We start from the raw sequence: 60,948 nt of genomic DNA on the forward strand, positions 1-60,948 counted from the left end.
TTTCCACTCGTTGCAAAAATTGTTAAACAAAGTAATAAAGCGTAAAACGGTATTGTTATATTTGCTCTGATGGTTAATTTTTAAGCAATAACTGCACTTCCGACGTTGACGTTGACGTATTGACGTTGAAGAATAAGTAACCCCCTATTCAATGTGGTGGAACTTTTTTTCAAGGCTGTCTTTAGCAATGTCATTTGGCAGTAATGTTTATCAACCTATGGGCAGAATTCTGTGCGAAAATGAAATCGATTTTTTTATTTATGGATGAGTGAGCACACATCATCAAAGTGAAAAAATTTGGTATTTTCAATGTCACAGACCCATTTTAAATAGTAATAAAGTGAATATTGGGGGCAAATTCGGTTTCAAATGTGACTTTAATTGCTGTTGTTTTTATCATCCATCATTTCTATCACCACACACTTTCCGAAGTTTTAAAATGTTCATGGTTGAGCGAGCACATTCGAAAACTTAAGAATGAATACTCTATATACTGCATAAATGTAATTTTTTCTTACAAATTCTCATGATCAGTTTAATTTATGGACAAATCAGTGGTGGATCCAGAATTTTAAAATGGGGGAGGGGCCTATAATCGGGGAGCCACCAACATTTTCAAATTTTAACATGATCTAACAAGTTGTAGAGGATACTACCATAAACCCCTTTGATGATACGTCACTATACAGGGGCTGCGGAACGGTTTTTAAAGTGTGGGGGGGGGCTGACCATGCAAAAAATCACAATCGTATGGTCATTTTTATATTTTTGTACATGCTTTTGGAAAGGCATGTACATGCCCCTGCATTATTGTGCTCACTCAACCATGAACATACGATATCAAAAGTGTGTGTGGAGTGGCTAAATGATGGACAGTAAAACAGCATTAACACCATAAAATTCACCTAAAAACAACTTTTGCCCAGCTTTGTATTTGCACAATCTGAAAAACGACTCTTGTGACTTTCAAAAATTGTCATTTTTAATTCAATCTTTAATAACTCATGCATGACTAAACCGATCAATCTCATATTTCCCAAGAGGTTGCTCAATGAGTGTAGAAAACCACCTACGAAATATCATATCTCAAAATAATTCCGTTCAAAAGTTACGGCAATTTGATTTAGGGGGGACTTACTTTTTTTGTTGTGTATATATCCCACAAAAAACGAAACCGAGACTTATCGATGATTTATCATAATTTAATCACAAATACAATAGACAAATGACCTTCCATTGCAAAGCTTACAATCTCTTCTTTCATCTTATATTACTAAAATTATTTTTCATTCACGCATGAGTGAGCAAAAACAATTTGAAGAGGGGATGCTAAAAAGTAATTTGGCGGGCTGTATCTGGTTTTCAAAAAGAAAACCGCATTTGTAAAAAGTTCAATATTTGCTCTTTAATTTGATACCTCAATTACAGAAAGTGGTCAACAAATAACAAAGTTCTGGTTATTTGAAATAAGCCTTGGATTTCAATAATTTCATAAAATGAAGAGTATTTGCAGGCTAGCGTTCAGACTCACTCGACATTCCGTTGTGTTGACGATCAGTCATGCATTAAAGGAGAATGAAACTCTTGGAGCAAGTTAGCTTTTGTGAAAGCAGAAAAATCAAAGAATAAGATCAACAAAAGTTTGAGTAAAATAGGTCTAGCAATAGAAGAGTTATGAGCATTTGAATGTCGAGATCACTAATGCTATGGAGATCCTCCCATTGGCAATGCGACCAAGATCTATGATGTCACTGATGAACAACTCTCCCCTTTTGGACGCTGAAAATATACCCCAAAACATCTCTTTTTGCTCATTCTAATAATATGACAAACGATTCATCAATGATATAATGTTGTGAAACCTCTGTACTTGTCCTCTCATAAAGAGAACACCTCACCTGGTGATATATTAGTGAAATATGTACTAAAGTAATGAGGGAGTTGTACGTGTGTGACATCACAGATCTTGGTCGCACTGCCAATAGGAGGATCTACATGGCATTAGTGATCTCAATATTCAAATGCTCATAACTTTCTTATTATTCATTCAATCTTCCTCAAACTTTCAACAATATGTTTCTTTGATTTTTCTCTTTGATATGGATTCAGCTGGTTTCAAGGGTTTCATTCTCCTTTAAGTATTTTGTTAACCGTGCGCTTGCTTATGTGGGAAACCGGTGAAAAATACAAGCATTGTTTCGAGGGAACAGAACTTTTTTACCTCTTGACCATTTTCTGTTATAAAGGCATCAAATGAAAGAGCAGATATTTAACTTTTTAGGCATGTGATTTTCTTTTTGAAATTCTGATGACCCCCTCCAAATAATTTGTTGGTATCCTTTCTACAAATTGTTTTTGCACACTCATGCGTGAATGAGGAATAATCTCCGTAATTACAGATGAAAGAGGAGATTCTAAGCTTTTTGGGGGACGCACTGTGTAAGCACATTGCCACAAATTTTGATATTTGACGAGTCTATACTCTATAATTATCGTTTAGGAAAGCATGGGTTTGTTTTGATATCATCTAGAACCATATCTGATATAGACTATCGTAACCTTTTATCCGCTTTTGGTAACATCCTTACTTGGTTCCATTACTATAAGACTGGAGAAGAACAAACAAAATACATCAGTGCAATAGGATTGTGGCCCGAATGCCATTGGGCTTCCAGCCAGGGTAGAAAAAAAAAGACAGAAAGAAGACGTCATAATAGAGTGGAATGTCAACACCTGTTAGCCTGACTAGCGCTACCCTCTAGTAACATTGTGATTTCATGCAGCACTAGATGGCGCACTCTAATATAAAGATGATATTATTAAGGTGCCGTGGCCGAGTGGTCTTAGGCGCCTGGCTGTACATGGAAAGTCCGAGGTTCGATCCCCGGCCACGGCACCTATGCCCGTGAGCAAGGCATTAAATAGCTATTCATTCTTTTATCCTGCATTCAAAGAAATGAAAAAGCGACACGCATTATTGGTAATTAGGTGTTCACTTAAAAACCACCAAATATCCATGCTAGCACATGACCCAAAGTTAAGAGCGCCACCACAAATATTAAGAGTTTTTTTTTATTAAAATATTTTTGTTTGATTTTTCCTTATTCAAAATGCGACCTATCCGTATAAATATGATAATGTTAGTAAGATTAAATTCACTTTTCAACGGGGTGGCTATCTTAAATCATTATCATTCCACGAGCATCCATTTAGTTTGAAAAAACACTCTTTGCTACAATATGATCATTTATACGATATGGCAACTTACAGAAGATTATAAACATCTACGATTTCACAAGAGTTGCCCCCCCCCCTTCAAAAATAATAAATCTGATAACAAAACCTTTTATTATTAAGAACAATGATAATCATGATATTAATAACAATAATAATAATGATAATAATGATTATAATAGATAATACTAATAATAATAAGAATAATAATAATACAGGTTACATTATAGCGCTTCATACTTTTTTTTTCTAAATAATTTTATTACTACCCCGATAAAAGGATCTAACAGGAACATAATAAAATGTAAACGATATCAAACTATTCAATTACCGTTTAAAGAAACGTCATGACCAAATCTGGTGACAATTTTGTTGGATCTCATCTTAAGATTAAAACGAGCGTATTTTCCAGGCTGTTTCATTGTAAAGGACACGTAAGTTGAAATCATTGACAGTAGCCATTTAGTTAAAAATTGAACACTAGGGCCCCGTTGCATAGAGGTTACCATAACGGTAGCTTTGCCATCAAATGGTAACTTCCATTGAATCCTTGATTTTGTTTGGGCTTTGGGCAGTGGCGTACCTAGGATTTTTCACAGGGGGGGCAAAATTGGCCGCCAAAAAATTTGACAAGCAAAAAAAAAAAAAAAAAAAAAAAAAAAAAAGGGGTCATCAATACAAAATAAAGATTTTCGTACCAGAAAAAATTTGACAAGCAAAAAAAAAAAAAAAAAAAAAAAAAAAAAAGGTCTTCAAAATCTCGTCAGGGGGGGCAGAGTGCCCCCCCTTATGGGGCGCCAAGTGTCCGCCAGTGATTTCCGTCCAAATCACGGCATTCCGTACACAAAATGTGTTTTTATTCAGACGAAAATCATTTCGTCATGACGCTTTTTTATTTCGTACACAAAATTTATTTTTTGTCACACAAAATCAATTTCGTCTCGACGAAATGCACGAAATCAATTTCGTATAGACGAAATGTAATTGCGTCCACAAAGTTTATTTGGCGTGCCATACGAAATGAATTTTTATCAAACGAAATGGCGCGCCAAATGTCCGATGGTAAATTCCGTCCAATTCACGCCATTCCGTACACAAAATGTGTTTTTGTTCATATGAAAATCATTTCGTCATGACGCAGTTTTATTTCGTATACGAAATTATTTTTTGTCACACAAAATCAATTTTCGTCGAGACTAAATGTAATTGCGTCCACAAAATTTATTTCGTTGCGATGCGAAAATCTATTCCGTCGACGAAATCATTTTGTGTCAAAACCACAAAAAAATTTCGTTGACGAAATGATTTTGTGTCAAAACACAAAAAAATTTCGTCGACGAAATGATTTTGTGTCAAAACACAAAAAAATTTCGTCGACGAAATGATTTTGTGGTTTTGACACAAAATTATTTCGTCGACGAAATGATTTTGTGTTTTGAGTCTTTTTGACATAAAATCATTTCGTCTCCTCTGTCTCGAAGGGGACATAAGAAGGTCGCTGATTGGCTGCACCTTGCTCAAGCTGTTTTCGCTCCGGGACGATCACACTTTTTCACAGCTCAGATTGGCATGTTGGTGAACTTATTAGCTTAGATTTCACGTTATTCATGCCTATACATGAGCTGCATACAACTGCTCTAATCGGTAGGATGTGGACGGACATTGCATTCGTAAGTTCAGCTATGTTTTCGACTTCAAAATTACGTTGAAAAAAAAATGGGAATTCGTTAGTCGTTACCAAACTTGCATTTGCATAAAGCTGTGTAACAATACTAGTCCCGTGTATTTAAGTTTATGTACTGTAGTCAGCAGACCATTGGGGGGGGGGGTGGTCTTTTCTGCACACCTAAAAAGTAAAATGGTTATGAATTATACAGGTTGAAGATATTTAGGCCTTGATCTTAATAAATAATGTAAAATTCATTCCGAGCAAAATGCTGAAAATTTCATTGAAATTGGATGACAACAAAAGTTATTGATGCCTGGCCGTACATGCCGTATGAAAGTGTTAAGTGAAACTCTAAGTCTAACGTTAGGCTACTCCACTCAGTGACTCACGCGTATTGCGAGGTTAGTATTAGTATACTATTACTAACCTCGCACCATTAACCACGTTTGGCAATGGATTTCTAACTAGTGGGTCACGCGTGCTGTGATCCCACTTCTGGTGTCCACAACACACAACTTCTATTGCTTGATTTTTCTGTGCGCGGCGGCATGTAATGAACCCTTGAGTGACTAGGCCTAAAAAACTCAGGCAATGGTTCGTATAGCCAGCCATTAAACACTCCACTATAGCCTATAGGTGAAGCAGAGGTTAGCAGTAGTGAAGTGTAGTGGAGCTTACACGAACCATCGCCCGCTGTACTAGTATAGTTGTGGTAGCCTTAGCCCTGGCCCCAATACTAGTTCGAGGTTAGTGGCTACATATAGTTGCTACAGTACATGTATAGATCTATAGTACTAACCTCGTACACCGAACTGCATTTGGCCCTGGATTTCTGTGAAGTTGGCAAACATCGCTTCATTACAATACAGAATTAATATTTGCCGAAACTCCTCGCTACTCACCGGGGCGCTTTGCGGTGAGTAGCCATAATACAAAAAGTCAATAGTATATTTTTAATTAGGCCTAAATCAAAATCATATTTAAAAAAAAGCAAATTTGATTACTTTGGAGTTTGGACTAGAAAGTGACTTTGCGTGTCTCTTCTTTTTACGCAAATAAAAGGAAGCCTGATGATGGCGCTAATAAATTTCACAGCCTTGATTCAGGCTCGCTTCAAATGCAGCTCCTCGGTAATTATGCCCCCGCAGACAAAGTCCGGAGGGGGCATTAAGCGTTGCCCCTGTCCATTGATTCGCCCGCCCCCCCCCCAATTGGTTTCCGCACAATAAATCGAAATATATTTCGATTTATATATATTGATTTTTAAAAAAATTGGTGTGTAGGTACATGACACCATAGTACAGGCCAACTTTGAATTCGGAGTCTGCAGGTCCAAGGTCACAGCTCATGAAATATCCGAGTTGGTTTCCGCATGATGACTTACGAAATATTCAACAGATTTATAAAAATTAGGGTGTGTAGGTAGATGACACCATATACAGGCTAAGTTCGGAGTCGGCAGGTCAAAGGTCACGGCTCATTAAATATGCATTTTAGTTTCCGCATGATTACTTATGAAATATTCTACATATTTAAACGAATTTGAGTGTGTAGGTAGACGACACCAAAATACAGGTCAAGTTCGAATTCGTAGTCGGCAGGTCAAAGGTCACGGCTCATTAAATATGCAATTTAGTTTCCGCATGATTACTTTAAAAATATTCTACATATTTAAACAAATTTGAGTGTGTAGGTAGATGATACCAATACAGGCTAAGTTCGAATTCGGAGTATGCAGGTCAAAGATCACAGCTCCTTAAAGATATCTTATGAAATATTCTACAGATTTTTAAAAAATTTGGGTGTGTAGGTAGATGATGATGCACAGCATTTTTACAGCGGCGTAACAGGGTTCGGTGGCCAGGGGGGGGGGGGGGGGGGCAAGAGCCAAAAATTTCCCGGTCATATCATGGTATGAATAGGCGTAATGGTGTAGTAAGGCGACTATTTTGAGAAGGCCAGAACTTACCTTTAAAAAAAGTTGCGAGCGAGCGTAGCGAGCGAGCAATTTTTTTTGTACCTTTTTAATACAAAAATCCAATTTTGTGATAGATTTTGACATGATATCCAGATAATAAATTTATTTAATTCTTCTAGGTTTAGATTCCTTTTTTGTCACGGTGGTCTGTACGCCACTGTGAAGAGGATTCTTTGCGGCAGTAGCGTGAAGAGTAAAAAACAAAACAAAAAAACAACGAGGAGCGCAGTATAGAACATGTGCCAAAAGGCTGCTTTATATATATAAATCCTGAGCGAGCGAAGCAAGCGAGAAAAAAAAATCAACTTGACTTATTCAGTAATTAAAATCATATCCTACAATACTTTTCCAACAAAAAAGGAGGTAATTCCTCCTTTTTTTGTTCTTGGCTGTAGAACTTTTTGGGGCCATGGCCCAACCCTTCCATACGCAGTGCTGTGCGTTTGGGGTCCAGGGCAGAGCCCCAGGAACTTCTTGATATCAAAGCCATTTAAACCTTGCAGATTTCCCCAATTTTAATCAAATCGCGGGCATAATATAGCTTTTACACAACACATTTATTCAACCCAGTTGCGTAATGAACCAAATATTTTGAGGGGGCAAAACATAGAAATGTGGGAAAAATTTGTAAAAAGTCGCCAGTGTGCAAAGCGAGCTGGAAAAAATTGCCTATTGAAATTAAAATCTAATTATGTGATAGATTTTTCCATTATTATCAGCAAATAACACATTTCCTTGTTTTTATTCATTTCATTATACGTCATGTACGTTGTCTCCTATAAAATTTCGTTTATATCCTCTTGGGTGAGGAACCACGACCCCCCCCCCCCCCCCCCGCCTGTATGGCAGTGATAAGTTGAACGTGATTGAACGGGGGCGTTAAAGAGCCATTTGAAGATTATAAATGAAGAGCCCCTACTTTGTGGGGTCTGGGGCAAAGCCCCGGTAGCTTATTTGCATAAAATTTAGAAAACTTATAGCACAATGTTGTATGCAGTCCATCTTTCTTCCCGCTCTTTAATTTCAATCATCAGCAGCCCGGTCGTGTTATTTTTTTTTCTTGTTCCTTTTCTTTGTTTTCTAATTTAGCTCTTGACTAATTACATTCTACCTTCGTTTCCCGCTATTGTTTGCCATTTTGTCATCTTTTAATTTATTTCCCACCATGCTATTGTATTACATAGGCCCTTTTCTCAATGATTTGTTCTTTTTCAAATGTTAATTCTATCGTACATTTTCCCGCTTTCCTCCCTTTTTTACTAAATACAGTTTTTTCTTCGTTGTCTTTTTCCTTTTCTCTTTCCATTTCCCTTTCCTCCTTTTCTTTCCCCTTTCCTTCCCCTTTCCCTTTCTTTCTCCCTCCTTTTTTTCTTTTTCCCGTTGTTTTTTAATTTTCCCGGTGAAATCCGCCAGGGGGGGGCAACTTGCCTGCCCCCCCGCCTGTTACGCCACTGCATTTTTATAGCACCATATATCTGTCAAAGACATTCAAAGGCATATTGGAGGAGCCAGCCAATCTGGGTCGCCTACAAGGGCGCGCACACAGAACTGTGACCCGCAGGTCTCTCCTCCCGATAACTGGTTGAGGGAATGCAGGTGGACCACTACACAGGGTCATTAAATATGCGAGTTGGTATCCTCATAATAACTTATAAAATTTCAACAGATTTTTTAAAAATTGGGTGTTTAGATAGATGACATCATAATACATGCAAATGAGCCTCGAAATTCGAAAATTATAATATTACATAATAATTCATAGAAAATGAATTATATTGTACACAAGTGGGATAAATCATTCAATAGTAATTGTAATGCACAGAATTATAACAAGTGTTGGTAAAACATCACAAAACCATTCATTTTAAAGTAGTAAAATAATTGAATTGACAAAGATTCTACCACTTCAGGCCATCCATAATTGGACTCGTACTCGTCGCTTTCAGACCCTTATCAAGATTTTGATCAATTCTCTCTCTAATATATGCATAGAATTTATAAAATCGTGTGTTTCGGTATCTAAAGAGTTTATTCATGATGATAATATTTTGATGGTGTTTGGAATCCTAAAAACCTGTATAATTATCATCATTTTAGGAAGAAAGCCTGTATGGTTTACTTAAACTATTCAAATTTTATATCTGGGGATACCCATCTCAATGTCCACATACATGTGATTTTTTTTTGTCATGAAATGAATTACTGATAATTTCATTTCCTCAGCAATTTAATGCCCATGTCTGCATGTTTGAGTATGTTTTATGCATATTTCGCCTCTGCTATTATTTTGATAGGATGTATTTCCAAATTCATCACAATAATTGTAAGTTTTATCATAATTTTATTCTTTGAAAATTATGCTATTTTTGTTCCACCAATAGTATCAATATGATGATATCAATGGATTCTAGTTAATCCTTTTGGGTAAGATTGGAACTAACTCTGTGTTTAATAGATAAAGATATATGACTAACTTGTCCAGGTAATGAGAAATGGGCCCCTGCTGAGTAGGCCTAGAGTTTTTATGCCCCCGCAGACGAAGCACGGAAGGGGCAGTAAGCGTTGCCCCTGTCCGTCCCCCCCACTTGGTTTCTGCGCAATAACTCGAAAAATATTTAATGGATTTTAAAAAATTTTGGTGTGTAGGTAGATGACCACAAAATACAGGCTAAGTTTGAATTCGGTGTACGCAGGTCAAAGGTCACATCTCATTATATATGCAAGTCGGTTCAAAGGTCTAAATTTGTTAATTAATTATATATATGCATATTGGTTTCTGCATGATATTAAGTTCAATCATATTGAATGGATTTCTGATCGCGTTAAAGGGGAATCCAGCCTTGGCCATTAAATGTTGTGTTGGGAAGGAGAAAAATAAATTAAACAGAATGGTGAAAGTTTGAAAGAAATCAGACAAGCAATAAGAAAGTTATAGCTGCTTTAAAATTGAGATCACTAATACTATGTAGATTTCAAATTGGCAACTGGATAAGTAAATTATGACAAGGGGCAAGGACAACTTTCCCATAGGCCATGTACTTTATTATCAGGGATTAGTGGTTTTCTCCTAAGTACCCATTCCCCTGGGGCAGTAATCTAAATATAACCCAGGTAGTATATTGTTTTATGTCCTCATGAAAGAAAAATATTAATTTGAAATAAAACTTTTGGGAAAAAAAAAATCACATTTTCGCCGTAATATGAATTGGAGTACATGGAAGAGTAGTCCTTGCCTTACATCACTATGACATCCCATATGCAGCCAATTTGAAGTCTCCATGGGTACAGTGATTACCAATATTTACAACTTTTAAAAATTCATAACTTTCTTGTTGTTTGTCCAATATTATTCAAACTTTCACCTATCAACTTGTCTGATTTTTCTTTTCCTTATAAAAACAATTTTTTATTTGGGTTGGATTCCCCTTTAAGAGGGGGCATCTGTGTCCTTTGGACAAGTCAAATTTTCTTAATTATGTGTAATTGATTTTATGACATGTGTTTACATTTGCTGCAGATTCCCATTCAGCCGTTGGACTGAACCTGTACTGATGTCTGTAACACAGTATGGATGGTCAATATGAAGCGAGCTTCATTGAATTCCTCCAAGAGCTCTGTACTCCGTTCTGACCATTTTGAAGATGGTTGCTTTGACAGGACTGGGCAAGTGACTCGTCTTAGACAGGATGCTGTCCCAACCATGTTTGATTTCCTGCCTCGTCTTCAGAAGGTACAGTAGATCTTTATCATACATGTGTTCTAAAGAAATATTTTCTCTGTATTATCTACCTTTGGTTTGATAGAACATTGCTTTTAATATTCCATTTTCAGTAGCCAAATAGAGATGAAAATTATCCTATTTGGGAGGGTAACCATGGACCTGGGCCTATACTGTGTATTTACAGTAAACTCTTACTAAATGAACAAATATATTAAAAATTTGGTTTACCCTACATAATAATCCTGGGCTACTTTGAGATTGCATAGCCCGGGGGGGGGGGGGGGCCTTTTTGGTCCCCCTCTTCAGATCTCCATGCACTGTCGATCGCAACGAAAACCGATGCACACGTCACCATCAATGTAATCTGCAAGCATGGAGCTCGACATTTTTTTGACCGCATCACTCGTTGACTTTTTACTTTCAAGTCTTGCGCAACTTTTGAGACCAAAATTGTGACCCCCAGGTACAGGGTTCCGAAATTACACAACATTTCGTAACTGCATGCAGAACCAAAATTGCTCAAAAACGTGTATTTGTGTACAAATCCAATGCAAGTAGTGTTTTTAGCCAAAATTTATAAAATGTATCATATTTTTCCTTTTACTGCTCAAAATCAATTAATTTTATCTTGTTTATGGTAAAAAAAAACGTCTCCGACAATTTCCATTGAAAAAACAATAAAAAACAAAAAGTCGAAAAACACAGAAATACATAAGAAATTTAGAAAACAATAAAATACATAAAAAATGAATGTGATGTTGACAACTTTTTTAAAAATTAATTTAATCAGATGCCTATAAAGAGTAAGTGAAACAAAAATGAGCATTTTAGGGGCATTATTTTGTTAATTAGAGCAAACTTATGATTTTATGCATTAATTAACATAATGAGCAATGAGATTTTTCGCAGATTTTGATATTATGGTATTGTAGATAATGCCATGGGTAACGCGCGTGCCAATTTTCGTCGCAATTGCGAGATCAACGGCCGAGATCATAAGGGGGGCTGAATCAGCCCCCCCCCCCCGTCTTCTTAGGCGTCGAAATAGCCCAGTCTATTTAGGGTTAAGGATAAATCCCTAAATAATTCCCCAAATTCTATGATTTCTAAACAAATGTGCTCCTAAAGAAATGGTAAATCAAATTTCTACTTTTATGTATTTTATTGGTTCTATAATTCCATACGTATTTCTTTGTTTTGGGGCCTTATGTATTTTATAGTTTTTTTTTTACAATGGGATCACTTCGTGGCACTATTCCAATTATAAAAAGCAAGATTTGATTATTTCCAACCAATTAGTGCAAGAATAATGATGCATTTGTCAATTATGACTGAAAATAGAATTTCCATTGGATTAAATATGTATACAAAATAATATTTTTGAGCAATTTTCGGTCCAACATGAACTCATAAAATGTTGCGTAACTGCGTATCTGGGCGTCTCGAATTTTGTCTAAAAGCTCTGCGAGAATTGAACGAAAAAAAAAATTGTGGTACCTCGTTTCTCATTGTGGACTTATCGTGAAAAATGTGGATGGGGGGGCTTATTAAGCCCCCCCCCCAGGGGCTAGATAGGGTTAATATATCATCATGAATATTAAAAAAAAAAACATTTATTTTGTTGCAAGTCACTGGAAAAGGTTTGATTCCTAAATAAATATTATTCTTCATGTATTATCGAATATTTAATTGAAAAATTTAAAGCTATCTTTTCATTCTTCTATCTGTTTTTGTTCAATATTTCTTATATGTTTCTTTTTTTTTATTCATTCATCTCGTACAGAATTCACCCAAGCCAAGGAATTCCCCGAAAGAAAGACGTTTTGATTCAGCAAACAACCTCCCAGATACTGCAAAGTCTTCAGCACCTTCATTTCTCGAGGACCACTCCTACTCAATATCAGAAAGTCCAAGAGGGGTAAAGTGGAAGATAACAGCAATAATGGAATGTATTAAGAACTTGGAGAAGAGGCTGAAACCACACACGAGAAGTCCCGCCGTGTACATTACTTGCTCTTAAGTTTGGACAAACATAACTTGCAAAACTTTACAACAAATAATTACCCCAATGTGCATTCTGATTATTTAAAATAGCTCAATGAAATAGTTTATCAGTGGGCATGTAACAAAAGTGAATTCATTAAATTTGAACGTGTTGCAAAAATGATGTCTTACAGTATATTCATTCTGACTTAGAATGTCAGAAGAGAAAAAAGTTTGTGAAAAGTAGGAATGACGGCAAGATGACAGAAGAATAGAACAGGATAGAGCAAGGGGGACAGATAAAGGACAAGTCCACCCCAAAAATTGTTGATATGAATAAAAAGAGAAAAATCCAACAAGCATAACACTGAAAATTTGATAAAAAATCGGATGTAAAATAAGAAAGTTATGACATTTAAAAATTTTGCTAAATTTTACAAAAGAGTTATATGCACATTCTGTACACAGTCATTATGCAAATGAGGAGACTGATGACGTCATCCACTCACTATTTCATTTGATATATAGAATAAGGTATATTCTAATTTTCTCCTTGTCATGTTAAACAAAATTTTATTCCTCCCTGATCATGTGGAATTAGCATTATTCAATACTTTTTTGGTTCAGTAAAGTTTGTCCTTATGGTAAAATCTGTAAAAAAATGAAATATTGTATAATTCAAACAATAAAAAACAAAATAAACAGTGAGTGAGGGACATTATCGACTGTCTCATTTGCATGTCACTGAGTTGTGAATACTTTTGTTTTGTGAAAAATAAGTGAAAATTTTAAATGCCATAACTTTCTTAGTTTACATCCCATTTTGATGAAATTTTCAGCGTTATGCTAGTTTGATTTTTCTCAATTTAACTGAACCAACAATTTTCTTGGGTAGACTTGACCTTTACTAATGAGCTGTTGGATAGAGACAAAAAGATGAATTGAGATTGAGGGTGATAGAGAAAGAGAGACAGGTGTGGGGGAGCCTTTGATGAATGCCTGAGAAAGCGAACATTACCATAATTTTTTTTGAGGATTTGGACAGTAATGAATAGTACATGTTTTTTCTGTTGGTATTTCTCAAAATATGTGTATGTTGTATGTAATGAAATGGGTATAATCCTTTTGTAAGATACACTCATTCAGAAAATATTAACTAAACCAAAAAAAAAAGCCAAATTATATTTTACTTATTTTCAACTGTTCAGACACTCTCATATCAAAAGTACCCCCCCCCCCCCCCTCATTTCAAGGTATTGGAGAGAGAGGTTGGATGAGAAATGGATTGGCTGTCTGCAGAAAAAAATGCAGGGGGAGCAAAACATTTTTAGGATATGTTCAAGGGAGCGAAGCGACCGAGCAGAAAAATTATTCTGGGGATATATGTGAGAGAGGAAAGTGACGAGAAGAACAAATGCAGGGGCCAAAATATTTCGAGAATATGTGAGAGGGAGCAAAGTGACCAAGCAGAAGTAAAAGGAAAGAGGGACAAAAATTATGGTATGTGTGAGGGAGCAAAGCATCCGATAAAAAAAACCAGAAAGCAGGTCAATCAAAATATTTTTCGAATTTGTGCTGGTGCGCGACACGTTCACTCCCGAGCGATAGGGACTTGTTTAAAAATGGCATAGGAAATATGCGTTTTCTATAATCATGGTAAACTGATAATATAGTAGAATTTAGGTGTTGTAAGAGTTAAATTCTGAATGAACTGTATTGGCTGGTTAGACATGCGCAGAGGATTATTTGTCTTTATCCATTTTTATTTTCACATTTTTCTTTTGTTTGATTTTATTTTTCAGGGGGTAAGCCCCCCCCCCCCCTCCCCCCGTTCCTGTGGATACCAATGGGGCGGGGGCTTGGAATAGTGCAAGTTAGAGAGGGTGAATCTGAACTTTATAGATATCAAAAGAGAAAGAAAGAATTGTAAAATGAAAATGAATAAAAACAAAGATAGAGAGGGGGAGAGTGAGAAAGCAGGTGAACTTTCGAGGGGCATTAAAAAGTCTCAGATTAAAAACAACATTTTTGTTTTTGTAATTGTTTATTTTATTTACCCAGGGTCAGTCAAAATATTTTGGAATATGTGCGAGGGAGCGACACATTCACTCCCGAGCGGTAGGGACTTGTTTTAGGAAACATGCGTTTTCTAAGAATGGTAAACGCATATTTTAAGGTAAATTGCCAATTCGTCTACTGCCATACAGTCCACTCACCACATTGTCTACCTTCATTTTGTCTATAAATGCCATTTCGTCCAATAGCAATTTCGTTTACCACCCATTTAGTCTAATTCTATTAAGGCTAATGCCATCTCCATTAATCAGTTCGTCCAATGTTCATTTAGTCCAAGCCATGTTGGCTAATATCAGTTGGTCCAATATCCAAATTATCTACCGGATAATTGTCATTTCGTCTATCATTTCGTCCACCACCCATAGGTCCAATAATCAGTTTGTCTAACAACCAAATCGCCCAGTTCGTCCAATTCTCAAATCGCCCAATAGTCATTTAGTCTAATAGCCAATTGGTCCAATAGCCATGTTGTCTAATACAAATATAATGCATCATCCGGGGGGGGGGACGAAATGACTTCTTAAATATACCTTGAAATTCCTGAAGATAAAAAAATATATAACTAGGCCTGCTATCAGGAATGGAATGATGCGGTACAGCATGCAGCCTCCTACCCCCCCCCCCCGCTCTCTCTACCACATCACGCACACAAAAGGGGGAATTGGAGTGGTTAAAGATGATAAAATTGAAATAGGGTCCTTTGATTTGGAATTTACCCTCATTTCTTTTTTTTAACAAATGCACACCTAAAAATGATAATCATCACTCATCATATAACAATGATAATAATTGTAATAATAGTAATTAATGATAGTACTAATAAACAAGAAATGTACTATAATAATAACGATAACAGCCTTGGACGGTACAAAAAAAATTAAAAAGAGAGAAAAGTGGGAAAGGATGGGGAGAACATTACATAAAAACATAAAATGTATTACAATGGAGCTTAAAAAACACTAATAAAAGATTAATCAAACGACAGGTGTAAATTAATAACAAATCACAAGAGCAACAGGAGTCGAGGTAGCAATACACATGCACCAAACTAGAAGGACTGCTAGTAGTAGACTATTCCTATTTGATTGTAGACGAAACGAATATTGACCGGGATGGCAATTGGACCCATTGATGATTAGACCAAATGATTGTTAGATGAAATGGGTTTAGACTAAGTGACAGTGGATCAACTGCAGTTGGACAAAATGGAACATAGACAAAATGTAAGTAGACTAAGTGGTCAGTGGCCATTTGCCCTTAGACCAATTGGCTATTGGACTAAATGGTAATAGACATAATGAAAATGGACAAAGTGGCTATTGGACAAATTGGCCAAAAATGCAATTAGACCAAATGAAAGTAGACAAATTGGTTATTAGACGAACTAGCTATTGGACAAAATGGTAATTGGAAGATGTGGAAAAGGAACAACTGATGGTAGATGAAATGACATACCATTTGGTGAGTGGACAAAATGGCAGTAGACGAAATGGCAATAAACCTATTATAGGCCTACGGTAGAATTTAGGTGTTTTACGAGTCAAATTCTGAATGAACTGTATTGGCTGGTAAGACATGCGGCAAGGATCTGTGTCTCTTATCCATTTTTATTCTTCACATTTCTTTTGTTTGATTTCAGTTGTCAGGGGAAGCCCCCCCCCCCTCCTGTGGAAGCCAGTGGGGCTGGGGCTTAGAAAAGTGCACGATAGAAAGGGAAAAACCGGAACTTTAGATATCAAAAGAGAAACAAAGAATTGTAAAAATGGGTGAGCTTTCGAGGGGCATAAGAAAGTCTGAGATTAGAAACATCATTTTTATTTATTTCTTTATTCATTTATTCTGTTTTATTTACCCAGGGTAGCCTCTTCAGTACAAAACTGCTTTACAAGAGAGCACTGCACATCTAAATGTATTTATCAGCATTAATAGTTTATACATAATTTTTAAAATGAGCGCGAAGCTCAGGATAATGTTTGATATTCCAACCAGAAAAATTGGCATTTTAAGCATATAATCCCCTGCCCCATTGGCATCCACAGGAGGGTGGGCCTTTCTGCCTGGAAACTGAAATCAAAAGAAAAGTGTGGAAAATGGATGAAAGACAAAGATCCTCTGCGCATGTCTTACCAGCAAATGCAGCTCATTCAGAATCTAACTCTTAGAGCACCTAAATTCTACCGTAGGCCTACAATATGTGTTTACCATGCTTAGAAAACGCATATTTCTTAAGCTATTTTTAAACAAGTCCCTACTGCTCAAGAGTGAACGAGTCGCTTCCTCACACATATTCGAAAATATTTTGACCTGCTTTTTTTATCGGTTGCTTTGCTCCCTCACATACCCCAACAATTTTATGTCCTCTACATTTCTTCTGCTTGGTCACTTCGCTCCCTCTCACATATTCCCCAAATCTCTTGTCCCTTGCATTTTTCTTCTCTGTCATTTCGCTCATTTCGGGGGGGGGGGGGGGCTGATTCAGTCCCCCTTGTGATCTCGGCCGTTGATCTCGCAATCGTGACGAAAATTGGCACGCGCGTTACCCATGGCATTATCTAAAATACCATAATATCAAAATCTGCTCAAAAATATTATTTTGTATACATATTTAATCCAATGGAAATTCTATTTTCAGTCATAATTGACAAAGGCATCATTATTCTTGCACTGATTGGTTGAAAATAATCAAATCTTTGCTTTTTATAATTGGAATAGTACCACGAAGTGATCTCATTGAAAAACAAGTGGAACGCCTCTGGCAGTCTCGCCTGCATTACGCAATTTAATATAGCAGCAGTGCTAACTTTGAAAACTACTATAAAATAATTATTCACAAAAAATATTTTGACCTGCTTTTTTTATCGGTTGCTTGTTCCCTCACATACCCCAATAATTTTATGTCCTCTACATTTCTTCTGCTTGGTCACTTCGCTCCCTCTCACATATTCCCCAAATCTCTTGTCCCTTGCATTTTTCTTCTCTGTCATTTCGCTCTCTCGCATATATTGCAAAATAATTTTCTGCTGTCGCTTCGCTCCCTTGCACATATCCCAAAAATGTTTTGCCCCCCCCCCGTATTTTTTTTTCTGCAGACAGCCATGTCCCGTTCATACTCTCTCTCCAATACATTGAAATGATGGGGGGGGGGGGCACTTTGGATATGAGAGTTACTGAACAATTGAAAATCAGTGAATTATTTGGCTTTTTTTTCTTTTGTTTAGTTAATATTTTCTGTGTGAGTGAAACTTCCGAAGGATTATACCCGTTTCGTTACATAAAACATATAAGTATTTTGAGAAATACCAACAGAAAAAAAAACCCAGATTCTTCCTGACTGTTCAAATCCTTAAAAAAATTATGGTAATCTTCGCCCTCTCAGGCATTGATCACAGGCTCCCCCAACACCCGTCTCTCTTTCTCTATCACCCCCATTCTTAATTCATCTTTTTGTCTCTATCCAACAGCTCATTCATAACTATCGCCTTGTTCTATCCTGTTCTATTCTTCTGTCAGCTTGCTGTCATTCCTACTTTTCACAAACTTTTTTCTCTTCTGACATTCTAAGTCAGAATGAATATACTGTAAGACATCATTTTTGCAACACGTTCAAATTTAATGAATGCACTTTTGTTACATGCCCAGTGGTAAACTTTTTCATTGAGCTATTTTAAATAATCAGAATGCACATAGCGTAAATTATTTGTTGTAAAGTTTTGCGAGTCATGTTTGTCCAAACTTAAGAGCAAGTAATGTACACGGCGGGACTTCTGCTGTGTGGTTTCAGCCTCTTCTCCAAGTTTTTAATAGTCCATTATTGCTGTTATCTTCCACTTTACCCCTCTTGGACTTTCTGATATTGAGTAGGAGTGGTCCTCGAGAAATGAAGGTGCTGAAGACTTTGCAGTATCTGGGAGGTTGTTTGCTGAATCAAAACGTCTTTCTTTCGGGGAATTCCTTGGCTTGGATGAACTCTGTACGAGATGAATGAATTTAAAAAAAGAAACATATAAGAAATATTGAACAAAAACAGATAGAAGAATGAAAAGATAGCTTTAAATTTTTCAATTAAATATTCGATAATACATGAAGAATAATATTTATTTAGGAATCAAACCTTTTCCAGTGACTTGCAACAAAATAAATGTTTTTTTTTTTAAATATTCATGATGATATATTAACCCTATCTAGCCCCTGGGGGGGGGGCTTAATAAGCTTAATAAGCCCCCCCATCCACATTTTTCACGATAAGTCCACAATGTGAAACGAGGTACTACAATTTTTTTTTTCGTTCAATTCTCGCAGAGCTTTTAGACAAAATTCGAGACGCCCAGATACGCAGTTACGCAACATTTTATGAGTTCATGTTGGACCGAAAATTGCTCAAAAATATTATTTTGTATACATATTTAATCCAATGGAAATTCTATTTTCAGTCATAATTGACAAATGCATCATTATTCTTGCACTAATTGGTTGGAAATAATCAAATCTTGCTTTTTATAATTGGAATAGTGCCACGAAGTGATCCCATTGAAAAACAAGTGGAACGCCTCTGGCAGTCTCGCCTGCATTACGCAATTTAATATCGCAGCAGTGCTAACTTTGAAAACTACTATAAAATAATCATTCACAAAAACATCATTCATATAATGACATAATACTACGTTCATTGACCATAAATGACATTTGAACAGAGACTTAAGACTGTCAACTACACCCATGTCCACATTTCATTCACTCTATCCATAAACTTTCAAAGTTATGATGGCACTTCAACAATTACCCCAACATGGCCCAAGTTTATTGACCTTAACTGACCTTTGACTTGGTTTTGTGACCTGAAACTCACAGGGGATGTTCAGTGATGCTTGATTACTCTTATATCCCAAGTGTTATGAACTAGATCCATAAACTTTCATAGTTAGGATGGTAATTCAACAAATACCCCCAACACGGCCAAAGTTCATTGACCTTTAATGACCTTTGACCATGGTCATGTGACCTGAAACTCGTACAGGATGTTCAGTGATACTTGATTACTCTTATGTCCAAGTTTTATGAACTAGATCCATAAACTTTCAGAGCTAGGATGGTAATTTAACATATACCCCCAACACGGCCAAAGTTCATTGACCTTAAATGACCATTCACCATGGTCATGTGACCTGGAACTCGCACAGGATATTCAGTGGTACTTGATTAACCTAATGTCCAAGTTTCATGAACTAAATCCATAAATTTTCAAAGTTATGATGGTAATTCAACAAATACCCCCAACTTGGCAAAAGTTCATTGACCCTAAATGACCTTTGACCTTGGTCATGTGACCTGAAACTCAGGCAGGATGTTCACTAATACTTGATTAACCTTATGTCCAAGTTTCATGGACTAGATCCATAAATTTTCAAAGTTATGATAGTAATTCAACAAATACCCCCAACTTGACCAAAGTTCATTGACCCTAAATGACCTTTGACCTTGGTCACGTGACCTGAAACTCGAGCAGGATGTTTACTAATACTTGATTAACCTTATTCCCAAGTTTCATGAACTAGGTCCATATACTTTCTAAGTTATGATGTCATTTCAAAAACTTAACCTTAGGTTAAGATTTGATGCCGCCGCCGCCGTCGGAAAAGCGGCGCCTATAGTCTCGCTCTGCTATGCAGGCGAGACAAAAACCAATAAAATACATAAGGCCCCAAAACTAAGAAATACGTATGGAATTATAGAACCAATACATAAGATTAGAAATTTGTTTTACCATTTTTTTCAGGAGCACATTTGTTTAGAAATCATAGAATTTGGGGAATTATTTAGAGATTTACCTTTAGAGCAGAGAATTCTATATTTAGGCATAAATTAGCATTATTAATTTATTAAAAATAAATTTAAATTCTGTAAAATCAGCGATACACCCTTAGCTCCATGCTTGCAGATTACACTGATGGTGACGTGTGTATTGGTTTTCGTTGCGATCGACGGAGATCTGAAGAGGGGGACCAAAAAGCCTCCCCCCCCCCCCCCGGGCTATGCAATCTAAAAGTAGCCCAGGATTATTATGTAGGGTAAACCAAATTTTTAATATATTTGTTCATTTAGTAAGAGTTTACTGTAAATACACAGTAAAGGCCCAGGTCCATGGTTAGCCTCCCAAATAGGATAATTTTCATCTATATTTGGCTACTGAAAATGGAATATTTAAAGCAATGTTCTATCAAACCAAAGGTAGATAATACAGAGATAATATTTCTTTAGAACACATGTATGATATAGATCTACTCTACCTTCTGAAGACGAGGCAGGAAATCAAATATGGTTGGGACAGCATCCTGTCTAAGACGAGTCACTTGCCCAGTCCTGTCAAAGCTACCATCTTCAAAATGAGCAAAACGGAGTACAAAGCTCTTGGAGGAATTCAATGAAGCTCGCTTCATATTGACCATCCATACTGTGTTACAGTACCGGTTCAGTCCAACGGCTGAATGGGAATCTGCAGCAAATGTAAACACATGTCATAAAATCAATTACACATAATTAAGGGGCCCCTGCTTAACGCGATCAGAAATCCATTCAATATGATTGAACTTAATATCATGCAGAAACCAATATGCATATATATATAATTAACAAATTCAGACCTTTGAACCGACTTGCATATATAATGAGATGTGACCTTTGACCTGCGGACTCCGAATTCGAACTTAGCCTGTATTTTGTGGTCATCTACCTACACACCAAAATTTTTTTTTAATCCATTAAATATTTTTCGAGTTATTGCGCGGAAACCCAAGTGGGGGGGGGGGGACGGACAGGGGCAACGCTTAATGCCCCCTCTGGGCTTCGTCTGCGGGGGCATAAAAACTCTAGGCCTACATGTACTCAGCAGGGGCCCGTTTCTCAACACTTGGACAAGTTAGTCATATAACTTTATCTACCAAACACAGAGTTAGTTCCAATCTTACCCAAAAGGATTAACTAGAATCCATTTATATCGTATACTATTGGTGGAAAGTACATGAAACGTAGCCTTAGTCACAAAATAGCATAATTTTCAAAAAGTAAAATTATGATAAAACCTAATAATAATAATAATCCGCTTTTATATAGCGCTTAATACATTGAATGAAAAGATAGCTTAAAAATTTTCAATTAAATATTTGATAATACATAAAGAATAATATTTATTTAGGAATCAAACCTTTTCCAGTGACTTGCAACAAAATAAATGTTTTTTTTTTTTATATTCATGATGATATATTAACCCTATCTAGCCCCTGGGGGGGGGGGGGCTTAATAAGCCCCCCCATCCACATTTTTTACGATAAGTCCACAATGAGAAACGAGGTACCACAATTTTTTTTTTCGTTCAATTCTCGCAGAGCTTTTGAGACCAAATTCGAGACGCCCGGATACGCAGTAACCCAACATTTTATGAGTTTATGTTGGACCAAAAATTGCTAAAAAATATTATTTTGTATACATATTTAATCCAATGGAAATTCTGTTTTCAGTCATAATTGACAAATGCATCATTATTCTTGCACTGATTGGTTGAAAATAATCAAATCTTTGCTTTTTATAATTGGAATAGTACCACGAAGTGATCCCATTGAAAAAAACCAATAAAATACATAAGGCCCCAAAACTAAGAAATACGTATGGAATTATAAAACCAATAAAATACATAAGATTAGAAATTTGATTTACCATTTGTTTCAGGAGCACATTTGTTTAGAAATCATAGAATTTGGGGAATTATTTAGAGATTTACCTTTAAAGCAGAGAATTCTATATTTAGGCATAAATTAGCATTATTAATTTATTAAAAATAAATTTAAATTCTGTAAAATCAGCGATACACCCTTAGCTCCATGCTTGCAGATTACATTGATGGTGACGTGTGTATTGGTTTTTGTTGCGATCGATGGAGATCTGAAGAGGGGGACCAAAAAGCCTCCCACCCCCCCCCCGGGCTATGCAATCTAAAAGTAGCCCAGGATTATTATGTAGGGTAAACCAAATTTTTTATATTATTGTTCATTTAGTAAGAGTTTACTGTAAATACACAGTAAAGGCCCAGGTCCATGGTTACCCTCCCAAATAGGATAATTTTCATCTCTATTTGGCTACTGAAAATGGAATATTTAAAAAAAAAGGAGGAATTACCTCCTTTTTTGTTGGAAAAGTATTGTAGGATATGATTTTAATTACTAAATATGTTAAAAAATAGCTCAAAGTTATATTCTCATGAAAAGTTGATTTTTTTTCTCGCTCGCTTCGCTTGCTCAGGACTTATATATATATATATATATAAAGCAGCCTTTTGGCACATGTTCTATACTGCGCCCCTCGTTGTTTTTTTGTTTTGTTTTTTACTCTTCACGCTACTGCCGCAAATAATCCTCTTCACAGTGGCGCGTACAGACCACCGTGACAAAAAAGGAATCTAAAGAGAGAAGAATTAAATAAATTTATTATCTGGATTTCATGTCAAAATCTATCACAAAATTGGATTTTTGTATTAAAAAGGTATAAAAAAAATTGCTCGCTCGCTTCGCTCGCTCGCAACTTTTTTTAAAGAAAAGTTCTGGCCTTCTCAAAATAGTCGCCTTACTACACCATTACGCCTATTCATACCATGATATGACCGGGAAATTTTTGGCTCTTGCCCCCCCCCCCCTGGCCACCGAACCCTGTTACGCCGCTGTAAAAATGCTGTGCATCATCATCATCATCATCTACCTACACACCCAAATTTTTTAAAAATCTGTTGAATATTTCATAAGATATCTTTAAGGAGCTGTGATCTTTGACCTGCATACTCCGAATTCGAACTTAGCCTGTACTATGGTGTCATGTACCTACACACCAAATTTTTTTTTAATCAATATATATAAATAAAAATATATTTCGATTTATTGCGCGGAAACCGAGTGGGGGGGGCGGGCGAATCAACGGACAGGGGCAACGCTTAATGCCCCCTCCGGACTTTGTCTGCGGGGGCATAATTACCAAGGAGCTGCATTTCTCAAAATAGTCGCCTTATTACACCATTACGCCTATTCATACCATGATATGACCGGGAAATTTTTGGCTCTTGCCCCCCCCCCCCCTGGCCACCGAACCCTGTTACGCCGCTGTAAAAATGCTGTGCATCATCATCATCATCTACCTACACACCCAATTTTTTTAAAAATCTGTTGCATATTTCATAAGATATCTTTAAGGAGCTGTGATCTTTGACCTGCATACTCCGAATTCGAACTTAGCCTGTATTGGTATCATCTACCTACACACTCAAATTTGTTTAAATATGTAGAATATTTTTAAAGTAATCATGCGGAAACTAAATTGCATATTTAATGAGCCGTGACCTTTGACCTGCCGACTACGAATTCGAACTTAACCTGTATTTTGGTGTCATCTACCTACACACTCAAATTCGTTTAAATATTTAGAATATTTCATAAGTAATCATGCGGAAACTAAATTGCATATTTAATGAGCCGTGACCTTTGACCTGCCGACTCCGAACTTAGCCTGTATTTGGTGTCATCTACCTACACACCATAATTTTTATAAATCTGTTGAATATTTCATAAGTCATCATGCGAAAACCAACTCGGATATTTCATGAGCTGTGACCTTGGACCTGCAGACTCTGAATTCAAAGTTAGCCTGTACTATGGTGTCATGTACCTACACACCAAAAATTTTTTTAATCAATATATATAAATCAAAATATATTTCGATTTATTGCGCGGAAACCAAGTGGGGGGCGGGCGAAAAAACGGACAGGGGCAACGCTTAATGCCCCCTCCGGACTTTGTCTGCGGGGGCATAATTACCAAGGAGCTGCATTTCTCAAAATAGTCGCCTTATTACACCATTACGCCTATTCATACCATGATATGACCGGGAAATTTTTGGCTCTTGCCCCCCCCCCCCCCTGGCCACCGAACCCTGTTACGCCGCTGTAAAAATGCTGTGCATCATCATCATCATCTACCTACACACCCAAATTTTTTAAAAATCTGTTGCATATTTCATAAGATATCTTTAAGGAGCTGTGATCTTTGACCTGCATACTCCGAATTCGAACTTAGCCTGTATTGGTATCATCTACCTACACACTCAAATTTGTTTAAATATGTAGAATATTTTTAAAGTAATCATGCGGAAACTAAATTGCATATTTAATGAGCCGTGACCTTTGACCTGCCGACTACGAATTCGAACTTAACCTGTATTTTGGTGTCATCTACCTACACACTCAAATTCGTTTAAATATTTAGAATATTTCATAAGTAATCATGCGGAAACTAAATTGCATATTTAATGAGCCGTGACCTTTGACCTGCCGACTCCGAACTTAGCCTGTATTTGGTGTCATCTACCTACACACCATAATTTTTATAAATCTGTTGAATATTTCATAAGTCATCATGCGAAAACCAACTCGGATATTTCATGAGCTGTGACTTTGGACCTGCAGACTCTGAATTCAAAGTTAGCCTGTACTATGGTGTCATGTACCTACACACCAAAAAATGTTTTAATCAATATATATAAATCGAAATATATTTCGATTTATTGCGCGGAAACCAAGTGGGGGGGGGGGGGGGGCGGGCGAATCAACGGACAGGGGCAGCGCTTAATGCCCCCTCCGGACTTTGTCTGCGGGGGCATAATTACCAAGGAGCTGCATTTCTCAAAATAGTCGCCTTATTACACCATTACGCCTATTCATACCATGATATGACCGGGAAATGTTTGGCTCTTGCCCCCCCCCCCCGGCCACCGAACCCTCTTACGCCGCTGTAAAAATGCTGTGCATCATCATCATCATCTACCTACACACCCAAATTTTTTTTAAATCTGTTGCATATTTCATAAGATATCTTTAAGGAGCTGTGATCTTTGACCTGCATACTCCGAATTCGAACTTAGCCTGTATTGGTATCATCTACCTACACACTCAAATTTGTTTAAATATGTAGAATATTTTTAAAGTAATCATGCGGAAACTAAATTGCATATTTAATGAGCCGTGACCTTTGACCTGCCGACTACGAATTCGAACTTAACCTGTATTTTGGTGTCATCTACCTACACACTCAAATTCGTTTAAATATTTAGAATATTTCATAAGTAATCATGCGGAAACTAAATTGCATATTTAATGAGCCGTGACCTTTGACCTGCCGACTCCGAACTTAGCCTGTATTTGGTGTCATCTACCTACACACCATAATTTTTATAAATCTGTTGAATATTTCATAAGTCATCATGCGAAAACCAACTCGGATATTTCATGAGCTGTGACCTTGGACCTGCAGACTCTGAATTCAAAGTTAGCCTGTACTATGGTGTCATGTACCTACACACCAAAATTTTTTTAAATCAATATATATAAATCAAAATATATTTCGATTTATTGCATGGAAACCAAGTGGGGGGGCGGGCGAATCAACGGACAGGGGCAACGCTTAATGCCCCCTCCGGACTTTGTCTGCGGGGGCATAATTACCAAGGAGCTGCATTTCTCAAAATAGTCGCCTTATTACACCATTACGCCTATTCATACCATGATATGACCGGGAAATTTTTGGCTCTTGCCCCCCCCCCCCCCCCCCCTGGCCACCGAACCCTGTTACGCCGCTGTAAAAATGCTGTGCATCATCATCATCATCTACCTACACACCCAAATTTTTTAAAAATCTGTTGCATATTTCATAAGATATCTTTAAGGAGCTGTGATCTTTGACCTGCATACTCCGAATTCGAACTTAGCCTGTATTGGTATCATCTACCTACACACTCAAATTTGTTTAAATATGTAGAATATTTTTAAAGTAATCATGCGGAAACTAAATTGCATATTTAATGAGCCGTGACCTTTGACCTGCCGACTACGAATTCGAACTTAACCTGTATTTTGGTGTCATCTACCTACACACTCAAATTCGTTTAAATATTTAGAATATTTCATAAGTAATCATGCGGAAACTAAATTGCATATTTAATGAGCCGTGACCTTTGACCTGCCGACTCCGAACTTAGCCTGTATTTGGTGTCATCTACCTACACACCATAATTTTTATAAATCTGTTGAATATTTCATAAGTCATCATGCGAAAACCAACTCGGATATTTCATGAGCTGTGACTTTGGACCTGCAGACTCTGAATTCAAAGTTAGCCTGTACTATGGTGTCATGTACCTACACACCAAAAATTTTTTTAATCAATATATATAAATCGAAATATATTTCGATTTATTGCGCGGAAACCAAGTGGGGGGGGGGGGGGGGCGGGCAAATCAACGGACAGGGGCAGCGCTTAATGCCCCCTCCGGACTTTGTCTGCGGGGGCATAATTACCAAGGAGCTGCATTTCTCAAAATAGTCGCCTTATTACACCATTACGCCTATTCATACCATGATATGACCGGGAAATGTTTGGCTCTTGCCCCCCCCCCCCCCGGCCACCGAACCCTGTTACGCCGCTGTAAAAATGCTGTGCATCATCATCATCATCTACCTACACACCCAAATTTTTTAAAAATCTGTTGCATATTTCATAAGATATCTTTAAGGAGCTTTGATCTTTGACCTGCATACTCCGAATTCGAACTTAGCCTGTATTGGTATCATCTACCTACACACTCAAATTTGTTTAAATATGTAGTAATGTAGAATATTTTTAAAGTAATCATGCGGAACCTAAATTGCATATTTAATGAGCCGTGACCTTTAACCTGCCGACTACGAATTCGAACTTAACCTGTATTTTGGTGTCATCTACCTACACACTCAAATTCGTTTAAATATGTAGAATATTTCATAAGTCATCATGTGGAAACCAACTCGGATATTTCATGAGCTGTGACCTTGGACCTGCAGACTGCGAATTCAAAGTTAGCCTGTACTATGGTGTCATATACCTACACACCAAAATTTTTTTTAATCAATATATATAAATCGAAATATATTTCGATTTATTGCGCGGAAACCAAGTGGGGGGGGGGGGGGCGGGCGAATCAACGGACAGGGGCAACGCTTAATGCCCCCTCCGGACTTTGTCTGCGGGGGCATAATTACCGAGGAGCTGCATTTGAAGCGAGCCTGAATCAAGGCTGTGAAATTCATTAGCGCCACCATCTGGCTTCCTTTTATTTGCGTAAAAAGAAGAGACACGCGAAGTCACTTTCTAGTCCAAACTCCAAAGTAATCAAATTTGCTTTTTTTTTTAAATATGATTTTGATTTAATTAAAAATATACTATTGACTTTTTGTATTATGGCTACTCACCGCAAAGCGCCCCGGTGAGTAGCGAGGAGTTTCGGCAAATATTAATTCTGTATTGTAATGAAGCGATGTTTGCCAACTTCACAGAAATCCAGGGCCAAATGCAGTTCGGTGTACGAGGTTAGTACTATAGTCGATCTATACATGTACTGTAGCAACTATATGTAGCAACTAACCTCGAACTAGTAATGAGTGGGGCCAGGGCCAGTACCACAACTACGGTATACTAGTACAGCAGGCGATGGTTCGTGTAAGCTCCACTACACTTCACTACTGCTAACCTCCGCTTCACCTATAGGCTATAGTGGAGTGTTTAATGGCTGGCTATACGAACCATCGCCTGATTTTTTTAGGCCTAGTCACTCAAGGGTTCATTACATGCCGCCGCGCACAGAAAAATCAAGCAATAGAAGTTGTGTGTTGTGGACACCAGAAGTGGGATCACAGCACGCGTGACCCACTAGTTAGAAATCCATTGCCAAACGTGGTTAATGGTGCGAGGTTAGTATACTAATACTAACCTCGCAATACACGTGAGTCACTGAGTGGAGTAGCCTAACGTTAAGTTAGAACTTAGAGTTTCATACGGCATGTACGGCCCACTCACACATATTGCGAGGTTAGTATTAGTATACTAACCTTGCACCACGAACCGCGTTTGGCAGTGGATTTCTAACTAGTGGGTCGCGCGTGCTGGGATTTCACTTCTTGGGTCCACAACACACGACTTCTATGGCTTGATTTTTCTGTGCGCGGCGGCATGTAATGAACCCTTGGGTGTGTACGGCCAGGCATCAATAACTTTTGTTGTCATCCAATTTCAATGAAATTTTCAGCATTTTGCTCGAAATGAATTTTACATTATTTATTAAGATCAAGGCCTAAATATCTTCAACCTGTATAATTCATAACCATTTTACTTTTTAGGTGTGCAGAAAAGACCAACCCCCCCCCCCCCAATGGTCTGCTGACTACAGTACATAAACTTAAATACACGGGACTAGTATTGTTACACAGCTTTTTGCAAATGCAAGTTTGGTAACGACTAACGAATTCCCATTTTTTTTTCAACGTAATTTTGAAGTCGAAAACATAGCTGAACTTACGAATGCAATGTCCGTCCACATCCTACCGATTAGAGCAGTTGTATGCAGCTCATGTAGGCATGAATAACGTGAAATCTAAGCTAATAAGTTCACCAACATGCCAATCTGAGCTGTGAAAAAGTGTGATCGTCCGGAGCGAAAACAGCTTGAGCAAGGTGCAGCCAATCAGCGACCTTCTTATGTCCCCTTCGAGACAGAGGAGACGAAATGATTTTATGTCAAAAAGACTCAAAACACAAAATCATTTCGTCGACGAAATAATTTTGTGTCAAAACCACAAAATCATTTCGTCGACGAAATTTTTTTGTGTTTTGACACAAAATCATTTCGTCGACAAAATTTTTTTGTGTTTTGACACAAAATCATTTCGTCAACGAAATTTTTTTGTGGTTTTGACACAAAATGATTTCGTCGACGGAATAGATTTTCGCATCGCAACGAAATAAATTTTGTGGACGCAATTACATTTAGTCTCGACGAAAATTGATTTTGTGTGACAAAAAATAATTTCGTATACGAAATAAAACTGCGTCATGACGAAATGATTTTCATATGAACAAAAACACATTTTGTGTACGGAATGGCGTGAATTGGACGGAATTTACCATCGGACATTTGGTGCGCCATTTCGTTTGATAAAAATTCATTTCGTATGGCACGCCAAATAAACTTTGTGGACGCAATTACATTTCGTCTGGACGAAATTGATTTCGTGCATTTCGTCGAGACGAAATTGATTTTGTGTGACAAAAAATAAATTTTGTGTACGAAATAAAAAAGCGTCATGACGAAATGATTTTCGTCTGAATAAAAACACATTTTGTGTACGGAATGCCGTGATTTGGACGGAAAACACTGGCGGACACTTGGCGCCCCATACCCCCTGCCCCCCCCCCCCCCCCCCCCCCGTAGGTACGCTAGTGGCTTTGGGTCATGTTACGATGTTAATTACAATTGGAGGGCAAATTCACAATAATAGTTAATTTTATGAAAAGGGGCAACGTTCTCACCTGGTCATTAATAATATTTGTTTTTCTCGGAATTTAAGAAGTGTTCCGAAGTTTACTTAAGATTCATCAACATCGCATCAGGTTGTTAACAGTTATGTGCGAGGATTATTTGAAATTTCAACCGTTTGAATTATCTTTTTTTGCATTTGCATCAAAGATATGCCCTTTGCAAGTACCCCCTTTTCTCCTGAGATAACCTCTTAATCTTGAACAACTGAGTATAGATTTTTAAACGCTAACTCCACTGAGGAAACCAAGGTCTCTTTTTCTTATGTTATCAAAATGCCATCAAAACAATATTGAACTTTTGACTTCACAAAATGGTAATCCTAAATCCATCATAAAGATAAAGAGAGATAGTCTGGTGTATATAACTACTTTATTGGATCATCCTCGTGCTTTTTAAATTCAGTAGTATAATGCCATACATATGTAATTATTCTGTTAATTAATTTCTGAGCTGCGAGTTTTTATGCCAGCGGTGAAATTTGCCAAGAGCACAGGTAGCAGCTATAGTTGTTAAGGTCAACCTCGGAAATGGATTCACCCAGGCAGTTCTCCAGTATGCATTCTGCGTTCCGTTGTCCTTGGTGTTGTTCGTCATAGGCGCAAGTATGGACCTCCAAGAGATCGCAAGTTCTTTCAAGCATCCCATCCCAATTTTTATCGGACTCTTTTGCCAGTTCGTTATTATACCCGCCTTGTCACTTGGTATTGTAAGGGTACTACGACTTGAGGCTGGGTACGCATTGGGCCTTCTTCTAAAGGGGTGCAGCCCCGGTGGTAAGCTCGGCAATGACCTTACTAATCTACTCGATGCAGCTCGATGACAGCTTGCTCGACAACACTGGCCTTGGCAACTATGCAACTATGCCCTTGAATATATTCATATACACAAGGTTCTTGAATAATTCCGAACAGATTGAAACCCCGTATGCTCAGATTGCAATGCAGATAGCCGTTCTCATGATCCCCATTCTACTTGGAATCTTGCTCAAGTATTAGCTTCCACACATAAGGGACAAGGTAATGAAGATTCTAAAGCCTGCTGTGGTGGTCGTTTCACTAGCCTTTCTTTGTATGCTGCTGCCCTTGGTTTGGTATTTGTTTTTTTCTCCCTTAGATGTCTACATCGCTGCTTTCCTGCTACCCTTGAGTGGACTATTCTTCGGTGAACTTATTGCAAAAATGTTGAAACTGCCCAACAACAAAGTGATTGCCATTTCCATGGAGACGGGCGTTCAGAACGGTCTGTTCGCTATTGTAGTCCTCAAGGCCGTGTACCCATCACCGGAAGCAGATTTGGCTCGTTCGGCGCCAACTTTATCCTTCCTGTCAATGCTTCTCTTTGGTCTCACACTGATCATCGGAAGGGTCGTCCACACTACACCAGGTTTGTAAGCAGCCGGAAAGCAGATGAAGACACCCAAAATATAACCAAGGCTCACTCAGATGATCAAGGCAAAGAATAGGAGGAAAACGGCATGGCGGTTGTTCTCACCTCTATAAACACCTTTGGTGATGGAGAAATGGCATCAGAAGACATTGTCCCTAGTGGTACAAGTCTTTCTAATTACGCTGTCAGGGATTATAATGTTGGGGTTGGTGGAAGTGGTGACGGTGGTGGTGAGGATCAGTAGCGGACCGTGACCCGGAGGAGACAAAGCATGGGGGGGGGGCACTGTATTGTTTGTGAACAATGCTGTCCCCCCCCCCCCAATGCTTTGTCTCCTCCGGGTCACGGTCCGCCACTGGTGGCGATAGTGGTGGCGGTGGCAGTACAACGATTAGTAACATTGCACACAAAATTCCCATATTTCTGGTCAAAATCCCCCCTAAAAAAATATCGCAGTAGGTGCTCTTTTGTATATAATAGTTGCAATATAAATGTTTTTTTGTTTGTTAAGTATTGCCGTTATATCATGATGATTTTCATCGTTATTGTTATTTTCATTATCATTTTTGTTTTGCTTAAAGTTATCGTTATTGATGTTGCTTATCATTTCCCCCTTTCCATTCCATTTCTTTTATATCGTATTTTTCTTTTGATTCATTTCAATATTATAATTCAAAATAGATATAGTACACATCGTCACCAGCAAATCACAAACAATGATAATTACATTATATCAGTACATAGGCACATGACTTTAGCACGGTTAGTGCTTCTTTTAAATGACACATGAATACCAATCACGCATTCCTCTATTATGTAGACCACTTGCCTATAACAAGGCACACAAAATCATAGGGTTTTAACAGAAAACGAAAAATCAGAAATACCCCTACTGAATACCTAATTAGTAGTGGACAAACGATAAAGGCAAAAAATCAATGATTTGTGTTATTTTCATGATGCTTTTTGTGCTTGTCCTTGTAAATATGCAACGAGCAAGCTCGCTGTACTTATCCCTGTCCTTATCATTTTGTATTTCATTATTTTAAATTGTGCTTAATCAAAGTTATCGTTCAAAAAAAAAAAAACAGTCAATGATTTGTGTTATTTTTATGATGCTTTATTGTGCTTGTCCATGTAAATATGCAATGAGCAAACACTCAATACTTATCTTTGTACTTATCATTTTGTATTTCATTATTTTAAATTTGCTTAATCAAATTTATCGTTCAAGAATGAAAAAAAGTAGGATTGGCTAAACAGAAAACCACTTTCTAACAGGGGAGAGTTAAAGGATTCCTCTGGGCTGAAAATACAGAGCCCAGTTGCCTTAGGGGTAAGGTCCATTTTTCATCAAATTTGAACGTTTTGTCTCAATGTATAGATTTTTAGTAGCACTATATTAAAATGATACCAAAGGAAAGTTGAAATACCCATTAAAAAGTGAAAACAAATGACAAAGATTTTTTTTTTCAAAAGGGGTTAGGTCCATTTCAGTTAGGTTGCAAAAAGGGTTAGGTCCACAAAGAGATTTGTTGGAAAGAATAAAACAAAAATATGAAGACAGGTAGATTTCTTTTATACCCGATTTTATGTCACATGGTAGGGTATCATTCATGTTTAGTTTCGCGTAAGAATATTGCAATATGGGAGAATAAATAAAAATTTAGTTTAATGGAGTGGACCTAACCCCTTTTGCAACCAAATTTTCCTGAAGAGCTCATTTTTAAAAAGGGGTTAGGTCCATCTTTAAAAAAATTGTTTTTTGTCTCAAAACCTATAGATTTTTAGTCGCTCTGATGATACCAAACAACATTTTAAATTCACATAAAACGTGAATAAAAGTGGCTAAGAAAATCACTTTTTTTATTCAAAAGAGATTGGTCCACAATGATAATAAAAAACATATAGAAAAACAAATTAGGACAGGTAAATTTCTTTGATACCCAAATTTATTTTTACATGATAAGGTAGTACATCATAGCAATTTAGTTTGTCTTAATAATATTGCAATAAGTGAGAATAATACGAAAAATATTATTTTTCTCGGAATGGTCCAAAGTGGACGTGACCCCCCTTTGCAACCAAAATCTTAAAATATTGATATCTAATAAATAGAGTAAAAATCAAAGAGGATTTGCTGATAATTTCATCAAAATTCGATAACAAATGAGGAAGTTATTTAATTTTAAACTTTAACAATATATTGTGAAAACAGTTATACGCACGTCGTCTTGAATATTCATTAAGTGGGCTGATGATGTCACATCCTCACTTTCCTTTTTATTATGTTGTCTGAAAGACATGTCTCCCTCATTCAAAAAAAAATTTCAGCGATGAATATCGATTGCACTTAATCAGTTTTTAAATCATTTGTACTAGTTCTTGGAGGAGGATATTGAATAAACACAATTTCATACAATACATAACAAGAGAAAGTTGGGATGTGACATCATTAGTTTGCTCACTAAATATTCATGAAAAAAATACCAAAAGCTGCTTTACCGGAACAACGTTAATCTGTAAAATAACCCATAACTTTTTTATTCTTTGTCCGATTTTGATCAAATTGCCAGTGTTTTGATTGTATGACTTTCTATTTTATTTATTCATATTATTTTATTTCCAGCCTGGATTACCGATTTAATTTTTATCTCATGAAGTCATAGTAGTGCAATAATGATTACGACAAAAAACAACAATAATAATACAAGAATTTGGAGATATGTCGTCATGAACCAGCATATTGCCTAATCATGACAGCCTGGTTATCTTAATAATCCTTTAATGTAAATTATTACTGAGATTTAAAATTGACAGATTATGATGCTTCTTCCAACGTTTTGCTCGATGAATTACATTTCAATACCAATACGTAATTATCAGTCCAGAGCATCCCTTTATCGATTTTTTTTCTATATACCTTTCGGTAAAAGATCGTAGAAATATACAGTGCGTCCCAGGAAAAACGAAACCAAGATTTAGCGATGATTTATCATAACTTCATCATAAATAAAATAGACAAATGACCTATCAATGTAAAGCTTAGAGTCTCCTCTTTCATCTGGTATTACTTAGATTATTCCTCATTCACGCATGAGTGAAGTGAGCAAAAACAATTCGATGAAAGGATGCCAAAAACTTATTTGGCGGGGGGTATCTGAATTTCAAATGGAAAATCACATGACTAAAAAGTTCAATATCTGCTCTTTTCTTTGATACCTTAATCACAGAAAATGGTCAAGAAGTAAAAAAGCTATGATCCCTCGAAACAATGCTTGTATTTCCATAATTTCATTAAATAAACGCGTTTTCAACGGTTTCCCACAGAAGCTATCGCACGGTAACAAAATACTTCATGCATGGCTGATCGTCAACAAAACGGAGTGTCGAGTGAGTTTGAACGCTAGCCTGGAAAACCTCTTCATTTTCTGAAATTATTGAAATTCAAGCCTTATTTCAAGTAACCAGAACTTTGTTACTTCTTGACCATTTTCTGTAATTGAGGTATCAAATTAAAGAGCAAATATTGAACCTTTTAAAAATGTGGTTTTCTTTTTAAAACCCAGATACGGCCCGCCAAGTGACTTTTTGGTATCCCCTTTTCAAATTGTTTTTGCTCACTCATGCGTGAATGGATAATAATAATAAAAGTTATTTCAGATAAAAGAGGAGATTCTACGCTTTATAATGGTAGGTCATTTGTCTATTGTATTTGTGATTTAGTTATGATAAATCATCGATGAATCTCGGTTTCGTTTTTTGTGGCACGCACTGTATATTTCAATTACTTTTGTCGAAATAAGACAGTAATTTTACGTGTTTTATCTTCAAACGACAGTCTTCAGAGGTAAGGTGTAATCTTTTTATTGCTTCACATTAAAGGTGACATCTGCGTTCATTGATGAAAAATTCTACAATAACTATTTCCAATCGTTTCCGTTATGGGCAAGGAAACGAGAAGTCTGTGAACAGTGACGGGAGAATTTTGCGCAACTGGGTATCCTCCTTTAAATGGTGACGAAGTGTGTCAATAATGTTTACGATATTATTTATATCGATGCTATATCTATAGGGGTGCGTTTATGCGCCACCTTTTTACCCTAGAGTCATGATTTGAATCACGATTACGTAGTCAAAAGTGAAAATAAACGTTTTTCAAATCACAAACATGAAACACGGAAAAAGGGGCGTTTGGGAAGACGTTTCTGTAGAATCACGAGCGAGAGTGGTCGTATCAGGCTGCGTTTATGCGACCTCAAGCCAGAATCACGATTTGAATTATGATCTGAATCATGATTAAAAAAACAAACATGAATCACAATATACATAATCAGTGTTTAGACGACCTTCATTATAACGCTGTTTCTCCTTTGATTCGGGCCGATTAAGTGCGCATCACAGTGCGCAGACCCAAAAAGTATAGGTCAACTTTTCGCACGTGTCTCGGCTGTCGAAAAATCAATCTTTTGCTTCCAATATTCAGTCTTTTATACCTCATTTTGTTTACTTTTATTTATCTTGTCAGTTTATCGAAAATGGTGTTCGAAGTGATTTTTAGCGTAATCCAATTTAATATTGACATTGTAAACTCAACAACTGAGATCATTGTCTGTCCAGTTAGTTAATTTACTAGAACTTGCAGTTAAAGCCATGACCAAAAAAAAAGTGGACGATGCGATAACCAACACAGAAATGCATGCGTAGCACATAATAGCACATGCCTTGAACTTGGCAAGAGTCAAACTGGAAGCAGCCCAACACATGCAGTGACATCATAGAATCATGATTCAAATCACGATTGCGTTTAAACGACCATTTTCGCTCGTGATTCTACAGAAACGTCTTCCCAAACGCCCCTTTTCCGTGTTTCATGTATGTAATTTGAAGACGTTTATAACTGGCTGAGAGCAAGTTTCTGCAGATTTCTGAACAAAAGTGCAACCCAGTACCCAAGCTTATTCCATTCATTACCACACAGTCCACACTGCAAAAACTCCAGTGTTGATTTAACACCAGACCAGAATATATTTATGTCCACACTAAAGAAGTATTGGAATCAAACTTATGCTGTTTAATACAAATTGGAGTTGTATAAACACCTTTCTGGTGTTAGACCAAAACCAAACTAGTGTTGTTTAACACTTTTTGGTGTGGACATATATAAATTCCGGGCTGGTGTTAAATCAACACCAGAGTTTTTGCAGTGCATATTTTTTCCCACGCAGCTTTCTCTCCGTGACACAATCTCCCTCTTCCTCTCACATAAGCTTCCTCCGTCTCTTCTTTTAAACGATTACTTAAAAAAATATTTGCACCTTATGATTTTATTATTTTAATGTACATGTATTAATTGTATTATTCTTATGAAAGATGTTATAATGCATTAATATAGATAATTCAAATAAATATGTAATCATATGTGATGTTTAAAGGGGTACCGTTATAAGGTCCGCGGAATTTATAGCCAAATACCAGACATTTCCTGATATTTTGAATTTTAAAGAAAATAAAAAGAACGATTTCCATGACCCTTTTGAAAAAAAGTACACGAACTTACATTACCTCGAACTAATAAATTTACCTTGTGGAAAATACCTGTGTGGCAATGAAATAAATGGGAAAATGGCGAAAGAGGTATTTAGAATCACAACACGGCCTAGATATTAAGCTTTGGAAAGTACAGCCTGTCAAAGCCTTGTAATCTAGAGTCAATGGAAAGTTATACATATTCAGCATGTTCAGTGTTTATACAGTAGTTTCAGTCCATTATCTAGGTGTGCTGGTACACACCTGACTTTGAATTTGAATTCTTTCGATGACCATTCTCTTTATTTTAAGACCTTACTTATTTTTTCTTTAAATATTACAAAATATTGTTTACAGAAAAAATAGAATTAAAAACGACATTTGTAATAAGATAACAGAATATCAAAATCAAATACGACGTAACGTGGGATGGAAAATGAAATTGTATTACCTTACAACCAAACACTGCGATTATATACATCGCTCCATATTGTTCCCATTTTCGGATCTTTAGGGGCGAATTTTCTCCATACTCACAGTATTTGCATAATATGTTATATCATAACGGCACTCACTATTTTCAATTCCTTAAAAAAAAATCATGTTTTCTATAGCAAATATCCGCACAAAGGCATTCCTATTCAAGCTGTACACTAGCGTGACTTTGGATACATTTTTTTTTTTCAGATTCATTTATTTCACACCTCTTTAAAATACAAAAATACATAAATACAAATAAAAATCTTATACGACAGAACAGATATTGACAAGTATAAAGTATAAGTAGTCATAAACAGATAGTAAAACACAGTAAATATAAACAATGATTTCCGCTGTACGGCGGATGTGGGGGAAAGACAGAAAGCCATTGGCCTATCGAGGTCTATCCCCCTGATTACCGTACAACAGGAAAAACAAAACAAACACAATGCAAGAAAGGGGATAACAGAGGAATTAAAATCCTAACTAACGGGGGAGAGGGGGGGGGGGTGGCAGGCAAAGGAGGGGACACGCGTACATAGAAAAATCTGCTAAAATAAAATAACAAAACTAATAAATTAATACTTTTCTCAGTTCAGAACAGGGCACCCTATACATGTACGTATACATGCATGCTGCTCAATCAACATGCATGTTGCTCTTTTTCATTTGCATGGCGCCTACCCACCCATTAGAGTACCTAGCCTGGTTTTCGTGCAACCTTTTTTCGCGTAAATCACAATAAGAATTGACTTTTTTGGACAAAGTATCGCATAGAGCCAAGTTTACTGAAAATAATCGTGGATATAGAGCGTTCACGCACGGCATAAAAAGAAATCTGAACATTAATTTTTTAATTGAGAATAAAAAAAAAAGGGGGGGGGATAGTCGCTTGTTAGCATTTATGGACATATTTTTTTCAAGAAATTTCGTGCCGTGTGTTTGAAAATGTATTGAATAATTTGTGTGTGTGTGTGTGTGTGTGTGTGTGTGCGTGGCAGGGGATTTATCCTACATGCATTAGTGAACAGGTGGCGATCCAACTCCTGAAATCTACTTTTGAAGCTTTTTATTCTCTCTCTCTCTCTCTCTCTCTTTGATTGCGATTTTCGATGTGTGTGAACTGTACAAATATAATGAAGTTTAGATCCCGGTAGAAATTTCAATTTCCACTGTCAATGAACGCCCCTAATACCTCACCAGGACTCGATTCCGTCCGGTATTAGTGGAGTGAGACCCGTATGAAGTCCTTGTCCTCGTTGCTTTTGACCTCCGAATACAACCTACAATTGTTTTCCTACCAGGCAATAGTAAATATCCCTTCAAGCCAACCAACCGATACAAACTTTGGGTTCTCATCCGATCTGGCCTCAACCAGAGTTCGAAAGTAATCGAAAGCAGATTTAACTAATACACCAAGTTCAATGTATCCTTTCCTGCCAACAGAGATTTATTTTGGCACCTCAACAAGGCTACTATCTATATGATATTCACCATACAAGTGGTGTGGAAGTGTAGTATCTATCAAAATATATTACGAGAAATTTCGTTCATTTGGTTTTATAGTCCATAATGTTGATTTTATATTAAATATACATTTTGTTGGTACATCGATTAGCTTCTTCCATTAACCTGGCAAAACGAAAAGCTGTAATCGTCTCTGGTTTTATTCGTGATCGACGTCTTCTGAAAATCGGATGCATAGCAGAACGTAAGGATGACAAAGCATAATAAAGTCAGCGCTTGTATTGTATCATGTTTAATTTGGGCATCTGGTAAGTATTATTAAAACATTTTGCTTTATTTTATTGTATGTTATTTACCATTTCTTTATTTCATTCATTCATTCCCTTTTTTGTTGGGGGCGGATGGGTCATGCAGTTTCAATCTCATTATTTCAATACATATATCATCTAAACAACAAGAATAATATACAAATATTGCCTACCTAGAGTTTGAATTGAACATTTCATTTCCTCGACGGAGTTGTGTTTTTCCCGAAGGATTATATTTTAACCGAAGCGCGCAGCCGAGGGTAAATATTGTCCAGAGGGAAAAAAATAGAGTTTCGGAGGGCATTTGAAATGTTATTTATTAAAACGACAAACCAGGCAATAACTGTTATATACAGTGCGTCCCACAAAAAACGAAACCGAGATTTATCGATGATGTATCATAACTTAATCACAAATAAAATAAACAATTGACCTACCATTGTAAAGCTTAGAATCTCCTCTTTCATCTGAAATTACTTAGATTATTTCTCATTCGCGCATGAGTGAGCAAAAACAATTTGAAGAGGGGATACCAAAAATTCACTTGGCGGGCTGTATCTGGGTTTCAAAAGGAAAACCACAGTTTTAAAAAGGTCAATATCTGCTCTTTAATTTGATACCTCAATTACAGAAAATGGTCAAGAAATAACAAAGTTCTGTTTATTTGAAATAAGGCTCGAATTTCAATAATTTCATAAAATGAAGAGGTTTTACAGGCTAGCGTTCAAACTCACACGACACTCCGTTTTGTTGACGATCAGCCATGCATTAAGTCTTTTGTTAACCGTGCGATAGCTTCTGTGGGAAGCCGGTGAAAACACGTTTATTTAATGAAATTATGGAAATACAAGCATTGTTTCGAGGGAACATAACTTTTTTTACTTCTTGACCATTTTCTGTGATTAAGGTATCAAATAAAAGAGCAGATATTGAACTTTTTAGGTATGTGATTTTCTTTTTGAAATTCAGATACCCCCCGCCAAATGAGTTTTTGGTATCCTTTCTTCAAATTATTTTTGCTCACTCATGCGTAAATGAGAAATAATATAAGTAATATCAGATGAAAGAGAAGATTCTAAGCTTTACATTGGTAGGTCATTTGTCCATTGTATTTATGATTAAGTTATGATAAATCATCGCTAAATCTCGGTTTTGTTTTTTGTGGGAAGCACTGTATATATACTGTCATGGGCATAGTACCATCTTTGCCAAACACTGCTAAATAATGTATTCAGACAAATGTAAAAAAACCTACGCCTTTATAATTTCACTATGAAATGCCAACGCGTGTGAAATAAATCATCAACTTCTTGTTGGCAGATGGTATTCCTGTTTCGGAAATAATGCCTTAAGACAGTTCCGTAAATCGCAGTTTAATTGGTCGTGGGGTCTCATTGATCTTATTTAATTTGCTGGTGATTACTTTTCAATTGAAATGATCTGGCACGCAATCTAAAAAAATAAATCAATATTCGTATTTTGTGTGGTTAGTTGTATTATATCTCGTTATAACCGTAGATCCTTTTTGATTAGTAGAAATTATATTCACCGGTAACTTGTACAACCTGAACGTCCTCTATTATAAGGTTATAATAAATACTTTTGTCAAAAAGCAGCTCATGCAATTATTTTTAATAATAATTTAGAAACAAATTTTAGTCGTTAAAGATCCTACCATTAATGGAAAAAGGTCTGATGGCAATTTTTTGTAAATACCTGAATTAAATTCTGGTCTTGGTAAGTAAATTATGTTATAAGTTTCATGATAATGATAAGAGTCATATAAAAGCAATAGTAGTGATGATGATGGCAACAATAATAATGAGAATAATAATAATAATAATGTCAATAATAAGTATAACAATATTTGAATGCTAATAATTATGATAAGTATTCTGGATGACTCAAATTTTGCAAATGTTTTGTTGTATTTGCTTCATACCTGTGTAACTTTTTTGTTTCTTTGTTTGATTTTGTTCATGCATGTCTAATGTATATTACACCAGTGGAAAACACATTTCTTTGTAATAATGTTTGCGAAGACAAAATAAATATATTGTATCTTGTATAAAAAAAATGATTTACCTCATTTCAATATTGTCGAATATTTTAGTCATCAAATTGGCCAAGACTTGATAATTGGCTTTAACATACCTAAAATAACAATTAACTGGGTTTGTTAAAAAGGGGGACAACACGAAGATATTTGGATGATCCACTCAGTTAGATGTGAAAAATTGCTTTGTGAGATGAGCCGCAGCAACCGCAGCTTGTCTGCCATGGCTTCATTGGCCCGTATTCTGAAGTCAGGTTTAACTTAGACTCAGGTTTAAAGTTGTGGTTTAAGTATGGACAGCCAATTGTTACATAAATCACTAACAGTAGATATATCATACTTCAGCTCATTTGGCTCTCAAATCATTCATAATTGTCTAGGAAATATGAAAAGATTATTGTCTTCACCATCGATGAATCAGGAAAGAGCACAGTAAACATAAGAAACATACAACTTAATACAAATTTTGATACTTTTGGCTTCCCATACTTAAACCACAATTTTAAACCTGAGCTTAAATTAAACCCGACTTCAGAATACGGGCCATTGTGTTCTAATCATCTTTTTCCTATGCTATCGATGTGCAGTTCATATGACTTTGAGATTAGCTTATATTTTAGGAGATCTCTTTCTTAGACTGTAAATATTGAAAGGAGAAGTATTGAATTTGAAATATACCACTTAAATGACACTGTAGCCCTCGGTACTTCAAAACTTCAGTGATGATGGGGAAAAAGTACATGATTGACACGTTTACAATAAAATAATGCATATATTGAAGCTCTCCACTCCCAAAAGTGCATTTACATTGAAAGCGTTACTCAGGCATTCAACGTTTATGTAAACACAAATACTGTTTGTCTTGGCAATCAAACCATTGTAATGTTTGACCCCTTTACATTTTCACTAATCCTACCCTGACAAAGTTTCAAAACCAGGTATCAACGACCCTCTTTCGGTTGTATATTCTTCCCCTTTCAGGTCATCGGAACTCGCCCCATATATATATATATATATATATATATATATATATATATATATATAGATATATATATATTGTGAAAGAAATTGATGAAGAGAACAATGGTAGGCGTAGTATAAATCAAGGTTCCCCAGAGCTATCTACCCTTTGGAAAAATTGGTGATGCCGAAAAAATGTCTCTGCCGGCTGAGGCATGGAGGCTTGTCATTGTTCAAAACCCACCTAAACCCGACAAAGGAAATTATAATTGGTATCGTGTCGAAAATCTGTCTATCTGACAGTCAACCGGATCGGGGTCGCCCTAGCCACTAACCCGTTTCTGTGGTCTGGTGGTTAAGGCACCTGCGTTCAAAGCTGGGGGCCCGGGTTCGATTCCCGGCAGAGACATTTTTTCGGCATCCCCAATTTTTCCAAAGGGTAGATAGCTCTGGGGAACCTTGATTTAAGCTACGCCTGCCTTTGTTCTCTTTATCCATTTCTTTCACAAAATATTTAAATAAAAGAGTTGCCAAAGCTGATGTACATGTATAATTTAACATATACACTGTATATATATATATTTATATATATGGTAGTTATCTGAACATACATTTAAGTGTGACCATTGCAACCTACTAAGAACACATTTTTATAATTGTGACCAAGGAAACAAATTTCGATGCATGTATAAAAATAAATATTATTTTTTTATACGCTATTGATATAGATCAGAACTTCAGTGAGAATTAAGTACCTATTTTTTATGGAAATCATCATGATAAATCCTCCTTACAATAACCCCTTTCGACCCCTTACTTGCATTTACGATTTATAAGTAGACATAAGTTTTTTTTTGTTTTTTTTACGAAATGCTTTTTTGTTTTTATTTATCTGCTTATATTCCTATTTGTTTTGTATTATTTTGTACTTCTTGTTTTGAACAAAATATTGGCGAATGCCAGTGACGTTCTAATAAATTCAATTCAATTCAATAACTTTCTTGAAAAGAAAGTACCACCATTTTGGAAATACAAGACAGGAACCTGACGTCAAATTTATTGAATGTCTTCGTTCCAGTTTATCACACTTACTGGTATATATGGACATGCACAATAAATAATGTCATGTGAACATTTGTTCTACACACATATACATTTATGTATGCCTGTGTGTATAAACATGCATTCATACCTGCAAACCGGTAGTCTTGATAAATTCATTTTTGAAATTTTTGAACTCCTAAATCCATTTTTTGTTTAATATATTATTTTTTGGGCTGGGCTCTCAATGAAAACAGTAGTTAGTTTCCTGACGGGGTTACCCTTGATAAATAAAACCGTGTAAATAATAATGATAATTGCTTTGATTCAATTTTTTTATTTAAAAAACCCTCTAAGTTGTATTCTTAAAATAGATTCCGAACCCCAAATTGTCCTAAACGTTATAATAAATTACACATTTTAAGTTTGTAATATTAAGTTCCTTGTATAATTATGTGACTCTGAATGTACATGTTTAATATATTTGTTCTCATTTATTTTTATTAGTTTTGCAATATTTATTATGTTTATTCTAGATGTTTGATCAACGTGTTAAAGGCCTTTTGCTTTTGCTCGTAGGTCTTTCATTCTCATGAATGAGATAAATATATATTTTTTTTTAATTAGAACGTCAATAAAGTGAATTGAATTATATTTCAGAAATGAAATTTCGAATGTCATTTATAAAGGTTGAGAAATGTTTTAGAAATAACCCCCCCCAAAAAAAAAAAAAAAATCAGAGTGCCCACGTATAAATGCATAATGTTTGTGTCTTACATATCCAGTTTTATTTCAGGTATTCATAGTGACTTCTGCAGGGGGTCCCTACCCGTCGGATCGGGAGCTCTGCCAGCAAAGCGAGGTGGATGCATGCAGGAGACTCGGCTTCCGCAACATCTCCTTGAGTGACATATTCGGTTTGTTTGTCCCTCAGAGCGGGATCGCGGATGCAGTAGATCACCTGATGCCTCTAGTTGATACCGGGTGCTCCCGGGACCTTCTTGCTCTGATCTGCGGTGCCTACCACCCACCGTGTGACCATGAGAATGGGGAGAGGATGCCGCCGTGCAGGGACACCTGCAGGAAGATCATCAACCAGAAGTGCAAGGGACAGATGAAGCGTTTGGGATTCAGGTCAGAGGAAGTCTTGCAATGCAGAAACTACCCTTCCAAAAGACAGGAGAGGCGATGTCTGAACGGTAGGTATAGGTCAATTATGTTCATAAAGCCATCCTTTATTTCGCTCTGTATCCGTCTCTCTCTCTCTCTCTCTCTTTAAAACTGAGAGCATTCTCAATTCTACATTCGCTCACTGTACAATTAGTCGGGTTTTTAGTCGTGCAAAGCCCGGGATAATGCCGTACAAATACCATGCGGAGGTCGTAAGATGTTCTTACGATGTATTTAATGGCTATGATCCCATGATAAAGAAAAAAACAAATTGACAGATAAGCTCAAGATATCGCTGCACATACACTTTATCGTCGATTATAGCTGTTATAATATATTTGTACGATTTGAACTTTTGTTTTTGTTTTTAGATCTCAGCAATTACCGAGAGCAAGAAAGTACCACCACCACCATGACCACCACCAGTCCTACAACACCCACCACTACTATTAGCATGAAAAATGTTACATCTAATATTACGATGCCAAACAATACCTCCCATATCACCAATACTACCACCCCAGCCACTAACACAACCACCATTGCCGTCAGACCCACGTCGGATGAGTCCCGTGTTCCTTCTGTTATTTTCACCCTGGAGCGATCTGCATCGAACGACGGCTGGGTGCTGATCAGGGAACCTAAACCAAGCCTGATTCCCGAAGTCGACGGCTTCGAGGTCGTGTACTACAACGACCACGGTGATGACGGCGGTGTGAGGACGGTTTATGGTCAAGACCAGATACAACTTCATTTGAACTCTGATGATGCGTACACTGTCTTGATCCGAGCCTTCAATGAAACTGACACAGGTGCTTATCAGGATGCCCGCATGGAACCCTACATTCACCGTAAGAATCAATACCAATTTTCCTAACGCTATACTATACATACCATTAGAAATTATGCTGAATATGTATCTTTTATACCTTTATCAATTACCATATTAATTGTAGTTTTCTTGTGTGCCTCTGAATAGAATATTTCTAGATAGACGGCGCTGCTTACCTGCCTATCTCCAGGATCTTATTACATTCGTAGCTGCTTCAAATAGTGGACATTCGATGTCACATCGTGACTCAAACCCAAACTGGCTTTCAATCAAAATCACAAATGTTTGTTCATACATGTCAACCATTTTGATTTTCAAAATAAACCATTTGGATTTCAAATAAAGATTGAAGATATTCCTACCACGGGGATAAGGTGGTAATACATGTACATGAGTATCAATAAATTGGAATCCGTTGGACTGGGGTGAAAAGAAAATCCGATGGGCTTGTTGCTATTCACACCCGTTTTGAATTTATTTCAAATCTTTGAGAGTTACAGTGTGGTTGTTTTAATACAAATTGCATACATTTTTATATTTCATACTTGAGCTGTAACATCCAAAGACGAAACTAGTTCAAATACTAAGATCCTGCATAAAAAAGATATATTTCCTTTCCATCCTATTCGTTTCTATCTCAATGTTTTATATATATACATGTATATCATCAGGGATTTGTAAATCATTGAATACGATGAACAAACTCTTTATCTCAATGCATATATAATATGAAAGATTGCTCGCATTCTTTTTTTTTATATCTATGAAATTTTCCTTTAGGCATTAGATATAGTACCCATTTTAATATCTTACGTTCGACATTTTCGTTAACAGTAATCAAATGCGTCGGTCATTAACACAGTAAGACAATTTTTGTTTTGCCTTCTCATAGTGACCTACATATTTTCTCGACTCAGTGAAAATGAAGCCCAAACCAATAATAAGTCCAAGGAACGTTTAGAGGATTTCTTGACATACAGAGGGCGATGTCGTCATCATAAATACAGAATTATTTGACATGGTTCGGCCAACCCGGTTTATGTGCCATGTTACCAACAAGGCATACGATGCTTTGTTAGGCAAACCCCAAACGAACTGATTTGCACCATGATGGTAGCCTATTAAAACTGGGTTGGCCGACCTCTCTCTGTCAATGTCTCTGCATGAATATAATCAAGCATGTGTTTTGGGTTTCATCATAATACAAGTGCCCACGAGTCGGTCAGTTTCTCACTTGATGGTCTGACTTACATTAAAGAAGTGGTAGATTATGTAAAAACATATTCTGGTAGCCTTCATTGGAACATACCACGGTGCTTCGTATAACTCTTGTTCAAACAATATACATCCCAATGTCCACAGTGGATTATGTTGCTTGGTTGTATTGTTACACATTAAGACGAAAACTAAAAACTACGCTAATGGAAAAGACGCGGAAATCAATCAAGGGTATCTGTCTCTAACAACGGAATTCTAGTGATTTACGTAGCCATACGCAGAGTACTTCGCTTTTCTTGTCTCGAGTATTACGCTTACTCCGTTACGATAAATCAACCGAGACTGTAAACTAGGCTAATAGTATTAGGTACGGACATCTTTTCAGGTTATCTGTCTCTAATAGCGGAATTCCGAGCACCAGAAAAACGATTTTTGCCTTGAATTTATTTCATGGTGTGTTTAATTTTGTTTTGTTTTCTCTCTGTAGTAAATGTATTCATGTACAAAGGTGCATATAGTGAATATTGTGCCTGGGGCAAGTGCAAGTTTAAGCAGCTTGGAAGCATTTGATACAAGAACAGTCTGCCCCAATAATGACTACCCATTTCGGACCCCGAGGAAAAACAAAACATAATATTATTATTAAAGGCACCAAATAGAGGATCCATCCGTTTTGTTTAAGTATTGTTATTACAGCTTTTAATTGTTTACTTTGTGTTATTTTCATTAAGTACATAACTCAAAACCGATTCAAACCCATTATCAAGAGATGTGACAAAAGAAAATCGTCTCCGGAACGGTTGCTAATATTTTACCAACTTTCATGTATTTTTTAAAGCTAGTGTGGTAACTCGACCGATTAAAGTTCTCAATGGCATTTTATATTCTTACCTATTCTTATCTTATCTTCTTTACATTTTTTTTCTGAAAGTGGCGTGCCAAAACCCCGTGCCCTCCCTCCACTGATTAACAGTTGAAAGCGCGAGGACCACGCAGGGATTGTTTGAAATATAAACACGCAGATGATCCTATTATTATTCTATCATTGACGTTTAACAACAAAAAAAGTAACGATTGAAATCACAGCCCGTATACCTGCTAAACAGATCAACTGATGACGTCACATTGCGAGAGTAGAAACATCCCGACCTTTTGATTTCAGGTACACTTTTTTAAATTAAACCCGTGCACCATTGTATTTGTGTAAAGAAGATATCGTGTTTTATCAACTAAAATGCATTACAGAATGCAGATAGAAGGGGAGGGTAGGCTGGGGTTTAGGGGAGGGAGGCCGCGCTTGCTGGGCTTGGATGGGATGTGTGGGGGGGGGGGGCGATTGTGGTGGGAGGGTGTATGTTACTTTAATACTCATTCAGTTTCATTTCATTCCTTGCGTCGCTATAAATTAATGTTTGTTATATCTGTAATTTTTTCTTCAGACTAAGTACATAATTTATATAAAGTTCGTTCTAGATGATTTGAATGTTATATTGTGTATTTTTTGTACAATTTTGGTATTATGAATATTTGACTTTGTAATCAGTGTTTTTCTTGATGTACTATTACTTGTGTGATATTCAACTGAATGATTTTAATAAATAATATTACTAAAATATTCATGGAATGGGGCAGTCTATGGTTACATTGCTTTGCCCTTAAAGGCGAATGAAACTCTTGGAGCAAGTTAGCTTTTGTGAAAGCAGAAAAATCAAAGAATAAGATCAACAAAAGTTTGAGTAAAATAGGACTAGCAATAGAAGAGTTATGAGCATTTGAATGTCGAGATCACTAATGCTATGGAGATCCTCCCATTGGCAATGCGACCAAGATCTATGATGTCACAGATGAACAACTCTCCCCTTTTGGACACTGAAAATATACCCCAAAACATCTCTTTTTGCTCATTCTAATCATATGACAAACGATTCATCAATGATATAATTTTGTGAAACCTCTTTACTTGTCCTCTCATAAAGAGAACACCTCACTTTGTGATAGACTCTATAAAAGTGAGAATATAAGTGAAATAAGTACTAAAGTAATGAGGGAGTTGTACATGTGTGACATCACAGATCCTGGTTGCATTGCCAATGGGAGGATCTACATGGCATTAGTGATCTCAATATTCAAATGCTCATAACTTTCTTATTATTCATTCAATCTTCCTCAAACTTTCAACAATATGTTTCTTTGATTTTTCTCTTTGATATGGTTTCAGCTGGTTTCAAGGGTTTCATTTTCCTTTAACATGTGCTCATTTACAATGTTTGTCTTCACAAAGGAGTAAATATCATTGATATAAATATATATATCAACATAAAATCGGACATAACACGAGGCTCACAATGTAAGACAGTCGCCTGCAATATTTCCAACTGATTAATTGATATTTTATAATTCATTGAATTATTTACTATCTTTTATCATTTTGTATATATTGTATACATTTTCTCAGTAGCGTGATAAGGGGCCTTTTTTAAAATTTGAATTTGTTGATAAAGCTTAACAATAAATCAATTATTGATATCTATATTCTTAAAAGTATACGTTCTCTTTCTTCCCTTTTTCATTCTTCTTTTTTTTTTGGTCATATTATTTTAGAAGGCGAAATCTGCCCCGTCTTTATCTTAGTCATTTCCCTCTCTTTTATATATCAATAATACATTATTATTTTATTATTCTCGAAATTCCGTCGGTTGAAGGTCAATCTAAAAAAATTGTGGTCGGGGACCAATCCAAAAGAAATCGTAACAAAATTAATTATAAATCTAGTAGATTGAAAATCTAGTGGATTGAAAATCCAACTCTGGATCGGTACAATCTATTTAAATCTAAGGAATGTAGAAAGTAACTTGTAAGTATTTAACTCAGCCATTTTGTCCTTTTTATCAACATTGTGATTTTGAAATTTTATCTGAAAACCTTTCTTATGTATCTTACTACAGCTCACTGTGAAGAGATTACATTTTCAACATTTCGTAGCCTGTGCAGTAACGTGCATTACCGCCACGTTCAGTATTCGACCGGAACGGCCTTCCCCTCCCAGGCCGCTGCTGCTGGCCTCATTGCACCGGTTGAGAAGATACTGAGAACCATGGATACCAAGTGCGCTGATTTTATGAGACAATTCTTGTGCACGGTTTATGCACCGCCCTGTGTAAAGATGGGACCGCATGGACCAGGTAAATTACAAAAGCAAAAACAAGTACAAAATCAACAACAATAACTATTAAGAAATAGGTTTCTACCTTGATGTTCACAGTTCCCTGACTTTCGTAATTCATATTTTTTCCTTTGAGACTATTTTTTAAATTAAAAATCGACATTACAAAGCTCAACCAGTTATTAGTTTTTCGTTATCCTTATTAATATTATTACCTTCATTATCATTGGAACTAGTAGTAATATTTAAAGAGCTTGATTGCAAAAGCGCTAAGATCCACTTTATAACCATTCTAGGAATATTATAGTTTGTTTTTATTCTCCCATATTGCAATTTTCCTAGGCGAAAATAAATTGACATGATATACAACCCTATCATGTAAACATAAACTTGGGTTTAAAAGAAAACTACCAGTCGTCATGGCCTATAAATGGGGATTTTTTTTTCTTGGCATTTTTATATTTACGTTTCAATGGGAATTTCAACTTTTCTTTTGTATAATCAGAGCGACAAAAAATCTATACACTGAGAAAAAAATGAATTTATGAAAATAGGATCTGACAATTTTTGCAAATGAGCTCTTCAGAAGAGTTTGCAAAAAAAAGATAGATCTAAGAAAATCACGTTTTTTATTATCCCATATTGCAATATTCTTATGCGAAAATAAATTGTCTTGATACCTTACCATGTGGTTCACATGGTAAGGTATCAAGACAATTTATTGTAAATGATAAATAAATAACACAAAATATATAAAATGAAATATCAAAACATTTTGCAAGTGTGTGACTACAAAACAAGTGGTTTTAATTTTCAATTTATCAATTTCATCCACCCCTCATTTCTTATTCATTCACTGCCTATCCTCAGGAAAAGTTGCTCTTATTTTCTTCACCAAATTTATTGAGAATTTGTTTGACTCATTGCACTTGGATGATTGAAATAACTGTTCTGTTTCTTTTTTAGGATATTTGCTACCTTGCCGTGAACTCTGTCAACGTGTCGTAGATTCGTGCAGCGCCGACCCGACAGCGGACGTTTTCAGTGAAATGGGATACCTCAACTGCAGCAATTTCCCGTCAATATTCGACGACAATGCAACTTGTTATAGTAATGGTGTGTAAATGAGCTTCACTACACCTACAACTGGCGCTGCCCCCACCTGTCTCACCCGCAATCTGTTAACCGTTTGCAAATGTGTGATTGGTCAACTTAATTACTCATTTTTATCTTCATGCATTATGTTATATTGTATTTTCTACGATGCATTTTCTACGACAACGAAAAAAAAAAATGATTAAATCGATTTAATACACGATCGTTTTCAACTTGCTGTTCAGTGGTGGATCAAGGGGGCTGGGGGCCGCCCAACAGGGCTACCACTGTATTAAAAAGTGGTGGTTTATGTAAAGAAAAACATAAGAAAGATGAGCACCCCCCCCCCTCCCCGCCACGCCAATGTTCGCAAAAGGAAAATCGACACATAAGCAAGTCGTAAATGTTGTCAAAGAAATTTCGACGGGAAAGTGCTAGTATTGTGGCCATTGACTTATATGTATTACCAGTTTTTCCTCGTCAGAACATTTTTGTTCGTGGATGCGCAAATGCGATTCGTATGAATAGCATCTTTTCCCAATCTCTACGCAGACACCTTTTACAACGTACCTATTTCTTTGAAACTGAAAACCAAATCATAGAGGGTTTTTTTTTGTCCAAAGTAATGCCATTTTCCCAGAGACCGGGGGAGCTTATCATTCATATTTTTGTCCGATAAGTTGTCAGATCTGACAACTTTTCCGGAATTTGATTGGCTAAGAACCATTGTTATTATGGTAATTGTCGAATAAAACGGGACGCGTCGGATAAACTGTCCGACAAGTCTTTCATTAAATGCTCCTCTTGGGAACGCTACTGCTTTGATTCACCGATTTTCGACAAAGGCTAACTTTTTTGTCATTGGATTTTGACAACAAATACTATCTGCGTTATAGAACACGTCTGCGTCCTGATTGCGAAAATTACCTGTTTTCAGTTACAGGCCTCATATAAGGTGACAAAAGTTCTTATAATAATACTAGAATAAATAAAGTAATAATGAATAATAATATCCCATTATATTCCACTAATCACCGCCTGATAACAGAAGTTGAGATCTCACTGTGGCCTGTTGTTGCCGGAAAAGGTCACGTGATCAGAGACGAGGGTTCAAATATCACCGCTTTCTGCTCCGCCAGCTGTGAGAACTGCTCTCGACCGCAGTGGCACGATCCTAACGGCAGAGAAATCACTGAAGACGGTACGTTCCTTATTAATGTTCCTTGTTTATGATTTTACATCGATTGTTACTTACACTATCTTTTCTGTTATTATTATTATCATCATTGTAATAATTGATGATGTCATGTTGATCAAACAAACCAACAAAAACATAGATTAAAAAAAAGATATGTTCAAAATTAATAAAGATGGAGTTAAATTTGACTTACCCCAAATAAATAGTGGTTCTGCACTCTTACAATTCGGAAATATAAATGGATCGGCTTTTTCTTTTCATTCTTGACTTGACATGCATCTTAAGCTACAATGGAATAAAGGTTTATAGGCTCTCTGCTCTTAGACAAACTGATAATTTCTTGTTCTCAATCTTCCTCACCTTTTCCAGTTTGTTGCCTTCATTCCCTAACTCTCTCACGAACATACCGTCATACGTACACACGCACATCACCATTCACAGACAAACATACACACACATGCACACACGCATGACTCTCTGACTCTCTCCACTACTTCTCCCCCCATGATTGTCTATATCATTTTATTGCACCCAGTCTTTCTGTTTCCTTATATTCAATAAACTTCCTTATTTCCTTAAACCTCTCTTCAGCTACACCCTCTGGACTTATACAAGTATACGTATTTCTCTGATTATAATATACCCCCCTCTCTCTCTCCATCTCTATTTTCTCCTCCCTCCATCTCTAACACCTCCCCCCTCCTCTCTGTATACAGTGCGTCCCAGAAAAAAACCCCGACATATTTTATGATTGTAAAATTTGTCTCTGAAAACGGGTTTCCTTTTTTTTCTGGGACGCACTGTATACTTTTATCCATAATTATACTAAATAAAATGAAATAAAACACCATAATGAGAGAACGTTCACGACAGTGGAGCGCTGTGGCCCAGTGGATTAGTCTTCTGACTTTGAAAAAGAGGGTCGTGGGTTCGAATCCCAGCCATGGCGTGATTTCCGTCAGCAAGAAACTTATCCACATTGTGCTGCACTCAACCCAGGTGAGGTGAATAGGTACCCGGTAGGAAAAAGATCCTTGAATGCTTGAGCGCCTAGGCAGCTCAGCTAAAACCGGGGTAATAATAATAATAGCAGGGCCCGCTGGTCATGCTGGTAGAACAATTTTCGATCGAAACTGAAGTGGCTACCCTAGGTCAATATACCTATTTTATTATTATTGTTATTATTACAATAATAGGCCCTATCTTTTTTCCCATTGTCCGTGTTTTTCGTCATCAATAGGAATAGAAAATACCATCAAGGATGTATACACCACCAATGTTGGCACCTTTACATCTATGTTGACGATAACATCATTGAATTCATCATGGGTTGGCGAGTATATCTGTTGGTTCAAAAATCAAGAGAAAACGATTTCCGTCCAACTAGTTGGTACGTATTATTTTTCAATTTTAACCCTCAAACTGTTAAACAAATAGATTCAATGTAAGCCAGAGAGAGAGAGAGAGAGAGAGTAGCAATCTAGTTGATTTTTTTTTTCGTTTTTGTATTCTCAAAATAAGATAAATGGAACTGACAAGATCGTCTGGTAATATTTGCAATATACACATTATTTTTATACAAATAATATGTCAACATTGTAATTATATTTTATTTTTGGGGTATTAATCATTCTAATCGATTTGTATGAATGATATGAAAAATAATGTCAATTGAGATAATAAAACAAATGGATGTTAAAACTATTTGACCAAAATAGCTTACTTTTTTTTTCTTCAAAACGTCCATATCCTGAATCTTTCTTTATTTATGAACATTTGAATCTACTTCATAGATTTTATGGAGCTGTTCCTCAGGCCTTTTCAAAATAAAAACACATGCAGAATATCCTCTTTCATTTCTTCTTTCGAATCAGGGATGCCAACGTCATCACCATCTGAAAGCAATGGCACGTTAAATCAGTCAACGACTCCAAATTTAACGGTAGCGACCAACGAGACAATGGTGTACAATGCCACAATGATGTACAACGTCACTACGACTCCAACACAAAACGTCACAATGGTTTATAACGTAACATCCCAACCTACACCGTACTTCATGAATGACACGTCACACAACGTCACAATGATGATAAATTACACCACGGCATCAGGTACGAAACATAATGTGATTACGAAGTTGCGTGTAGTTTTGCAGTTTTAGGTGTGTGTAAAGGAAATGCGATACCTGATGATTTTGCGAGCGAGTGCATTTATACATGCCGTTTCTTATAATTTCAGTATATAATTTTATTAATTTCTTTTATCGGCAATCGCCGCTTGTATCTAAATGCCCAAAACCAAACGTAATTGGAAACGTGATTGTTATTTTATTTTTTTTATTTCAAGACGCAGCGTTTATGTGTCTTTCTTTTCTTTTCTCTTCCAAAAGAAACTAATATTACCATACCGGCCAAGCCGCAGAATGCATCTATGTCAAATGCCACAACACCAACAGTAAACGGTACTACGCCCTCAATCTGTCCACAATGGAGAGGTAACAATACAGTTTTAGAGCGGTCCTACGTCATCGAAGATCGGGGAATGACGTCGTTCTTCAGGGGTTGGGTTGACGTACAGGGACAAGGAGCGGCCAACGACTTCTGCAGGTATTGGGCATGTGATTATAAACAATGGGTACCGTCGTTTGATAACTCATGTATACATCATCATCTCTTATATCATGTATCTTCGAAACTTGTTTTGTATTTTTGCAGTTATCAAACTGAAAGAGCTTCCTAGGTTCAGTCGCTTCCTCTTAGTTCTGCAATCTTGTGTAATAGACAAAATACCTTGAATACATATAAAATAAATAAACAAAAATCTAGCCAATTTTCTGTCAGAGACCTTTCATCACTCTAAACTGGAGAATAAAACATTTACCTAAATTATTTTAACTATTATTATTAATTGTCGCTGTTGTTATCGACTTTATAATTATGGTGGTAATTGCAACTTATTTCATTACGCATTTTTTTTGTCTTACATGCAATATTACTCCAGTCAAAGGCTTCGACAGATGGAATACATAGTTTTATTTTCCTATATTTCGTTTTTGTTTCAACATTTCGATATACAGTCTCTTATTTTGTGTCGTTCAGTCATGTAAACAAAAATTAATTTAAGAAATTCAAACGTCAATTTATTATTACGAATATAAACATGGTTCTCAAACTAAAAAAAGGCATTAGTTCCTTTTGATTAATAATTTTAAGCACAATAATGTTTGCATTATCGTCATCACCATCATCAATATCATCATTACCTCTAGTATCACTAATTCCACATCCATTACGGTTAGCATTATTCGACTTCGCATGCCCTGAAATTTGCATTAATTCTTCTTTTTCATAGAATAGTAAGAACTGATGGGAAACCATTCATGTCCTGCTTACTGGCTGGTTCGATGGAAGATGACCTATTAGCATACACATCTCCCAACCCCTCCGAAGAATGGTTTGACCCAGGCTATTCCAATACTTGGTATATGAAAGACGAAGACGAAGATGGACGAGATGACTATTGCAGGTATGAAGAAGGCTATTGGTGTTACGGGCCTAATTACAACTGGCAGGCAAAAGATATTTATTCGAGCCAACCCAATCTCAATTTTTAAAATTGATATCGCTGATTGACAAAAATGAATGAATATGTCTGACAATATATCACTGATTCTAGGGAGGGTACTGACTAAACTTCCCTTTTTTCAAGTTTGAAAGATATATCACCACTTTGGAACTATTGTTTTTACTGGCGGAAGAATTAGGGCCATTTTACTCTGTCAAGCGATGAATTTGTTGTTGTCGTTGTTTTAGATTATACGGCGCGTATCATTCAGTAGTGAATATTTGCGCCAAATTAGTAGTGAATATTTGATCCTGGCAGGTGTAGTCTTCATAAATGCCGATTTATTTTTAAAATGAGCCGGTCGAGGTACCCTTTTCTGGTGAGATATGGAATATCAGACGTATATCCCATCCACTGGTAGTAAACATTCAACCCTCGAATTTCCTCCTTATTTTTTTTTTTTTTTTTAAAGTGCCACCTTAACATACGAGTCTATGGGAAAGTATTTAGGCCTGTGATACCTATATTGGGTTCTTAAACTTTAACGTAGGCTAAAGTAAGGAACGTACCTTCCATTTGCATGCTCTGCAATGCTGCAGTTTGCGAAGGCAAAACTATTTACTTGAAACGGTACCCCTTTTGTCTCGGTATGTTATCAAGTTACGAATAAAATTAGGAATACAAGACATATCAAGAATCACTTCACTGTTCCCAAATCACTAAACCAAAATACGTCTTCCGAGTGACTAATTATATATGGATGGTGTTCGCCGTTCACGTAGGAGCTTACAGCGTGTGTGTGTGTGTGTTTGTGAGGGATTCCACAGGCTATTGCTGAAACTTACAAAAGTACCCCACAATCTGGTGCCCCATAAGAATCCTGGTGTGCGTAAGTGTGTGTATGTGTGTGTGTGTGTGTGTGTGAAGGGGGTTATGGCAGCTGAATACTGCTGCGAATCAACAAAAGTATAGATATAAATAAACCCATGCAAAGGATATCATTATCCGGTGTTTTAATGAAACACTTTCATTCAGTTTCAGTAGATTTTTTGTTGCAATAATTGTTACCCGATACAATGTATACATGCAGGAGAACCACTGCATGAATCATCAACATGCCGGAAAGGTTATCATGGTCAATGGGTGGATACAATCACAATGATCGCATAGATAATGCGTTTTTTATTGTTCATAATGTAACGATGGAAATTACTATAATCAGTGGCGTACCTAGGATTTTTCACAGGGGGGGGGGGGCAAAACCATCCGCCAAAAAATTTGACAAGCAAAAAAAAAAAAAATAATAAAATCACAAATGAAGGATTTCGTACCAGAAAAAAAATTTGACAAGCTTCAAGCTCGTCAGGGGGGGCAATAAAGGTCTTCAAGCTCGTCAGGGGGGGCAAAAAAGGATTTTCAAGCTCGTCAGGGGGGCAGTGATACGTCCTTTGCATGGGTTGTGGCTCGTCAGGGGGACAGACTGCCCCTCTGCCCCCCCCCCCCACCCCGTAGGTACGCTAGTGACTATAATCCTTTCCTGGTTGGTCGTTTTGTGTGTGTCGCATTTCTGATTTATTTTTGGTAACTTGCACAAACATTACCTCAGGAAGAGTACTACAAAAGAGTGCACTATCATTACCATTATGTTTTTCTTCTTTTTTAAATTTTTGTTTGGTACCTGATTTTTATTATCTTCTTCATCTATTTATTTTTTTTCTAATTAGCTTTATCTTCTTACTTTTCGTACCCTCCTCTCTGCCAATTATGCCACCTCCCACTTCTCATTTTCTGGGCTTTTGGGGGTTCAAAGTCGGGTTGTTTTAATTTATTTCGTTTTGAGATTAGTCTTCCCTTACTTCCTAACGACGTCTTCTTCGCTGACGTACAAGGGGTGTCTTCGACCCATGCCACTCAAAAAGCTCTACGATCAATAGAGAATGTGGGAAAAAGAAAGGCAAAGATAGTGTTATTTTACGAGGAAGTATTGTATCAAAACCTACCACAAAATCAAATTTTCATTTTAAACTGGTAAAAAAAATACTCGCACATTTCACTCTCTTGGGACTTTGAAGAAAGGGTGTTTTACACGCCATGTTGAGCACTCTTTTTTTTTTCTCATTTCGCCGCTGCCCCCTGCTTTATTTTTCCCCGATTTCCCATTCTCTTAATTTCCAGACTTCTGAAAGTGTAAATTGAATATTTGACTACAATTTTCAAATCGATACTGCGGTATTTATAATAGACTTTTTCATTCTTCCTTTTGAAAACATAACACCACAGATGCGTCGGAAGTGTGCCGGATACAACGGTTGTATGTATGAAAGCTGGACCTGCTGGATTCGAGGGTCAGGAAAGGGATTTTACACCGGAAAGCTCACCGATGGATTGCTTCTACCTCACCGCTGATCCTTTCTTTGGATTTCCGTAGTTGTGGTCAGCAATAAACTCCAGGGGAGTGTTTCACGAAACATATTGTCAGTGATTTCCACTGACTGATTTGGCTTGAACCAATCAGAAGCAAGGATTTATGCAGCGTATAACAGTTGCCAAGGATAATCACTATTTCGTTTCATAAAACGGGTCCAAGAAGGTTTGGACGGGAACATATTTTCTCCATTTAAAAAGTGGAATCCATTTCAAAAGGACTGGGATAGCAGTTGGCCTAATCTATCCACGTCATAGAAGAACACTCCAATTAGATTACACCATGGTGCTCAGAAACGTGCTCTGAACTTCTGAATATTTAGACATCCATCTCGGATGTATTCATTCATCCTTTGGCAGTTGTTTGAAATTAGAAATGCGATGAATCGAAAAAAAAACAATAGAATATTTCAGTATCTTGATTCAGAGATGTCCTTCGAAGTTCATTCGAAGAAGGCACCACGGTCATCAAATTAAGCGTAATCTGTCCTTGAACATTTATTAAATAGGATACTTACAGATCATTTTTTTTTCAGATAAAATAGTGAATTTCATTAGATAACCATAAAAAAAAAATTAACAGAGGGAAAATGTGACTGCGCCAAGTAGCCAGAAGAAAGGGTACATTCATAATTTTCTTCTGATTTCATACTATCTAGGTTAAGAATCAAAAGACTTTTAATCCATCATTCACTGTTAAGCATGTTAACATGGTAAATTAATTTAATTCCCAAACATATGTTATTATGTTTTTTTTTATTTGATGATTGTAGTATGCCGATTATACATGTACCTATTTCTTTGCTATTTATTCAAAGTATGTGGGTATATGCATACATGTGCAACGGGTTCCATGACATTTGCTCAGGCGACAATTGCTACGCTGTAAATTCCACACACCAACGTCAACCCTGGATTTAACGCTATACCCTGTCCTAAACCTAACGTAAACCCTATTGCAACCCTAACCCTATATCCTAGACGAAATAAAGCTGAAGCAATTGTCTCTGGTGTTTCGGTATCAACGACGCCTTTCACCTTTCAACGAATTGGATATAGATTGCCAAATGACTGGCTTGAAACGATCTGAAATATTTTCATCACACGCGCTTTTATTGCAGCAAGTTATTTCAGGGAGCATTATTTTAATTGCTGCCATTGGAGCCTTACCAAAAATAAATCCTGGGCTGCCTTGTCTATTTTCAAGAAGAAACGTGTTTTTTATTATATGTACCTCCTTTCTGAGAAGATAACACACACAAAAAATGAAAAATAAATGATGAGAGTAACGGTTTGCAACTCGTCAGCGATTCGAATGCACTATATGAAGTTATTACCACAACCTCGAATTTATTTTAAATTATCAGGAGTTAGTTTCCGGAGAGATGTCGAAAACATGAAGCTCAATTATATCAAACCTTAAAACTGTGTTATCTAATTGTGTATATGTTAAGGGGGAGGGGGTGTACATGTATTATTCGTTTAATCTAGGGAGAGTAATTAAGACCCTACAGTATTACCATAACGCGCTTTACCTCATAATTAATTTTGCACAAAACATGTATAATTTTTATTGTAAACATGATCTGATTTTAAATACGAAGAAATGTAAGTTTAAATATTTATCTTGTTCATGTTTTTATAACATTCATTTGCGACGTTAGTTAAGGACGCTGGTATATTCAATATTGTAACATATTGTAAACAAAATATTTTAATTAAGTTTTGTTATGAAAAGTATGATCATTATGGCATTGTGTTTTTGTGAATATTATTTTTCGGTATTGTATATTATTTAACATCTTAAAACAAATAATCCAAATGCAAATGATTTGATATCATTTCTTCAGAAAATTTAGTATCCGTTGTTTTTTAACATTCATGCAAAAGTAAAGAACAATTACTCTATAGAAACAATCGTTTGTCAGAAGTATTGTTCCCATCTTTTTACTACATGTATCAAGAGTGTAATATTTCCTCTGAAATATAAGAATAAATAGACAATAAACGTATATTTAGGAATCGAAAATCGATAATCAATTCCATGTTAATCTAGTTGTATTTATGGCATGTTTAGTAAAAAAGGGAAATGAGGTGACTAATGATAAATGCATGAGTTTTATATCGTTTATTAAAACACAGAGATCAAGTGATTGTGATGTTTTACCATCCTGGTGGACTGTACTTTCACTGATGTTGATGATGATGATGATGATGATGTGAGTTGGGTTCTCGCCTTCGCCTTTTGTTACATATCATAAAGTAAAAGGCGGGTGTCTTTGTGAGGACATGAAGGGACGTGATGCGGGAACCTTCTCCATAATTTCTGCTCCGCATCTGTGTTAAAACAAGACAAAACAAGAAAAAAAAACCGTTAAAATTGTCACTTTTCGTCATTAGCTAGTTTTGTAATTAATAACCATGATAGCGTTCCCGTCGGAATTCGCAACCGAATTAACTTATCACAAAATGTCGCGTGTCTCTGGTACACGACTTATTTAACAAACTGCCTACAAAATGTTAAGTAATTTGGCATATTTTAATATTTTTCGTTTAAATCCCACAGATTGCAATTTGCAGTGTTTGATTATGAAACACAACATGTTACCTCAAGAAGGTGATATTCAGTTGAACTGTATACTACTACCAGTGACTACTTTAAATCCTACAGGTTTCAAACAGATACCACCGTTTTATGTTTTGGAAACGGGTTAAAACATAATTAGAAGACAGATAATAATATATAACTTGTAAATAGACGCAGCCTGGCATGAAACCAGTATAATTATATTCATCAGCCACTCGTTTTGTTTGCCTATTGGAGATCCATGCTTGTTATTAATCTCCCATGATGTGCAAACAGTACTTACAAACTGATTGGGTATTTATTCATGACAATTATGATTATCATAATTGTTTACAGGTTCAAGGGGCCGGAACAGAACAAACTTTTATTTC

At 36.5% G+C, this 60,948-nt stretch overlaps 1 protein-coding gene and 2 long non-coding RNA genes across 3 annotated transcripts; 2 read left to right on the top strand and 1 right to left on the bottom strand.

Annotated features, from left to right (window-relative positions):
* The first annotated feature begins 4,737 nt into the window (after positions 1 to 4,737).
* Positions 4,738 to 13,203, top strand: LOC129258879 (uncharacterized). Its single transcript, XR_010294313.1, has 3 exons — positions 4,738 to 4,904; positions 10,399 to 10,611; positions 12,386 to 13,203. It is a non-coding gene; the product is annotated as an uncharacterized LOC129258879 (long non-coding RNA).
* A 5,047-nt stretch (positions 13,204 to 18,250) lies between these two features.
* On the bottom strand, positions 18,251 to 29,203 carry LOC129266286 (uncharacterized). Its single transcript, XR_010294314.1, has 3 exons — positions 29,077 to 29,203; positions 20,946 to 21,151; positions 18,251 to 18,629 (listed from the first exon to the last, which is right to left on the bottom strand). It is a non-coding gene; the product is annotated as an uncharacterized LOC129266286 (long non-coding RNA).
* Positions 29,204 to 38,814: 9,611 nt separating this feature from the next.
* Positions 38,815 to 60,142, top strand: LOC129266143 (uncharacterized). Its single transcript, XM_054903986.2, has 11 exons — positions 38,815 to 39,266; positions 44,109 to 44,522; positions 44,865 to 45,344; positions 49,489 to 49,725; positions 50,673 to 50,822; positions 51,850 to 52,002; positions 53,240 to 53,389; positions 53,874 to 54,113; positions 54,392 to 54,608; positions 55,354 to 55,527; positions 57,847 to 60,142. The coding sequence occupies exons 1-11, from the start codon at positions 39,209 to 39,211 to the stop codon at positions 57,992 to 57,994; spliced, it is 2,421 nt and encodes an 806-aa protein (XP_054759961.2). The 5' UTR covers positions 38,815 to 39,208; the 3' UTR covers positions 57,995 to 60,142.
* The last annotated feature ends 806 nt before the right edge of the window (positions 60,143 to 60,948 follow it).

Source organism: Lytechinus pictus, chromosome 8 (assembly GCF_037042905.1).
Source record: "Lytechinus pictus isolate F3 Inbred chromosome 8, Lp3.0, whole genome shotgun sequence".
Lineage (NCBI taxonomy): Eukaryota > Metazoa > Echinodermata > Echinoidea > Temnopleuroida > Toxopneustidae > Lytechinus > Lytechinus pictus.

Excerpts from the sequence above, each read along its gene's own strand:
- LOC129266143 (XM_054903986.2), top strand. The coding sequence starts at position 39,209 with ATGACAAAGCATAATAAAGTCAGCGCTTGTATTGTATCATGTTTAATT. Across the intron at positions 53,390-53,873 it reads GATTTCCGTCCAACTAGTTG|GGATGCCAACGTCATCACCA; the intron begins GTACGTATTATT and ends CTTTCGAATCAG. Across the intron at positions 54,114-54,391 it reads AAATTACACCACGGCATCAG|AAACTAATATTACCATACCG; the intron begins GTACGAAACATA and ends CTCTTCCAAAAG.